The sequence below is a fragment of the Castor canadensis genome, chromosome 15, assembly GCF_047511655.1.
Source record: "Castor canadensis chromosome 15, mCasCan1.hap1v2, whole genome shotgun sequence".
NCBI lineage: Eukaryota > Metazoa > Chordata > Mammalia > Rodentia > Castoridae > Castor > Castor canadensis.
In genome coordinates, this window is record NC_133400.1 from 41,265,672 (window position 1) to 41,337,760 (window position 72,089).

Here is a 72,089-nt window from a genome sequence, read left to right on the forward strand (position 1 = left end):
TGATGGATATCATACAAGAGCAACAGTGTTTCTCCATTCACTTCACAGAGGCAATTTTGCACAAAGGTGAGGTTCCTGACTCCTGAAAACTCTGAGAAGTAGGCAGTATTCCTTTAAACAGCTAAGTCAATTCACAATGCTAAACAACTTGCTACACCCTGTTGCTTCAAACATTCATGAGTCTCTTACAAGAGCTACCAGGAATCTTCCATTCGCTTGTATGGGATATTTTGCAAAAGTTGGGTTCCTCACCCATGAAAACGCTGAGAGGTAGGCAGTATTCCTTTACCCAGCTTACTCAGTTCACAATGCTGTTCAAGGTGGTAGACCCTTTCTTTTCTAACATTAATGATTCTCTCAGAAGTTCGACAGTGATTCTTCCCATCCCTCTAAGTGCAGTATTTTGCACAAAGGTGGTATTGCTCACCCATGAAAACGCTGAGTTGTAGGCATTATTCCTTTAAAGCAGTATATCAATTCGCATTGGAAAACAAGGTGCTTGACCCTGCTGCTTCTAACATTCATAGTTCTTTTCTAAGAGATGTAGTGCTGGTTAAATTGACTGGAAAGAGGTCATTTTGCACAAACTTGGAGTTCCTCCACCCATAAAAACACTGAGAGTTAGACAGTATTCCCTTCAACAGGTAAGTCAATTCACAGTGCTTAACAGGGTGCTAGACCCTCTTCCTTCTAACATTAATGATTGTCTAACAAGACCTACAGTATGCCTCCATTCCCTTCAAAGGGGCTATTTAGCAGAACATTGATTTTCCTCCCCCTGAAAACACTGAGAGTTGGCAGTATTCCATTCAACAGGTAACTCAATTCATAGTGCTTAACAAGATGCTTGACCCTCTTGCTTCTAACACTTATGCATCTCTTACAGGAGAAACAGTGCTTCTTCCTTCCATTGAAACAGGGCTCTTTTGCACAAAGATAATCTTCTTCACACTGTAAATGCCTGAGAGACAGGTAGTATTCCTTTGTAAAGCTCACTCAATTCTCACTTTTAAACAACAGTCGAGACCCTCTTGCTGCTGGAATGAATGGTTTTCATACATCCTAAACTGTTCTGGTTCCATTCAGTTGAAGGCAGCTATTTGGCCCAACGGTGATCTTCCTCACACATGAATAAACTGAGGGGTAGTCAGTATTCCTTTCAACAGGTAACTCATTTCTCATAGGGAGACAAGTGGCAAACTATTCCTGCCTCTCACATACTGCATCCTGCCCTGAGCTACAAGTGAATGTGCATTTCGCCGAAAGTGGGTATTTTTCAAGGAGTGAATGATTCTCCATTGTCAAAGGCTTTCATTTGGCAAGCACTCCTTTCACATGCTATTTCAACTCTCACAGGAAAACAATGTGCTTGCAACTGCTGCTGCAAACCTTGACATCTGCTTGCCAGACACATAGTGCATGTTCCATTCAGTGGAAAGGGTCTATTGGCACAAAGATGGATTTGCTCACACTGTCAAACCCTTGACAGATAGGCAGTGTTCCTTTTGAATGCTAAATCACTTGAAGCTGCTAAACAAAGTGCTTGAGCATCTTTCTTGTAACCTTTGTGGTTCTCCTACAAGACATACAGTAATCCTTCCCTTCATGGAAACAGGCAATTTTGCCCCAAAATCAAGTTCGCCACACTTTCAAACTGTGAGAGGCAGGTGGTCTTCCTTTTAAAACTTCACTCTACTCACACTGTTACACAACTTGCTGTGCGCTCTTGCTTCCAACCTAAATAATTTTCTCAGAAGAGCCTCAGAACTTCTTTCATTCTCTTCAAAGGGGTGATGTTGCACAAATGTGATATACCTCATCCTTGAAAACACTGAGTGGTAGACAGTATTCCTGGAAACAAGTTACTCACGTATCATCCGAAGACAAGCTGCTTCACCCTCCTGCTTGTAACATTCATACTTTTCTTACAACACCCACACAGCTGGGTCCAGTCAGTTGTAAGAGGAGATTTTGCACAAAGTTGAAGGTTCTCACATATAAAAGCACTGAGAGGTATCAATATGTCCTTAAACAGCTAACTCAGTTGAGAATCCTCAACAGAGTGCTAGGCTCTCTTCCTGTTAACAGTAATGTCTCTCTTATAAGACCTACAGTGCAGCTTCCATTCACTCGAAAGGGGCAATTTTGAAAAATCCTGGTAGTCCTCATCCCTGAAAACCCTGAGAGGTAAGTAGTATTCCATTAAACAACTCATTCAATTCACAAAGCTGAAGAATGTGCTTGACCCTCTTCCTTTTAACATTGATGGATATCATACAAGAGCAACAGTGTTTCTCCATTCACTTCACAGAGGCAATTTTGCACAAAGGTGAGGTTCCTGACTCCTGAAAACTCTGAGAAGTAGGCAGTATTCCTTTAAACAGCTAAGTCAATTCACAATGCTAAACAACTTGCTACACCCTGTTGCTTCAAACATTCATGAGTCTCTTACAAGAGCTACCAGGAATCTTCCATTCGCTTGTATGGGATATTTTGCAAAAGTTGGGTTCCTCACCCATGAAAACGCTGAGAGGTAGGCAGTATTCCTTTACCCAGCTAACTCAGTTCACAATGCTGTTCAAGGTGGTAGACCCTTTCTTTTCTAACATTAATGATTCTCTCAGAAGTTCGACAGTGATTCTTCCCATCCCTCTAAGTGCAGTATTTTGCACAAAGGTGGTATTGCTCACCCATGAAAACACTGAGTTGTAGGCATTATTCCTTTAAAGCAGTATATCAATTCGCATTGGAAAACAAGGTGCTTGACCCTGCTGCTTCTAACATTCATACTTCTCTTCCAAGAGTTCTAGTGCTGGTTCCATTGACTTGAAAGAGGCAATTTTGCACAAACTTCAGGTTCCTCCACCCATAAAAACACTGAGAGTTAGACAGTATTCCCTTCAACAGGTAAGTCAATTCACAGTGCTTAACAGGGTGCTAGACCCTCTTGCTTCTAACATTAATGATTGTCTTACAAGACCTACAGTGTGCCTCCATTCCCTTGGAAGGGGCTATTTAGCAGAACATTGATTTTCCTCCACCTGAAAACACTGAGAGTTAGGCAGTATACTATTGAACAGGTAACTCAATTCCTAATGCTTAACAAGGTGCTTGACCGTCTTGCTTCTAACACATGCATCTCTTACTGGAGAAACAGTGTTTCTTCCTTCCATTGAAACAGGGCTATTTTCCACAAAGGTAATCTTCTTCACACTGTAAAAGCCTGAGAGACAGGTAGTATTTCTTTGTAAAGCTCACTCAATTCTCACTTTTAAACAACAGTCGAGACCCTCTTGCTGCTGGAATGAATGGTTTTCATACATCCTAAACTGTTCTGGTTCCATTCAGTTGAAGGCAGCTATTTGGCGCAACGGTGATCTTCCTCACACATGAATAAACTGAGGGGTAGTCAGTATTCCTTTCAACAGGTAACTCATTTCTCATAGGGAGACAAGTTGCAAACTATTCCTGCCTCTCACATACTGCATCCTGCCCTGAGCTACAAGTGTATGTGCATTTCGCCGAAAGTGGGTATTTTTCAAGTAGTGAATGATTCTCCATTGTCAAAGGCTTTCATTTGGCAAGCACTCCTTTCACATGCTAATTCAACTCTCACATGAAAACAATGTGCTTGCAAGTCCTGCTGCAAACCTTGACCCCTGCTGGCAAGAGACACAGTGCATGTTCCATTCAGTGGAAAGGGTCTATTGGCACAAAGATGGATTTGCTCACACTGTCAAACTCTTGACAGATAGGCAGTGTTCTTTTTGAATGCTAAATCACTTGAAGCTGCTAAACAAAGTGCTTGAGCATCTTTCTTTTAACCTTTGTGGTTCTCCTACAAGACATACAGTAATCCTTCCCTTCATGGAAACAGGCAATTTTGCCCCAAAATCAAGTTCGCCACACTTTCAAACTGTGAGAGGCAGGTGGTCTTCCTTTTAAAACTTCACTCTACTCACACTGTTACACAACTTGCTGTGCGCTCTTGCTTCCAACCTAAATAATTTTCTCAGAAGAGCCTCAGAACTTCTTTCATTCTCTTCAAAGGGGTGATGTTGCACAAATGTGATATACCTCATCCTTGAAAACACTGAGTGGTAGACAGTATTCCTGGAAACAAGTTACTCACGTATCATCCGAAGACAAGTTGCTTCACCCTCCTGCTTGTAACATTCATACTTTTCTTACAACACCCACACAGCTGGGTCCAGTCAGTTGTAAGAGGAGATTTTGCACAAAGTTGAAGGTTCTCACATATAAAAGCACTGAGAGGTATCAATATGTCCTTAAACAGCTAACTCAGTTGAGAATCCTCAACAGAGTGCTAGGCTCTCTTCCTGTTAACAGTAATGTCTCTCTTATAAGACCTACAGTGCAGCTTCCATTCACTCGAAAGGGGCAATTTTGAAAAATCCTGGTAGTCCTCATCCCTGAAAACCCTGAGAGGTAAGTAGTATTCCATTAAACAACTCATTCAATTCACAAAGCTGAAGAATGTGCTTGACCCTCTTCCTTTTAACATTGATGGATATCATACAAGAGCAACAGTGTTTCTCCATTCACTTCACAGAGGCAATTTTGCACAAAGGTGAGGTTCCTGACTCCTGAAAACTCTGAGAAGTAGGCAGTATTCCTTTAAACAGCTAAGTCAATTCACAATGCTAAACAACTTGCTACACCCTGTTGCTTCAAACATTCATGAGTCTCTTACAAGAGCTACCAGGAATCTTCCATTCGCTTGTATGGGATATTTTGCAAAAGTTGGGTTCCTCACCCATGAAAACGCTGAGAGGTAGGCAGTATTCCTTTACCCAGCTTACTCAGTTCACAATGCTGTTCAAGGTGGTAGACCCTTTCTTTTCTAACATTAATGATTCTCTCAGAAGTTCGACAGTGATTCTTCCCATCCCTCTAAGTGCAGTATTTTGCACAAAGGTGGTATTGCTCACCCATGAAAACGCTGAGTTGTAGGCATTATTCCTTTAAAGCAGTATATCAATTCGCATTGGAAAACAAGGTGCTTGACCCTGCTGCTTCTAACATTCATAGTTCTTTTCTAAGAGATGTAGTGCTGGTTAAATTGACTGGAAAGAGGTCATTTTGCACAAACTTGGAGTTCCTCCACCCATAAAAACACTGAGAGTTAGACAGTATTCCCTTCAACAGGTAAGTCAATTCACAGTGCTTAACAGGGTGCTAGACCCTCTTCCTTCTAACATTAATGATTGTCTAACAAGACCTACAGTATGCCTCCATTCCCTTCAAAGGGGCTATTTAGCAGAACATTGATTTTCCTCCCCCTGAAAACACTGAGAGTTGGCAGTATTCCATTCAACAGGTAACTCAATTCATAGTGCTTAACAAGATGCTTGACCCTCTTGCTTCTAACACTTATGCATCTCTTACAGGAGAAACAGTGCTTCTTCCTTCCATTGAAACAGGGCTCTTTTGCACAAAGATAATCTTCTTCACACTGTAAATGCCTGAGAGACAGGTAGTATTCCTTTGTAAAGCTCACTCAATTCTCACTTTTAAACAACAGTCGAGACCCTCTTGCTGCTGGAATGAATGGTTTTCATACATCCTAAACTGTTCTGGTTCCATTCAGTTGAAGGCAGCTATTTGGCCCAACGGTGATCTTCCTCACACATGAATAAACTGAGGGGTAGTCAGTATTCCTTTCAACAGGTAACTCATTTCTCATAGGGAGACAAGTGGCAAACTATTCCTGCCTCTCACATACTGCATCCTGCCCTGAGCTACAAGTGAATGTGCATTTCGCCGAAAGTGGGTATTTTTCAAGGAGTGAATGATTCTCCATTGTCAAAGGCTTTCATTTGGCAAGCACTCCTTTCACATGCTATTTCAACTCTCACAGGAAAACAATGTGCTTGCAACTGCTGCTGCAAACCTTGACATCTGCTTGCCAGACACATAGTGCATGTTCCATTCAGTGGAAAGGGTCTATTGGCACAAAGATGGATTTGCTCACACTGTCAAACCCTTGACAGATAGGCAGTGTTCCTTTTGAATGCTAAATCACTTGAAGCTGCTAAACAAAGTGCTTGAGCATCTTTCTTGTAACCTTTGTGGTTCTCCTACAAGACATACAGTAATCCTTCCCTTCATGGAAACAGGCAATTTTGCCCCAAAATCAAGTTCGCCACACTTTCAAACTGTGAGAGGCAGGTGGTCTTCCTTTTAAAACTTCACTCTACTCACACTGTTACACAACTTGCTGTGCGCTCTTGCTTCCAACCTAAATAATTTTCTCAGAAGAGCCTCAGAACTTCTTTCATTCTCTTCAAAGGGGTGATGTTGCACAAATGTGATATACCTCATCCTTGAAAACACTGAGTGGTAGACAGTATTCCTGGAAACAAGTTACTCACGTATCATCCGAAGACAAGCTGCTTCACCCTCCTGCTTGTAACATTCATACTTTTCTTACAACACCCACACAGCTGGGTCCAGTCAGTTGTAAGAGGAGATTTTGCACAAAGTTGAAGGTTCTCACATATAAAAGCACTGAGAGGTATCAATATGTCCTTAAACAGCTAACTCAGTTGAGAATCCTCAACAGAGTGCTAGGCTCTCTTCCTGTTAACAGTAATGTCTCTCTTATAAGACCTACAGTGCAGCTTCCATTCACTCGAAAGGGGCAATTTTGAAAAATCCTGGTAGTCCTCATCCCTGAAAACCCTGAGAGGTAAGTAGTATTCCATTAAACAACTCATTCAATTCACAAAGCTGAAGAATGTGCTTGACCCTCTTCCTTTTAACATTGATGGATATCATACAAGAGCAACAGTGTTTCTCCATTCACTTCACAGAGGCAATTTTGCACAAAGGTGAGGTTCCTGACTCCTGAAAACTCTGAGAAGTAGGCAGTATTCCTTTAAACAGCTAAGTCAATTCACAATGCTAAACAACTTGCTACACCCTGTTGCTTCAAACATTCATGAGTCTCTTACAAGAGCTACCAGGAATCTTCCATTCGCTTGTATGGGATATTTTGCAAAAGTTGGGTTCCTCACCCATGAAAACGCTGAGAAGTAGGCAGTATTCCTTTACCCAGCTAACTCAGTTCACAATGCTGTTCAAGGTGGTAGACCCTTTCTTTTCTAACATTAATGATTCTCTCAGAAGTTCGACAGTGATTCTTCCCATCCCTCTAAGTGCAGTATTTTGCACAAAGGTGGTATTGCTCACCCATGAAAACACTGAGTTGTAGGCATTATTCCTTTAAAGCAGTATATCAATTCGCATTGGAAAACAAGGTGCTTGACCCTCCTGCTTCTAACATTCATACTTCTCTTCCAAGAGTTCTAGTGCTGGTTCCATTGACTTGAAAGAGGCAATTTTGCACAAACTTCAGGTTCCTCCACCCATAAAAACACTGAGAGTTAGACAGTATTCCCTTCAACAGGTAAGTCAATTCACAGTGCTTAACAGGGTGCTAGACCCTCTTGCTTCTAACATTAATGATTGTCTTACAAGACCTACAGTGTGCCTCCATTCCCTTGGAAGGGGCTATTTAGCAGAACATTGATTTTCCTCCACCTGAAAACACTGAGAGTTAGGCAGTATACTATTGAACAGGTAACTCAATTCCTAATGCTTAACAAGGTGCTTGACCGTCTTGCTTCTAACACATGCATCTCTTACTGGAGAAACAGTGCTTCTTCCTTCCATTGAAACAGGGCTATTTTCCACAAAGGTAATCTTCTTCACACTGTAAAAGCCTGAGAGACAGGTAGTATTCCTTTGTAAAGCTCACTCAATTCTCACTTTTAAACAACAGTCGAGACCCTCTTGCTGCTGGAATGAATGGTTTTCATACATCCTAAACTGTTCTGGTTCCATTCAGTTGAAGGCAGCTATTTGGCCCAACGGTGATCTTCCTCACACATGAATAAACTGAGGGGTAGTCAGTATTCCGTTCAACAGGTAACTCATTTCTCATAGGGAGACAAGCGGCAAACTATTCCTGCCTCTCACATACTGCATCCTGCCCTGAGCTACAAGTGAATGTGCATTTCGCCGAAAGTGGGTATTTTTCAAGGAGTGAATGATTCTCCATTGTCAAAGGCTTTCATTTGGCAAGCACTCCTTTCACATGCTAATTCAACTCTCACAGGAAAACAATGTGCTTGCAACTGCTGCTGCAAACCTTGACATCTGCTTGCCAGACACACAGTGCATGTTCCATTCAGTGGAAACGGTCTATTGGCACAAAGATGGATTTGCTCACACTGTCAAACCCTTGACAGATAGGCAGTGTTCTTTTTGAATGCTAAATCACTTGAAGCTGCTAAACAAAGTGCTTGAGCATCTTTCTTTTAACCTTTGTGGTTCTCCTACAAGACATACAGTAATCCTTCCCTTCATGGAAACAGGCAATTTTGCCCCAAAATCAAGTTCGCCACACTTTCAAACTGTGAGAGGCAGGTGGTCTTCCTTTTAAAACTTCACTCTACTCACACTGTTACACAACTTGCTGTGCGCTCTTGCTTCCAACCTAAATAATTTTCTCAGAAGAGCCTCAGAACTTCTTTCATTCTCTTCAAAGGGGTGATGTTGCACAAATGTGATATACCTCATCCTTGAAAACACTGAGTGGTAGACAGTATTCCTGGAAACAAGTTACTCACGTATCATCCGAAGACAAGCTGCTTCACCCTCCTGCTTGTAACATTCATACTTTTCTTACAACACCCACACAGCTGGGTCCAGTCAGTTGTAAGAGGAGATTTTGCACAAAGTTGAAGGTTCTCACATATAAAAGCACTGAGAGGTATCAATATGTCCTTAAACAGCTAACTCAGTTGAGAATCCTCAACAGAGTGCTAGGCTCTCTTCCTGTTAACAGTAATGTCTCTCTTATAAGACCTACAGTGCAGCTTCCATTCACTCGAAAGGGGCAATTTTGAAAAATCCTGGTAGTCCTCATCCCTGAAAACCCTGAGAGGTAAGTAGTATTCCATTAAACAACTCATTCAATTCACAAAGCTGAAGAATGTGCTTGACCCTCTTCCTTTTAACATTGATGGATATCATACAAGAGCAACAGTGTTTCTCCATTCACTTCACAGAGGCAATTTTGCACAAAGGTGAGGTTCCTGACTCCTGAAAACTCTGAGAAGTAGGCAGTATTCCTTTAAACAGCTAAGTCAATTCACAATGCTAAACAACTTGCTACACCCTGTTGCTTCAAACATTCATGAGTCTCTTACAAGAGCTACCAGGAATCTTCCATTCGCTTGTATGGGATATTTTGCAAAAGTTGGGTTCCTCACCCATGAAAACGCTGAGAAGTAGGCAGTATTCCTTTACCCAGCTAACTCAGTTCACAATGCTGTTCAAGGTGGTAGACCCTTTCTTTTCTAACATTAATGATTCTCTCAGAAGTTCGACAGTGATTCTTCCCATCCCTCTAAGTGCAGTATTTTGCACAAAGGTGGTATTGCTCACCCATGAAAACGCTGAGTTGTAGGCATTATTCCTTTAAAGCAGTATATCAATTCGCATTGGAAAACAAGGTGCTTGACAATGCTGCTTCTAACATTCATACTTCTTTTCCAAGAGATGTAGTGCTGGTTCCATTGACTGGAAAGAGGTCATTTTGCACAAACTTGAGGTTCCTCCACCCATAAAAACACTGAGAGTTAGACAGTATTCCCTTCAACAGGTAAGTCAATTCACAGTGCTTAACAGGGTGCTAGACCCTCTTCCTTCTAACATTAATGATTGTCTAACAAGACCTACAGTATGCCTCCATTCCCTTCAAAGGGGCTATTTAGCAGAACATTGATTTTCCTCCCCCTGAAAACACTGAGAGTTGGCAGTATTCCATTCAACAGGTAACTCAATTCATAGTGCTTAACAAGATGCTTGACCCTCTTGCTTCTAACACTTATGCATCTCTTACAGGAGAAACAGTGCTTCTTCCTTCCATTGAAACAGGGCTCTTTTGCACAAAGATAATCTTCTTCACACTGTAAATGCCTGAGAGACAGGTAGTATTCCTTTGTAAAGCTCACTCAATTCTCACTTTTAAACAACAGTCGAGACCCTCTTGCTGCTGGAATGAATGGTTTTCATACATCCTAAACTGTTCTGGTTCCATTCAGTTGAAGGCAGCTATTTGGCCCAACGGTGATCTTCCTCACACATGAATAAACTGAGGGGTAGTCAGTATTCCTTTCAACAGGTAACTCATTTCTCATAGGGAGACAAGTGGCAAACTATTCCTGCCTCTCACATACTGCATCCTGCCCTGAGCTACAAGTGAATGTGCATTTCGCCGAAAGTGGGTATTTTTCAAGGAGTGAATGATTCTCCATTGTCAAAGGCTTTCATTTGGCAAGCACTCCTTTCACATGCTATTTCAACTCTCACAGGAAAACAATGTGCTTGCAACTGCTGCTGCAAACCTTGACATCTGCTTGCCAGACACATAGTGCATGTTCCATTCAGTGGAAAGGGTCTATTGGCACAAAGATGGATTTGCTCACACTGTCAAACCCTTGACAGATAGGCAGTGTTCCTTTTGAATGCTAAATCACTTGAAGCTGCTAAACAAAGTGCTTGAGCATCTTTCTTGTAACCTTTGTGGTTCTCCTACAAGACATACAGTAATCCTTCCCTTCATGGAAACAGGCAATTTTGCCCCAAAATCAAGTTCGCCACACTTTCAAACTGTGAGAGGCAGGTGGTCTTCCTTTTAAAACTTCACTCTACTCACACTGTTACACAACTTGCTGTGCGCTCTTGCTTCCAACCTAAATAATTTTCTCAGAAGAGCCTCAGAACTTCTTTCATTCTCTTCAAAGGGGTGATGTTGCACAAATGTGATATACCTCATCCTTGAAAACACTGAGTGGTAGACAGTATTCCTGGAAACAAGTTACTCACGTATCATCCGAAGACAAGCTGCTTCACCCTCCTGCTTGTAACATTCATACTTTTCTTACAACACCCACACAGCTGGGTCCAGTCAGTTGTAAGAGGAGATTTTGCACAAAGTTGAAGGTTCTCACATATAAAAGCACTGAGAGGTATCAATATGTCCTTAAACAGCTAACTCAGTTGAGAATCCTCAACAGAGTGCTAGGCTCTCTTCCTGTTAACAGTAATGTCTCTCTTATAAGACCTACAGTGCAGCTTCCATTCACTCGAAAGGGGCAATTTTGAAAAATCCTGGTAGTCCTCATCCCTGAAAACCCTGAGAGGTAAGTAGTATTCCATTAAACAACTCATTCAATTCACAAAGCTGAAGAATGTGCTTGACCCTCTTCCTTTTAACATTGATGGATATCATACAAGAGCAACAGTGTTTCTCCATTCACTTCACAGAGGCAATTTTGCACAAAGGTGAGGTTCCTGACTCCTGAAAACTCTGAGAAGTAGGCAGTATTCCTTTAAACAGCTAAGTCAATTCACAATGCTAAACAACTTGCTACACCCTGTTGCTTCAAACATTCATGAGTCTCTTACAAGAGCTACCAGGAATCTTCCATTCGCTTGTATGGGATATTTTGCAAAAGTTGGGTTCCTCACCCATGAAAACGCTGAGAAGTAGGCAGTATTCCTTTACCCAGCTAACTCAGTTCACAATGCTGTTCAAGGTGGTAGACCCTTTCTTTTCTAACATTAATGATTCTCTCAGAAGTTCGACAGTGATTCTTCCCATCCCTCTAAGTGCAGTATTTTGCACAAAGGTGGTATTGCTCACCCATGAAAACACTGAGTTGTAGGCATTATTCCTTTAAAGCAGTATATCAATTCGCATTGGAAAACAAGGTGCTTGACCCTCCTGCTTCTAACATTCATACTTCTCTTCCAAGAGTTCTAGTGCTGGTTCCATTGACTTGAAAGAGGCAATTTTGCACAAACTTCAGGTTCCTCCACCCATAAAAACACTGAGAGTTAGACAGTATTCCCTTCAACAGGTAAGTCAATTCACAGTGCTTAACAGGGTGCTAGACCCTCTTGCTTCTAACATTAATGATTGTCTTACAAGACCTACAGTGTGCCTCCATTCCCTTGGAAGGGGCTATTTAGCAGAACATTGATTTTCCTCCACCTGAAAACACTGAGAGTTAGGCAGTATACTATTGAACAGGTAACTCAATTCCTAATGCTTAACAAGGTGCTTGACCGTCTTGCTTCTAACACATGCATCTCTTACTGGAGAAACAGTGCTTCTTCCTTCCATTGAAACAGGGCTATTTTCCACAAAGGTAATCTTCTTCACACTGTAAAAGCCTGAGAGACAGGTAGTATTCCTTTGTAAAGCTCACTCAATTCTCACTTTTAAACAACAGTCGAGACCCTCTTGCTGCTGGAATGAATGGTTTTCATACATCCTAAACTGTTCTGGTTCCATTCAGTTGAAGGCAGCTATTTGGCCCAACGGTGATCTTCCTCACACATGAATAAACTGAGGGGTAGTCAGTATTCCTTTCAACAGGTAACTCATTTCTCATAGGGAGACAAGTGGCAAACTATTCCTGCCTCTCACATACTGCATCCTGCCCTGAGCTACAAGTGTATGTGCATTTCGCCGAAAGTGGGTATTTTTCAAGGAGTGAATGATTCTCCATTGTCAAAGGCTTTCATTTGGCAAGCACTCCTTTCACATGCTAATTCAACTCTCACATGAAAACAATGTGCTTGCAAGTCCTGCTGCAAACCTTGACCCCTGCTGGCAAGAGACACAGTGCATGTTCCATTCAGTGGAAAGGGTCTATTGGCACAAAGATGGATTTGCTCACACTGTCAAACTCTTGACAGATAGGCAGTCTTCCTTTTGAATGCTAAATCACTTGAAGCTGCTAAACAAAGTGCTAGAGCATCTTTCTTGTAATCTTTGTGGTTCTCCTACAAGACATACAGTAATCCTTCCCTTCATGGAAACAGGCAATTTTGCCCCAAAATCAAGTTCGCCACACTTTCAAACTGTGAGAGGCAGGTGGTCTTCCTTTTAAAACTTCACTCTACTCACACTGTTACACAACTTGCTGTGCGCTCTTGCTTCCAACCTAAATAATTTTCTCAGAAGAGCCTCAGAACTTCTTTCATTCTCTTCAAAGGGGTGATGTTGCACAAATGTGATATACCTCATCCTTGAAAACACTGAGTGGTAGACAGTATTCCTGGAAACAAGTTACTCACGTATCATCCGAAGACAAGCTGCTTCACCCTCTTGCTTGTAACATTCATACTTTTCTTACAACACCCACACAGCTGGGTCCAGTCAGTTATAAGAGGAGATTTTGCACAAAGTTGAAGGTTCTCACATATAAAAGCACTGAGAGGTATCAATATGTCCTTAAACAGCTAACTCAGTTGAGAATCCTCAACAGAGTGCTAGGCTCTCTTCCTGTTAACAGTAATGTCTCTCTTATAAGACCTACAGTGCAGCTTCCATTCACTCGAATGGGGCAATTTTGAAAAATCCTGGTAGTCCTCATCCCTAAAAACCCTGAGAGGTAAGTAGTATTCCATTAAACAACTCATTCAATTCACAAAGCTGAAGAATGTGCTTGACCATCTTCCTTTTAACATTGATGGATATCATACAAGAGCAACAGTGTTTCTCCATTCACTTCACAGAGGCAATTTTGCACAAAGGTGAGGTTCCTGACTCCTGAAAACTCTGAGAAGTAGGCAGTATTCCTTTAAACAGCTAAGTCAATTCACAATGCTAAACAACTTGCTACACCCTGTTGCTTCAAACATTCATGAGTCTCTTACAAGAGCTACCAGGAATCTTCCATTCGCTTGTATGGGATATTTTGCAAAAGTTGGGTTCCTCACCCATGAAAACGCTGAGAGGTAGGCAGTATTCCTTTACCCAGCTAACTCAGTTCACAATGCTGTTCAAGGTGGTAGACCCTTTCTTTTCTAACATTAATGATTCTCTCAGAAGTTCGACAGTGATTCTTCCCATCCCTCTAAGTGCAGTATTTTGCACAAAGGTGGTATTGCTCACCCATGAAAACGCTGAGTTGTAGGCATTATTCCTTTAAAGCAGTATATCAATTCGCATTGGAAAACAAGGTGCTTGACCCTGCTGCTTCTAACATTCATACTTCTTTTCCAAGAGATGTAGTGCTGGTTCCATTGACTGGAAAGAGGTCATTTTGCACAAACTTGAGGTTCCTCCACCCATAAAAACACTGAGAGTTAGACAGTATTCCCTTCAACAGGTAAGTCAATTCACAGTGCTTAACAGGGTGCTAGACCCTCTTCCTTCTAACATTAATGATTGTCTAACAAGACCTACAGTATGCCTCCATTCCCTTGAAAGGAGCTATTTAGCAGAACATTGATTTTCCTCCCCCTGAAAACACTGAGAGTTGGCAGTATTCCATTCAACAGGTAACTCAATTCATAGTGCTTAACAAGATGCTTGACCCTCTTGCTTCTAACACTTATGCATCTCTTACAGGAGAAACAGTGCTTCTTCCTTCCATTGAAACAGGGCTCTTTTGCACAAAGATAATCTTCTTCACACTGTAAATGCCTGAGAGACAGGTAGTATTCCTTTGTAAAGCTCACTCAATTCTCACTTTTAAACAACAGTCGAGACCCTCTTGCTGCTGGAATGAATGGTTTTCATACATCCTAAACTGTTCTGGTTCCATTCAGTTGAAGGCAGCTATTTGGCCCAACGGTGATCTTCCTCACACATGAATAAACTGAGGGGTAGTCAGTATTCCTTTCAACAGGTAACTCATTTCTCATAGGGAGACAAGCGGCAAACTATTCCTGCCTCTCACATACTGCATCCTGCCCTGAGCTACAAGTGAATGTGCATTTCGCCGAAAGTGGGTATTTTTCAAGGAGTGAATGATTCTCCATTGTCAAAGGCTTTCATTTGGCAAGCACTCCTTTCACATGCTAATTCAACTCTCACAGGAAAACAATGTGCTTGCAACTGCTGCTGCAAACCTTGACATCTGCTTGCCAGACACACAGTGCATGTTCCATTCAGTGGAAACGGTCTATTGGCACAAAGATGGATTTGCTCACACTGTCAAACCCTTGACAGATAGGCAGTGTTCTTTTTGAATGCTAAATCACTTGAAGCTGCTAAACAAAGTGCTTGAGCATCTTTCTTTTAACCTTTGTGGTTCTCCTACAAGACATACAGTAATCCTTCCCTTCATGGAAACAGGCAATTTTGCCCCAAAATCAAGTTCGCCACACTTTCAAACTGTGAGAGGCAGGTGGTCTTCCTTTTAAAACTTCACTCTACTCACACTGTTACACAACTTGCTGTGCGCTCTTGCTTCCAACCTAAATAATTTTCTCAGAAGAGCCTCAGAACTTCTTTCATTCTCTTCAAAGGGGTGATGTTGCACAAATGTGATATACCTCATCCTTGAAAACACTGAGTGGTAGACAGTATTCCTGGAAACAAGTTACTCACGTATCATCCGAAGACAAGCTGCTTCACCCTCCTGCTTGTAACATTCATACTTTTCTTACAACACCCACACAGCTGGGTCCAGTCAGTTGTAAGAGGAGATTTTGCACAAAGTTGAAGGTTCTCACATATAAAAGCACTGAGAGGTATCAATATGTCCTTAAACAGCTAACTCAGTTGAGAATCCTCAACAGAGTGCTAGGCTCTCTTCCTGTTAACAGTAATGTCTCTCTTATAAGACCTACAGTGCAGCTTCCATTCACTCGAAAGGGGCAATTTTGAAAAATCCTGGTAGTCCTCATCCCTGAAAACCCTGAGAGGTAAGTAGTATTCCATTAAACAACTCATTCAATTCACAAAGCTGAAGAATGTGCTTGACCCTCTTCCTTTTAACATTGATGGATATCATACAAGAGCAACAGTGTTTCTCCATTCACTTCACAGAGGCAATTTTGCACAAAGGTGAGGTTCCTGACTCCTGAAAACTCTGAGAAGTAGGCAGTATTCCTTTAAACAGCTAAGTCAATTCACAATGCTAAACAACTTGCTACACCCTGTTGCTTCAAACATTCATGAGTCTCTTACAAGAGCTACCAGGAATCTTCCATTCGCTTGTATGGGATATTTTGCAAAAGTTGGGTTCCTCACCCATGAAAACGCTGAGAAGTAGGCAGTATTCCTTTACCCAGCTAACTCAGTTCACAATGCTGTTCAAGGTGGTAGACCCTTTCTTTTCTAACATTAATGATTCTCTCAGAAGTTCGACAGTGATTCTTCCCATCCCTCTAAGTGCAGTATTTTGCACAAAGGTGGTATTGCTCACCCATGAAAACGCTGAGTTGTAGGCATTATTCCTTTAAAGCAGTATATCAATTCGCATTGGAAAACAAGGTGCTTGACAATGCTGCTTCTAACATTCATACTTCTTTTCCAAGAGATGTAGTGCTGGTTCCATTGACTGGAAAGAGGTCATTTTGCACAAACTTGAGGTTCCTCCACCCATAAAAACACTGAGAGTTAGACAGTATTCCCTTCAACAGGTAAGTCAATTCACAGTGTTTAACAGGGTGCTAGACCCTCTTCCTTCTAACATTAATGATTGTCTAACAAGACCTACAGTATGCCTCCATTCCCTTGAAAGGAGCTATTTAGCAGAACATTGATTTTCCTCCCCCTGAAAACACTGAGAGTTGGCAGTATTCCATTCAACAGGTAACTCAATTCATAGTGCTTAACAAGATGCTTGACCCTCTTGCTTCTAACACTTATGCATCTCTTACAGGAGAAACAGTGCTTCTTCCTTCCATTGAAACAGGGCTCTTTTGCACAAAGATAATCTTCTTCACACTGTAAATGCCTGAGAGACAGGTAGTATTCCTTTGTAAAGCTCACTCAATTCTCACTTTTAAACAACAGTCGAGACCCTCTTGCTGCTGGAATGAATGGTTTTCATACATCCTAAACTGTTCTGGTTCCATTCAGTTGAAGGCAGCTATTTGGCCCAACGGTGATCTTCCTCACACATGAATAAACTGAGGGGTAGTCAGTATTCCTTTCAACAGGTAACTCATTTCTCATAGGGAGACAAGTGGCAAACTATTCCTGCCTCTCACATACTGCATCCTGCCCTGAGCTACAAGTGAATGTGCATTTCGCCGAAAGTGGGTATTTTTCAAGGAGTGAATGATTCTCCATTGTCAAAGGCTTTCATTTGGCAAGCACTCCTTTCACATGCTAATTCAACTCTCACAGGAAAACAATGTGCTTGCAACTGCTGCTGCAAACCTTGACATCTGCTTGCCAGACACACAGTGCATGTTCCATTCAGTGGAAACGGTCTATTGGCACAAAGATGGATTTGCTCACACTGTCAAACCCTTGACAGATAGGCAGTGTTCTTTTTGAATGCTAAATCACTTGAAGCTGCTAAACAAAGTGCTTGAGCATCTTTCTTTTAACCTTTGTGGTTCTCCTACAAGACATACAGTAATCCTTCCCTTCATGGAAACAGGCAATTTTGCCCCAAAATCAAGTTCGCCACACTTTCAAACTGTGAGAGGCAGGTGGTCTTCCTTTTAAAACTTCACTCTACTCACACTGTTACACAACTTGCTGTGCGCTCTTGCTTCCAACCTAAATAATTTTCTCAGAAGAGCCTCAGAACTTCTTTCATTCTCTTCAAAGGGGTGATGTTGCACAAATGTGATATACCTCATCCTTGAAAACACTGAGTGGTAGACAGTATTCCTGGAAACAAGTTACTCACGTATCATCCGAAGACAAGCTGCTTCACCCTCCTGCTTGTAACATTCATACTTTTCTTACAACACCCACACAGCTGGGTCCAGTCAGTTGTAAGAGGAGATTTTGCACAAAGTTGAAGGTTCTCACATATAAAAGCACTGAGAGGTATCAATATGTCCTTAAACAGCTAACTCAGTTGAGAATCCTCAACAGAGTGCTAGGCTCTCTTCCTGTTAACAGTAATGTCTCTCTTATAAGACCTACAGTGCAGCTTCCATTCACTCGAAAGGGGCAATTTTGAAAAATCCTGGTAGTCCTCATCCCTGAAAACCCTGAGAGGTAAGTAGTATTCCATTAAACAACTCATTCAATTCACAAAGCTGAAGAATGTGCTTGACCCTCTTCCTTTTAACATTGATGGATATCATACAAGAGCAACAGTGTTTCTCCATTCACTTCACAGAGGCAATTTTGCACAAAGGTGAGGTTCCTGACTCCTGAAAACTCTGAGAAGTAGGCAGTATTCCTTTAAACAGCTAAGTCAATTCACAATGCTAAACAACTTGCTACACCCTGTTGCTTCAAACATTCATGAGTCTCTTACAAGAGCTACCAGGAATCTTCCATTCGCTTGTATGGGATATTTTGCAAAAGTTGGGTTCCTCACCCATGAAAACGCTGAGAAGTAGGCAGTATTCCTTTACCCAGCTAACTCAGTTCACAATGCTATTCAAGGTGGTAGACCCTTTCTTTTCTAACATTAATGATTCTCTCAGAAGTTCGACAGTGATTCTTCCCATCCCTCTAAGTGCAGTATTTTGCACAAAGGTGGTATTGCTCACCCATGAAAACGCTGAGATGTAGGCATTATTCCTTTAAAGCAGTATATCAATTCGCATTGGAAAACAAGGTGCTTGACAATGCTGCTTCTAACATTCATACTTCTTTTCCAAGAGATGTAGTGCTGGTTCCATTGACTGGAAAGAGGTCATTTTGCACAAACTTGAGGTTCCTCCACCCATAAAAACACTGAGAGTTAGACAGTATTCCCTTCAACAGGTAAGTCAATTCACAGTGCTTAACAGGGTGCTAGACCCTCTTCCTTCTAACATTAATGATTGTCTAACAAGACCTACAGTATGCCTCCATTCCCTTCAAAGGGGCTATTTAGCAGAACATTGATTTTCCTCCCCCTGAAAACACTGAGAGTTGGCAGTATTCCATTCAACAGGTAACTCAATTCATAGTGCTTAACAAGATGCTTGACCCTCTTGCTTCTAACACTTATGCATCTCTTACAGGAGAAACAGTGCTTCTTCCTTCCATTGAAACAGGGCTCTTTTGCACAAAGATAATCTTCTTCACACTGTAAATGCCTGAGAGACAGGTAGTATTCCTTTGTAAAGCTCACTCAATTCTCACTTTTAAACAACAGTCGAGACCCTCTTGCTGCTGGAATGAATGGTTTTCATACATCCTAAACTGTTCTGGTTCCATTCAGTTGAAGGCAGCTATTTGGCCCAACGGTGATCTTCCTCACACATGAATAAACTGAGGGGTAGTCAGTATTCCTTTCAACAGGTAACTCATTTCTCATAGGGAGACAAGTGGCAAACTATTCCTGCCTCTCACATACTGCATCCTGCCCTGAGCTACAAGTGAATGTGCATTTCGCCGAAAGTGGGTATTTTTCAAGGAGTGAATGATTCTCCATTGTCAAAGGCTTTCATTTGGCAAGCACTCCTTTCACATGCTATTTCAACTCTCACAGGAAAACAATGTGCTTGCAACTGCTGCTGCAAACCTTGACATCTGCTTGCCAGACACATAGTGCATGTTCCATTCAGTGGAAAGGGTCTATTGGCACAAAGATGGATTTGCTCACACTGTCAAACCCTTGACAGATAGGCAGTGTTCCTTTTGAATGCTAAATCACTTGAAGCTGCTAAACAAAGTGCTTGAGCATCTTTCTTTTAACCTTTGTGGTTCTCCTACAAGACATACAGTAATCCTTCCCTTCATGGAAACAGGCAATTTTGCCCCAAAATCAAGTTCGCCACACTTTCAAACTGTGAGAGGCAGGTGGTCTTCCTTTTAAAACTTCACTCTACTCACACTGTTACACAACTTGCTGTGCGCTCTTGCTTCCAACCTAAATAATTTTCTCAGAAGAGCCTCAGAACTTCTTTCATTCTCTTCAAAGGGGTGATGTTGCACAAATGTGATATACCTCATCCTTGAAAACACTGAGTGGTAGACAGTATTCCTGGAAACAAGTTACTCACGTATCATCCGAAGACAAGCTGCTTCACCCTCCTGCTTGTAACATTCATACTTTTCTTACAACACCCACACAGCTGGGTCCAGTCAGTTGTAAGAGGAGATTTTGCACAAAGTTGAAGGTTCTCACATATAAAAGCACTGAGAGGTATCAATATGTCCTTAAACAGCTAACTCAGTTGAGAATCCTCAACAGAGTGCTAGGCTCTCTTCCTGTTAACAGTAATGTCTCTCTTATAAGACCTACAGTGCAGCTTCCATTCACTCGAAAGGGGCAATTTTGAAAAATCCTGGTAGTCCTCATCCCTGAAAACCCTGAGAGGTAAGTAGTATTCCATTAAACAACTCATTCAATTCACAAAGCTGAAGAATGTGCTTGACCCTCTTCCTTTTAACATTGATGGATATCATACAAGAGCAACAGTGTTTCTCCATTCACTTCACAGAGGCAATTTTGCACAAAGGTGAGGTTCCTGACTCCTGAAAACTCTGAGAAGTAGGCAGTATTCCTTTAAACAGCTAAGTCAATTCACAATGCTAAACAACTTGCTACACCCTGTTGCTTCAAACATTCATGAGTCTCTTACAAGAGCTACCAGGAATCTTCCATTCGCTTGTATGGGATATTTTGCAAAAGTTGGGTTCCTCACCCATGAAAACGCTGAGAAGTAGGCAGTATTCCTTTACCCAGCTAACTCAGTTCACAATGCTGTTCAAGGTGGTAGACCCTTTCTTTTCTAACATTAATGATTCTCTCAGAAGTTCGACAGTGATTCTTCCCATCCCTCTAAGTGCAGTATTTTGCACAAAGGTGGTATTGCTCACCCATGAAAACGCTGAGTTGTAGGCATTATTCCTTTAAAGCAGTATATCAATTCGCATTGGAAAACAAGGTGCTTGACAATGCTGCTTCTAACATTCATACTTCTTTTCCAAGAGATGTAGTGCTGGTTCCATTGACTGGAAAGAGGTCATTTTGCACAAACTTGAGGTTCCTCCACCCATAAAAACACTGAGAGTTAGACAGTATTCCCTTCAACAGGTAAGTCAATTCACAGTGCTTAACAGGGTGCTAGACCCTCTTCCTTCTAACATTAATGATTGTCTAACAAGACCTACAGTATGCCTCCATTCCCTTGAAAGGAGCTATTTAGCAGAACATTGATTTTCCTCCCCCTGAAAACACTGAGAGTTGGCAGTATTCCATTCAACAGGTAACTCAATTCATAGTGCTTAACAAGATGCTTGACCCTCTTGCTTCTAACACTTATGCATCTCTTACAGGAGAAACAGTGCTTCTTCCTTCCATTGAAACAGGGCTCTTTTGCACAAAGATAATCTTCTTCACACTGTAAATGCCTGAGAGACAGGTAGTATTCCTTTGTAAAGCTCACTCAATTCTCACTTTTAAACAACAGTCGAGACCCTCTTGCTGCTGGAATGAATGGTTTTCATACATCCTAAACTGTTCTGGTTCCATTCAGTTGAAGGCAGCTATTTGGCCCAACGGTGATCTTCCTCACACATGAATAAACTGAGGGGTAGTCAGTATTCCTTTCAACAGGTAACTCATTTCTCATAGGGAGACAAGTGGCAAACTATTCCTGCCTCTCACATACTGCATCCTGCCCTGAGCTACAAGTGAATGTGCATTTCGCCGAAAGTGGGTATTTTTCAAGGAGTGAATGATTCTCCATTGTCAAAGGCTTTCATTTGGCAAGCACTCCTTTCACATGCTAATTCAACTCTCACAGGAAAACAATGTGCTTGCAACTGCTGCTGCAAACCTTGACATCTGCTTGCCAGACACACAGTGCATGTTCCATTCAGTGGAAACGGTCTATTGGCACAAAGATGGATTTGCTCACACTGTCAAACCCTTGACAGATAGGCAGTGTTCTTTTTGAATGCTAAATCACTTGAAGCTGCTAAACAAAGTGCTTGAGCATCTTTCTTTTAACCTTTGTGGTTCTCCTACAAGACATACAGTAATCCTTCCCTTCATGGAAACAGGCAATTTTGCCCCAAAATCAAGTTCGCCACACTTTCAAACTGTGAGAGGCAGGTGGTCTTCCTTTTAAAACTTCACTCTACTCACACTGTTACACAACTTGCTGTGCGCTCTTGCTTCCAACCTAAATAATTTTCTCAGAAGAGCCTCAGAACTTCTTTCATTCTCTTCAAAGGGGTGATGTTGCACAAATGTGATATACCTCATCCTTGAAAACACTGAGTGGTAGACAGTATTCCTGGAAACAAGTTACTCACGTATCATCCGAAGACAAGCTGCTTCACCCTCCTGCTTGTAACATTCATACTTTTCTTACAACACCCACACAGCTGGGTCCAGTCAGTTGTAAGAGGAGATTTTGCACAAAGTTGAAGGTTCTCACATATAAAAGCACTGAGAGGTATCAATATGTCCTTAAACAGCTAACTCAGTTGAGAATCCTCAACAGAGTGCTAGGCTCTCTTCCTGTTAACAGTAATGTCTCTCTTATAAGACCTACAGTGCAGCTTCCATTCACTCGAAAGGGGCAATTTTGAAAAATCCTGGTAGTCCTCATCCCTGAAAACCCTGAGAGGTAAGTAGTATTCCATTAAACAACTCATTCAATTCACAAAGCTGAAGAATGTGCTTGACCCTCTTCCTTTTAACATTGATGGATATCATACAAGAGCAACAGTGTTTCTCCATTCACTTCACAGAGGCAATTTTGCACAAAGGTGAGGTTCCTGACTCCTGAAAACTCTGAGAAGTAGGCAGTATTCCTTTAAACAGCTAAGTCAATTCACAATGCTAAACAACTTGCTACACCCTGTTGCTTCAAACATTCATGAGTCTCTTACAAGAGCTACCAGGAATCTTCCATTCGCTTGTATGGGATATTTTGCAAAAGTTGGGTTCCTCACCCATGAAAACGCTGAGAAGGAGGCAGTATTCCTTTACCCAGCTAACTCAGTTCACAATGCTGTTCAAGGTGGTAGACCCTTTCTTTTCTAACATTAATGATTCTCTCAGAAGTTCGACAGTGATTCTTCCCATCCCTCTAAGTGCAGTATTTTGCACAAAGGTGGTATTGCTCACCCATGAAAACGCTGAGTTGTAGGCATTATTCCTTTAAAGCAGTATATCAATTCGCATTGGAAAACAAGGTGCTTGACCCTGCTGCTTCTAACATTCATACTTCTTTTCCAAGAGATGTAGTGCTGGTTCCATTGACTGGAAAGAGGTCATTTTGCACAAACTTGAGGTTCCTCCACCAATAAAAACACTGAGAGTTAGACAGTATTCCCTTCAACAGGTAAGTCAATTCACAGTGCTTAACAGGGTGCTAGACCCTCTTCCTTCTAACATTAATGATTGTCTAACAAGACCTACAGTATGCCTCCATTCCCTTGAAAGGAGCTATTTAGCAGAACATTGATTTTCCTCCCCCTGAAAACACTGAGAGTTGGCAGTATTCCATTCAACAGGTAACTCAATTCATAGTGCTTAACAAGATGCTTGACCCTCTTGCTTCTAACACTTATGCATCTCTTACAGGAGAAACAGTGCTTCTTCCTTCCATTGAAACAGGGCTCTTTTGCACAAAGATAATCTTCTTCACACTGTAAATGCCTGAGAGACAGGTAGTATTCCTTTGTAAAGCTCACTCAATTCTCACTTTTAAACAACAGTCGAGACCCTCTTGCTGCTGGAATGAATGGTTTTCATACATCCTAAACTGTTCTGGTTCCATTCAGTTGAAGGCAGCTATTTGGCCCAACGGTGATCTTCCTCACACATGAATAAACTGAGGGTAGTCAGTATTCCTTTCAACAGGTAACTCATTTCTCATAGGGAGACAAGTGGCAAACTATTCCTGCCTCTCACATACTGCATCCTGCCCTGAGCTACAAGTGAATGTGCATTTCGCCGAAAGTGGGTATTTTTCAAGGAGTGAATGATTCTCCATTGTCAAAGGCTTTCATTTGGCAAGCACTCCTTTCACATGCTATTTCAACTCTCACAGGAAAACAATGTGCTTGCAACTGCTGCTGCAAACCTTGACATCTGCTTGCCAGACACATAGTGCATGTTCCATTCAGTGGAAAGGGTCTATTGGCACAAAGATGGATTTGCTCACACTGTCAAACCCTTGACAGATAGGCAGTGTTCCTTTTGAATGCTAAATCACTTGAAGCTGCTAAACAAAGTGCTTGAGCATCTTTCTTGTAACCTTTGTGGTTCTCCTACAAGACATACAGTAATCCTTCCCTTCATGGAAACAGGCAATTTTGCCCCAAAATCAAGTTCGCCACACTTTCAAACTGTGAGAGGCAGGTGGTCTTCCTTTTAAAACTTCACTCTACTCACACTGTTACACAACTTGCTGTGCGCTCTTGCTTCCAACCTAAATAATTTTCTCAGAAGAGCCTCAGAACTTCTTTCATTCTCTTCAAAGGGGTGATGTTGCACAAATGTGATATACCTCATCCTTGAAAACACTGAGTGGTAGACAGTATTCCTGGAAACAAGTTACTCACGTATCATCCGAAGACAAGCTGCTTCACCCTCCTGCTTGTAACATTCATACTTTTCTTACAACACCCACACAGCTGGGTCCAGTCAGTTGTAAGAGGAGATTTTGCACAAAGTTGAAGGTTCTCACATATAAAAGCACTGAGAGGTATCAATATGTCCTTAAACAGCTAACTCAGTTGAGAATCCTCAACAGAGTGCTAGGCTCTCTTCCTGTTAACAGTAATGTCTCTCTTATAAGACCTACAGTGCAGCTTCCATTCACTCGAAAGGGGCAATTTTGAAAAATCCTGGTAGTCCTCATCCCTGAAAACCCTGAGAGGTAAGTAGTATTCCATTAAACAACTCATTCAATTCACAAAGCTGAAGAATGTGCTTGACCCTCTTCCTTTTAACATTGATGGATATCATACAAGAGCAACAGTGTTTCTCCATTCACTTCACAGAGGCAATTTTGCACAAAGATGAGGTTCCTGACTCCTGAAAACTCTGAGAAGTAGGCAGTATTCCTTTAAACAGCTAAGTCAATTCACAATGCTAAACAACTTGCTACACCCTGTTGCTTCAAACATTCATGAGTCTCTTACAAGAGCTACCAGGAATCTTCCATTCGCTTGTATGGGATATTTTGCAAAAGTTGGGTTCCTCACCCATGAAAACGCTGAGAAGTAGGCAGTATTCCTTTACCCAGCTAACTCAGTTCACAATGCTGTTCAAGGTGGTAGACCCTTTCTTTTCTAACATTAATGATTCTCTCAGAAGTTCGACAGTGATTCTTCCCATCCCTCTAAGTGCAGTATTTTGCACAAAGGTGGTATTGCTCACCCATGAAAACACTGAGTTGTAGGCATTATTCCTTTAAAGCAGTATATCAATTCGCATTGGAAAACAAGGTGCTTGACCCTCCTGCTTCTAACATTCATACTTCTCTTCCAAGAGTTCTAGTGCTGGTTCCATTGACTTGAAAGAGGCAATTTTGCACAAACTTCAGGTTCCTCCACCCATAAAAACACTGAGAGTTAGACAGTATTCCCTTCAACAGGTAAGTCAATTCACAGTGCTTAACAGGGTGCTAGACCCTCTTGCTTCTAACATTAATGATTGTCTTACAAGACCTACAGTGTGCCTCCATTCCCTTGGAAGGGGCTATTTAGCAGAACATTGATTTTCCTCCACCTGAAAACACTGAGAGTTAGGCAGTATACTATTGAACAGGTAACTCAATTCCTAATGCTTAACAAGGTGCTTGACCGTCTTGCTTCTAACACATGCATCTCTTACTGGAGAAACAGTGCTTCTTCCTTCCATTGAAACAGGGCTATTTTCCACAAAGGTAATCTTCTTCACACTGTAAAAGCCTGAGAGACAGGTAGTATTCCTTTGTAAAGCTCACTCAATTCTCACTTTTAAACAACAGTCGAGACCCTCTTGCTGCTGGAATGAATGGTTTTCATACATCCTAAACTGTTCTGGTTCCATTCAGTTGAAGGCAGCTATTTGGCGCAACGGTGATCTTCCTCACACATGAATAAACTGAGGGGTAGTCAGTATTCCTTTCAACAGGTAACTCATTTCTCATAGGGAGACAAGTGGCAAACTATTCCTGCCTCTCACATACTGCATCCTGCCCTGAGCTACAAGTGTATGTGCATTTCGCCGAAAGTGGGTATTTTTCAAGGAGTGAATGATTCTCCATTGTCAAAGGCTTTCATTTGGCAAGCACTCCTTTCACATGCTAATTCAACTCTCACATGAAAACAATGTGCTTGCAAGTCCTGCTGCAAACCTTGACCCCTGCTGGCAAGAGACACAGTGCATGTTCCATTCAGTGGAAAGGGTCTATTGGCACAAAGATGGATTTGCTCACACTGTCAAACTCTTGACAGATAGGCAGTCTTCCTTTTGAATGCTAAATCACTTGAAGCTGCTAAACAAAGTGCTAGAGCATCTTTCTTGTAATCTTTGTGGTTCTCCTACAAGACATACAGTAATCCTTCCCTTCATGGAAACAGGCAATTTTGCCCCAAAATCAAGTTTGCCACACTTTCAAACTGTGAGAGGCAGGTGGTCTTCCTTTTAAAACTTCACTCTACTCACACTGTTACACAACTTGCTGTGCGCTCTTGCTTCCAACCTAAATAATTTTCTCAGAAGAGCCTCAGAACTTCTTTCATTCTCTTCAAAGGGGTGATGTTGCACAAATGTGATATACCTCATCCTTGAAAACACTGAGTGGTAGACAGTATTCCTGGAAACAAGTTACTCACGTATCATCCGAAGACAAGCTGCTTCACCCTCTTGCTTGTAACATTCATACTTTTCTTACAACACCCACACAGCTGGGTCCAGTCAGTTATAAGAGGAGATTTTGCACAAAGTTGAAGGTTCTCACATATAAAAGCACTGAGAGGTATCAATATGTCCTTAAACAGCTAACTCAGTTGAGAATCCTCAACAGAGTGCTAGGCTCTCTTCCTGTTAACAGTAATGTCTCTCTTATAAGACCTACAGTGCAGCTTCCATTCACTCGAAAGGGGCAATTTTGAAAAATCCTGGTAGTCCTCATCCCTGAAAACCCTGAGAGGTAAGTAGTATTCCATTAAACAACTCATTCAATTCACAAAGCTGAAGAATGTGCTTGACCCTCTTCCTTTTAACATTGATGGATATCATACAAGAGCAACAGTGTTTCTCCATTCACTTCACAGAGGCAATTTTGCACAAAGGTGAGGTTCCTGACTCCTGAAAACTCTGAGAAGTAGGCAGTATTCCTTTAAACAGCTAAGTCAATTCACAATGCTAAACAACTTGCTACACCCTGTTGCTTCAAACATTCATGAGTCTCTTACAAGAGCTACCAGGAATCTTCCATTCGCTTGTATGGGATATTTTGCAAAAGTTGGGTTCCTCACCCATGAAAACGCTGAGAAGTAGGCAGTATTCCTTTACCCAGCTAACTCAGTTCACAATGCTGTTCAAGGTGGTAGACCCTTTCTTTTCTAACATTAATGATTCTCTCAGAAGTTCGACAGTGATTCTTCCCATCCCTCTAAGTGCAGTATTTTGCACAAAGGTGGTATTGCTCACCCATGAAAACGCTGAGTTGTAGGCATTATTCCTTTAAAGCAGTATATCAATTCGCATTGGAAAACAAGGTGCTTGACAATGCTGCTTCTAACATTCATACTTCTTTTCCAAGAGATGTAGTGCTGGTTCCATTGACTGGAAAGAGGTCATTTTGCACAAACTTGAGGTTCCTCCACCCATAAAAACACTGAGAGTTAGACAGTATTCCCTTCAACAGGTAAGTCAATTCACAGTGCTTAACAGGGTGCTAGACCCTCTTCCTTCTAACATTAATGATTGTCTAACAAGACCTACAGTATGCCTCCATTCCCTTGAAAGGAGCTATTTAGCAGAACATTGATTTTCCTCCCCCTGAAAACACTGAGAGTTGGCAGTATTCCATTCAACAGGTAACTCAATTCATAGTGCTTAACAAGATGCTTGACCCTCTTGCTTCTAACACTTATGCATCTCTTACAGGAGAAACAGTGCTTCTTCCTTCCATTGAAACAGGGCTCTTTTGCACAAAGATAATCTTCTTCACACTGTAAATGCCTGAGAGACAGGTAGTATTCCTTTGTAAAGCTCACTCAATTCTCACTTTTAAACAACAGTCGAGACCCTCTTGCTGCTGGAATGAATGGTTTTCATACATCCTAAACTGTTCTGGTTCCATTCAGTTGAAGGCAGCTATTTGGCCCAACGGTGATCTTCCTCACACATGAATAAACTGAGGGGTAGTCAGTATTCCTTTCAACAGGTAACTCATTTCTCATAGGGAGACAAGTGGCAAACTATTCCTGCCTCTCACATACTGCATCCTGCCCTGAGCTACAAGTGAATGTGCATTTCGCCGAAAGTGGGTATTTTTCAAGGAGTGAATGATTCTCCATTGTCAAAGGCTTTCATTTGGCAAGCACTCCTTTCACATGCTAATTCAACTCTCACAGGAAAACAATGTGCTTGCAACTGCTGCTGCAAACCTTGACATCTGCTTGCCAGACACACAGTGCATGTTCCATTCAGTGGAAACGGTCTATTGGCACAAAGATGGATTTGCTCACACTGTCAAACCCTTGACAGATAGGCAGTGTTCTTTTTGAATGCTAAATCACTTGAAGCTGCTAAACAAAGTGCTTGAGCATCTTTCTTTTAACCTTTGTGGTTCTCCTACAAGACATACAGTAATCCTTCCCTTCATGGAAACAGGCAATTTTGCCCCAAAATCAAGTTCGCCACACTTTCAAACTGTGAGAGGCAGGTGGTCTTCCTTTTAAAACTTCACTCTACTCACACTGTTACACAACTTGCTGTGCGCTCTTGCTTCCAACCTAAATAATTTTCTCAGAAGAGCCTCAGAACTTCTTTCATTCTCTTCAAAGGGGTGATGTTGCACAAATGTGATATACCTCATCCTTGAAAACACTGAGTGGTAGACAGTATTCCTGGAAACAAGTTACTCACGTATCATCCGAAGACAAGCTGCTTCACCCTCCTGCTTGTAACATTCATACTTTTCTTACAACACCCACACAGCTGGGTCCAGTCAGTTGTAAGAGGAGATTTTGCACAAAGTTGAAGGTTCTCACATATAAAAGCACTGAGAGGTATCAATATGTCCTTAAACAGCTAACTCAGTTGAGAATCCTCAACAGAGTGCTAGGCTCTCTTCCTGTTAACAGTAATGTCTCTCTTATAAGACCTACAGTGCAGCTTCCATTCACTCGAAAGGGGCAATTTTGAAAAATCCTGGTAGTCCTCATCCCTGAAAACCCTGAGAGGTAAGTAGTATTCCATTAAACAACTCATTCAATTCACAAAGCTGAAGAATGTGCTTGACCCTCTTCCTTTTAACATTGATGGATATCATACAAGAGCAACAGTGTTTCTCCATTCACTTCACAGAGGCAATTTTGCACAAAGGTGAGGTTCCTGACTCCTGAAAACTCTGAGAAGTAGGCAGTATTCCTTTAAACAGCTAAGTCAATTCACAATGCTAAACAACTTGCTACACCCTGTTGCTTCAAACATTCATGAGTCTCTTACAAGAGCTACCAGGAATCTTCCATTCGCTTGTATGGGATATTTTGCAAAAGTTGGGTTCCTCACCCATGAAAACGCTGAGAAGGAGGCAGTATTCCTTTACCCAGCTAACTCAGTTCACAATGCTGTTCAAGGTGGTAGACCCTTTCTTTTCTAACATTAATGATTCTCTCAGAAGTTCGACAGTGATTCTTCCCATCCCTCTAAGTGCAGTATTTTGCACAAAGGTGGTATTGCTCACCCATGAAAACGCTGAGTTGTAGGCATTATTCCTTTAAAGCAGTATATCAATTCGCATTGGAAAACAAGGTGCTTGACCCTGCTGCTTCTAACATTCATACTTCTTTTCCAAGAGATGTAGTGCTGGTTCCATTGACTGGAAAGAGGTCATTTTGCACAAACTTGAGGTTCCTCCACCCATAAAAACACTGAGAGTTAGACAGTATTCCCTTCAACAGGTAAGTCAATTCACAGTGCTTAACAGGGTGCTAGACCCTCTTCCTTCTAACATTAATGATTGTCTAACAAGACCTACAGTATGCCTCCATTCCCTTGAAAGGAGCTATTTAGCAGAACATTGATTTTCCTCCCCCTGAAAACACTGAGAGTTGGCAGTATTCCATTCAACAGGTAACTCAATTCATAGTGCTTAACAAGATGCTTGACCCTCTTGCTTCTAACACTTATGCATCTCTTACAGGAGAAACAGTGCTTCTTCCTTCCATTGAAACAGGGCTCTTTTGCACAAAGATAATCTTCTTCACACTGTAAATGCCTGAGAGACAGGTAGTATTCCTTTGTAAAGCTCACTCAATTCTCACTTTTAAACAACAGTCGAGACCCTCTTGCTGCTGGAATGAATGGTTTTCATACATCCTAAACTGTTCTGGTTCCATTCAGTTGAAGGCAGCTATTTGGCCCAACGGTGATCTTCCTCACACATGAATAAACTGAGGGGTAGTCAGTATTCCTTTCAACAGGTAACTCATTTCTCATAGGGAGACAAGTGGCAAACTATTCCTGCCTCTCACATACTGCATCCTGCCCTGAGCTACAAGTGAATGTGCATTTCGCCGAAAGTGGGTATTTTTCAAGGAGTGAATGATTCTCCATTGTCAAAGGCTTTCATTTGGCAAGCACTCCTTTCACATGCTAATTCAACTCTCACAGGAAAACAATGTGCTTGCAACTGCTGCTGCAAACCTTGACATCTGCTTGCCAGACACACAGTGCATGTTCCATTCAGTGGAAACGGTCTATTGGCACAAAGATGGATTTGCTCACACTGTCAAACCCTTGACAGATAGGCAGTGTTCTTTTTGAATGCTAAATCACTTGAAGCTGCTAAACAAAGTGCTTGAGCATCTTTCTTTTAACCTTTGTGGTTCTCCTACAAGACATACAGTAATCCTTCCCTTCATGGAAACAGGCAATTTTGCCCCAAAATCAAGTTCGCCACACTTTCAAACTGTGAGAGGCAGGTGGTCTTCCTTTTAAAACTTCACTCTACTCACACTGTTACACAACTTGCTGTGCGCTCTTGCTTCCAACCTAAATAATTTTCTCAGAAGAGCCTCAGAACTTCTTTCATTCTCTTCAAAGGGGTGATGTTGCACAAATGTGATATACCTCATCCTTGAAAACACTGAGTGGTAGACAGTATTCCTGGAAACAAGTTACTCACGTATCATCCGAAGACAAGCTGCTTCACCCTCTTGCTTGTAACATTCATACTTTTCTTACAACACCCACACAGCTGGGTCCAGTCAGTTATAAGAGGAGATTTTGCACAAAGTTGAAGGTTCTCACATATAAAAGCACTGAGAGGTATCAATATGTCCTTAAACAGCTAAATCAGTTGAGAATCCTCAACAGAGTGCTAGGCTCTCTTCCTGTTAACAGTAATGTCTCTCTTATAAGACCCACAGTGCAGCTTCCATTCACTCGAAAGGGGCAATTTTGAAAAATCCTGGTAGTCCTCATCCCTGAAAACCCTGAGAGGTAAGTAGTATTCCATTAAACAACTCATTCAATTCACAAAGCTGAAGAATGTGCTTGACCCTCTTCCTTTTAACATTGATGGATATCATACAAGAGCAACAGTGTTTCTCCATTCACTTCACAGAGGCAATTTTGCACAAAGGTGAGGTTCCTGACTCCTGAAAACTCTGAGAAGTAGGCAGTATTCCTTTAAACAGCTAAGTCAATTCACAATGCTAAACAACTTGCTACACCCTGTTGCTTCAAACATTCATGAGTCTCTTACAAGAGCTACCAGGAATCTTCCATTCGCTTGTATGGGATATTTTGCAAAAGTTGGGTTCCTCACCCATGAAAACGCTGAGAAGTAGGCAGTATTCCTTTACCCAGCTAACTCAGTTCACAATGCTGTTCAAGGTGGTAGACCCTTTCTTTTCTAACATTAATGATTCTCTCAGAAGTTCGACAGTGATTCTTCCCATCCCTCTAAGTGCAGTATTTTGCACAAAGGTGGTATTGCTCACCCATGAAAACGCTGAGTTGTAGGCATTATTCCTTTAAAGCAGTATATCAATTCGCATTGGAAAACAAGGTGCTTGACAATGCTGCTTCTAACATTCATACTTCTTTTCCAAGAGATGTAGTGCTGGTTCCATTGACTGGAAAGAGGTCATTTTGCACAAACTTGAGGTTCCTCCACCCATAAAAACACTGAGAGTTAGACAGTATTCCCTTCAACAGGTAAGTCAATTCACAGTGCTTAACAGGGTGCTAGACCCTCTTCCTTCTAACATTAATGATTGTCTAACAAGACCTACAGTATGCCTCCATTCCCTTGAAAGGAGCTATTTAGCAGAACATTGATTTTCCTCCCCCTGAAAACACTGAGAGTTGGCAGTATTCCATTCAACAGGTAACTCAATTCATAGTGCTTAACAAGATGCTTGACCCTCTTGCTTCTAACACTTATGCATCTCTTACAGGAGAAACAGTGCTTCTTCCTTCCATTGAAACAGGGCTCTTTTGCACAAAGATAATCTTCTTCACACTGTAAATGCCTGAGAGACAGGTAGTATTCCTTTGTAAAGCTCACTCAATTCTCACTTTTAAACAACAGTCGAGACCCTCTTGCTGCTGGAATGAATGGTTTTCATACATCCTAAACTGTTCTGGTTCCATTCAGTTGAAGGCAGCTATTTGGCCCAACGGTGATCTTCCTCACACATGAATAAACTGAGGGGTAGTCAGTATTCCTTTCAACAGGTAACTCATTTCTCATAGGGAGACAAGTGGCAAACTATTCCTGCCTCTCACATACTGCATCCTGCCCTGAGCTACAAGTGAATGTGCATTTCGCCGAAAGTGGGTATTTTTCAAGGAGTGAATGATTCTCCATTGTCAAAGGCTTTCATTTGGCAAGCACTCCTTTCACATGCTAATTCAACTCTCACAGGAAAACAATGTGCTTGCAACTGCTGCTGCAAACCTTGACATCTGCTTGCCAGACACACAGTGCATGTTCCATTCAGTGGAAACGGTCTATTGGCACAAAGATGGATTTGCTCACACTGTCAAACCCTTGACAGATAGGCAGTGTTCTTTTTGAATGCTAAATCACTTGAAGCTGCTAAACAAAGTGCTTGAGCATCTTTCTTTTAACCTTTGTGGTTCTCCTACAAGACATACAGTAATCCTTCCCTTCATGGAAACAGGCAATTTTGCCCCAAAATCAAGTTCGCCACACTTTCAAACTGTGAGAGGCAGGTGGTCTTCCTTTTAAAACTTCACTCTACTCACACTGTTACACAACTTGCTGTGCGCTCTTGCTTCCAACCTAAATAATTTTCTCAGAAGAGCCTCAGAACTTCTTTCATTCTCTTCAAAGGGGTGATGTTGCACAAATGTGATATACCTCATCCTTGAAAACACTGAGTGGTAGACAGTATTCCTGGAAACAAGTTACTCACGTATCATCCGAAGACAAGCTGCTTCACCCTCCTGCTTGTAACATTCATACTTTTCTTACAACACCCACACAGCTGGGTCCAGTCAGTTGTAAGAGGAGATTTTGCACAAAGTTGAAGGTTCTCACATATAAAAGCACTGAGAGGTATCAATATGTCCTTAAACAGCTAACTCAGTTGAGAATCCTCAACAGAGTGCTAGGCTCTCTTCCTGTTAACAGTAATGTCTCTCTTATAAGACCTACAGTGCAGCTTCCATTCACTCGAAAGGGGCAATTTTGAAAAATCCTGGTAGTCCTCATCCCTGAAAACCCTGAGAGGTAAGTAGTATTCCATTAAACAACTCATTCAATTCACAAAGCTGAAGAATGTGCTTGACCCTCTTCCTTTTAACATTGATGGATATCATACAAGAGCAACAGTGTTTCTCCATTCACTTCACAGAGGCAATTTTGCACAAAGGTGAGGTTCCTGACTCCTGAAAACTCTGAGAAGTAGGCAGTATTCCTTTAAACAGCTAAGTCAATTCACAATGCTAAACAACTTGCTACACCCTGTTGCTTCAAACATTCATGAGTCTCTTACAAGAGCTACCAGGAATCTTCCATTCGCTTGTATGGGATATTTTGCAAAAGTTGGGTTCCTCACCCATGAAAACGCTGAGAAGGAGGCAGTATTCCTTTACCCAGCTAACTCAGTTCACAATGCTGTTCAAGGTGGTAGACCCTTTCTTTTCTAACATTAATGATTCTCTCAGAAGTTCGACAGTGATTCTTCCCATCCCTCTAAGTGCAGTATTTTGCACAAAGGTGGTATTGCTCACCCATGAAAACGCTGAGTTGTAGGCATTATTCCTTTAAAGCAGTATATCAATTCGCATTGGAAAACAAGGTGCTTGACCCTGCTGCTTCTAACATTCATACTTCTTTTCCAAGAGATGTAGTGCTGGTTCCATTGACTGGAAAGAGGTCATTTTGCACAAACTTGAGGTTCCTCCACCCATAAAAACACTGAGAGTTAGACAGTATTCCCTTCAACAGGTAAGTCAATTCACAGTGCTTAACAGGGTGCTAGACCCTCTTCCTTCTAACATTAATGATTGTCTAACAAGACCTACAGTATGCCTCCATTCCCTTGAAAGGAGCTATTTAGCAGAACATTGATTTTCCTCCCCCTGAAAACACTGAGAGTTGGCAGTATTCCATTCAACAGGTAACTCAATTCATAGTGCTTAACAAGATGCTTGACCCTCTTGCTTCTAACACTTATGCATCTCTTACAGGAGAAACAGTGCTTCTTCCTTCCATTGAAACAGGGCTCTTTTGCACAAAGATAATCTTCTTCACACTGTAAATGCCTGAGAGACAGGTAGTATTCCTTTGTAAAGCTCACTCAATTCTCACTTTTAAACAACAGTCGAGACCCTCTTGCTGCTGGAATGAATGGTTTTCATACATCCTAAACTGTTCTGGTTCCATTCAGTTGAAGGCAGCTATTTGGCCCAACGGTGATCTTCCTCACACATGAATAAACTGAGGGGTAGTCAGTATTCCTTTCAACAGGTAACTCATTTCTCATAGGGAGACAAGTGGCAAACTATTCCTGCCTCTCACATACTGCATCCTGCCCTGAGCTACAAGTGAATGTGCATTTCGCCGAAAGTGGGTATTTTTCAAGGAGTGAATGATTCTCCATTGTCAAAGGCTTTCATTTGGCAAGCACTCCTTTCACATGCTAATTCAACTCTCACAGGAAAACAATGTGCTTGCAACTGCTGCTGCAAACCTTGACATCTGCTTGCCAGACACACAGTGCATGTTCCATTCAGTGGAAACGGTCTATTGGCACAAAGATGGATTTGCTCACACTGTCAAACCCTTGACAGATAGGCAGTGTTCTTTTTGAATGCTAAATCACTTGAAGCTGCTAAACAAAGTGCTTGAGCATCTTTCTTTTAACCTTTGTGGTTCTCCTACAAGACATACAGTAATCCTTCCCTTCATGGAAACAGGCAATTTTGCCCCAAAATCAAGTTCGCCACACTTTCAAACTGTGAGAGGCAGGTGGTCTTCCTTTTAAAACTTCACTCTACTCACACTGTTACACAACTTGCTGTGCGCTCTTGCTTCCAACCTAAATAATTTTCTCAGAAGAGCCTCAGAACTTCTTTCATTCTCTTCAAAGGGGTGATGTTGCACAAATGTGATATACCTCATCCTTGAAAACACTGAGTGGTAGACAGTATTCCTGGAAACAAGTTACTCACGTATCATCCGAAGACAAGCTGCTTCACCCTCCTGCTTGTAACATTCATACTTTTCTTACAACACCCACACAGCTGGGTCCAGTCAGTTGTAAGAGGAGATTTTGCACAAAGTTGAAGGTTCTCACATATAAAAGCACTGAGAGGTATCAATATGTCCTTAAACAGCTAACTCAGTTGAGAATCCTCAACAGAGTGCTAGGCTCTCTTCCTGTTAACAGTAATGTCTCTCTTATAAGACCTACAGTGCAGCTTCCATTCACTCGAAAGGGGCAATTTTGAAAAATCCTGGTAGTCCTCATCCCTGAAAACCCTGAGAGGTAAGTAGTATTCCATTAAACAACTCATTCAATTCACAAAGCTGAAGAATGTGCTTGACCCTCTTCCTTTTAACATTGATGGATATCATACAAGAGCAACAGTGTTTCTCCATTCACTTCACAGAGGCAATTTTGCACAAAGGTGAGGTTCCTGACTCCTGAAAACTCTGAGAAGTAGGCAGTATTCCTTTAAACAGCTAAGTCAATTCACAATGCTAAACAACTTGCTACACCCTGTTGCTTCAAACATTCATGAGTCTCTTACAAGAGCTACCAGGAATCTTCCATTCGCTTGTATGGGATATTTTGCAAAAGTTGGGTTCCTCACCCATGAAAACGCTGAGAAGTAGGCAGTATTCCTTTACCCAGCTAACTCAGTTCACAATGCTGTTCAAGGTGGTAGACCCTTTCTTTTCTAACATTAATGATTCTCTCAGAAGTTCGACAGTGATTCTTCCCATCCCTCTAAGTGCAGTATTTTGCACAAAGGTGGTATTGTTCACCCATGAAAACGCTGAGTTGTAGGCATTATTCCTTTAAAGCAGTATATCAATTCGCATTGGAAAACAAGGTGCTTGACCCTGCTGCTTCTAACATTCATACTTCTTTTCCAAGAGATGTAGTGCTGGTTCCATTGACTGGAAAGAGGTCATTTTGCACAAACTTGAGGTTCCTCCACCCATAAAAACACTGAGAGTTAGACAGTATTCCCTGCAACAGGTAAGTCAATTCACAGTGCTTAACAGGGTGCTAGACCCTCTTCCTTCTAACATTAATGATTGTCTAACAAGACCTACAGTATGCCTCCATTCCCTTCAAAGGGGCTATTTAGCAGAACATTGATTTTCCTCCCCCTGAAAACACTGAGAGTTGGCAGTATTCCATTCAACAGGTAACTCAATTCATAGTGCTTAACAAGATGCTTGACCCTCTTGCTTCTAACACTTATGCATCTCTTACAGGAGAAACAGTGCTTCTTCCTTCCATTGAAACAGGGCTCTTTTGCACAAAGATAATCTTCTTCACACTGTAAATGCCTGAGAGACAGGTAGTATTCCTTTGTAAAGCTCACTCAATTCTCACTTTTAAACAACAGTCGAGACCCTCTTGCTGCTGGAATGAATGGTTTTCATACATCCTAAACTGTTCTGGTTCCATTCAGTTGAAGGCAGCTATTTGGCCCAACGGTGATCTTCCTCACACATGAATAAACTGAGGGGTAGTCAGTATTCCTTTCAACAGGTAACTCATTTCTCATAGGGAGACAAGTGGCAAACTATTCCTGCCTCTCACATACTGCATCCTGCCCTGAGCTACAAGTGAATGTGCATTTCGCCGAAAGTGGGTATTTTTCAAGGAGTGAATGATTCTCCATTGTCAAAGGCTTTCATTTGGCAAGCACTCCTTTCACATGCTATTTCAACTCTCACAGGAAAACAATGTGCTTGCAACTGCTGCTGCAAACCTTGACATCTGCTTGCCAGACACATAGTGCATGTTCCATTCAGTGGAAAGGGTCTATTGGCACAAAGATGGATTTGCTCACACTGTCAAACCCTTGACAGATAGGCAGTGTTCCTTTTGAATGCTAAATCACTTGAAGCTGCTAAACAAAGTGCTTGAGCATCTTTCTTTTAACCTTTGTGGTTCTCCTACAAGACATACAGTAATCCTTCCCTTCATGGAAACAGGCAATTTTGCCCCAAAATCAAGTTCGCCACACTTTCAAACTGTGAGAGGCAGGTGGTCTTCCTTTTAAAACTTCACTCTACTCACACTGTTACACAACTTGCTGTGCGCTCTTGCTTCCAACCTAAATAATTTTCTCAGAAGAGCCTCAGAACTTCTTTCATTCTCTTCAAAGGGGTGATGTTGCACAAATGTGATATACCTCATCCTTGAAAACACTGAGTGGTAGACAGTATTCCTGGAAACAAGTTACTCACGTATCATCCGAAGACAAGCTGCTTCACCCTCCTGCTTGTAACATTCATACTTTTCTTACAACACCCACACAGCTGGGTCCAGTCAGTTGTAAGAGGAGATTTTGCACAAAGTTGAAGGTTCTCACATATAAAAGCACTGAGAGGTATCAATATGTCCTTAAACAGCTAACTCAGTTGAGAATCCTCAACAGAGTGCTAGGCTCTCTTCCTGTTAACAGTAATGTCTCTCTTATAAGACCTACAGTGCAGCTTCCATTCACTCGAAAGGGGCAATTTTGAAAAATCCTGGTAGTCCTCATCCCTGAAAACCCTGAGAGGTAAGTAGTATTCCATTAAACAACTCATTCAATTCACAAAGCTGAAGAATGTGCTTGACCCTCTTCCTTTTAACATTGATGGATATCATACAAGAGCAACAGTGTTTCTCCATTCACTTCACAGAGGCAATTTTGCACAAAGGTGAGGTTCCTGACTCCTGAAAACTCTGAGAAGTAGGCAGTATTCCTTTAAACAGCTAAGTCAATTCACAATGCTAAACAACTTGCTACACCCTGTTGCTTCAAACATTCATGAGTCTCTTACAAGAGCTACCAGGAATCTTCCATTCGCTTGTATGGGATATTTTGCAAAAGTTGGGTTCCTCACCCATGAAAACGCTGAGAAGTAGGCAGTATTCCTTTACCCAGCTAACTCAGTTCACAATGCTGTTCAAGGTGGTAGACCCTTTCTTTTCTAACATTAATGATTCTCTCAGAAGTTCGACAGTGATTCTTCCCATCCCTCTAAGTGCAGTATTTTGCACAAAGGTGGTATTGCTCACCCATGAAAACGCTGAGTTGTAGGCATTATTCCTTTAAAGCAGTATATCAATTCGCATTGGAAAACAAGGTGCTTGACAATGCTGCTTCTAACATTCATACTTCTTTTCCAAGAGATGTAGTGCTGGTTCCATTGACTGGAAAGAGGTCATTTTGCACAAACTTGAGGTTCCTCCACCCATAAAAACACTGAGAGTTAGACAGTATTCCCTGCAACAGGTAAGTCAATTCACAGTGCTTAACAGGGTGCTAGACCCTCTTCCTTCTAACATTAATGATTGTCTAACAAGACCTACAGTATGCCTCCATTCCCTTCAAAGGGGCTATTTAGCAGAACATTGATTTTCCTCCCCCTGAAAACACTGAGAGTTGGCAGTATTCCATTCAACAGGTAACTCAATTCATAGTGCTTAACAAGATGCTTGACCCTCTTGCTTCTAACACTTATGCATCTCTTACAGGAGAAACAGTGCTTCTTCCTTCCATTGAAACAGGGCTCTTTTGCACAAAGATAATCTTCTTCACACTGTAAATGCCTGAGAGACAGGTAGTATTCCTTTGTAAAGCTCACTCAATTCTCACTTTTAAACAACAGTCGAGACCCTCTTGCTGCTGGAATGAATGGTTTTCATACATCCTAAACTGTTCTGGTTCCATTCAGTTGAAGGCAGCTATTTGGCCCAACGGTGATCTTCCTCACACATGAATAAACTGAGGGGTAGTCAGTATTCCTTTCAACAGGTAACTCATTTCTCATAGGGAGACAAGTGGCAAACTATTCCTGCCTCTCACATACTGCATCCTGCCCTGAGCTACAAGTGAATGTGCATTTCGCCGAAAGTGGGTATTTTTCAAGGAGTGAATGATTCTCCATTGTCAAAGGCTTTCATTTGGCAAGCACTCCTTTCACATGCTATTTCAACTCTCACAGGAAAACAATGTGCTTGCAACTGCTGCTGCAAACCTTGACATCTGCTTGCCAGACACATAGTGCATGTTCCATTCAGTGGAAAGGGTCTATTGGCACAAAGATGGATTTGCTCACACTGTCAAACCCTTGACAGATAGGCAGTGTTCCTTTTGAATGCTAAATCACTTGAAGCTGCTAAACAAAGTGCTTGAGCATCTTTCTTGTAACCTTTGTGGTTCTCCTACAAGACATACAGTAATCCTTCCCTTCATGGAAACAGGCAATTTTGCCCCAAAATCAAGTTCGCCACACTTTCAAACTGTGAGAGGCAGGTGGTCTTCCTTTTAAAACTTCACTCTACTCACACTGTTACACAACTTGCTGTGCGCTCTTGCTTCCAACCTAAATAATTTTCTCAGAAGAGCCTCAGAACTTCTTTCATTCTCTTCAAAGGGGTGATGTTGCACAAATGTGATATACCTCATCCTGTAAACACTGAGTGGTAGACAGTATTCCTGGAAACAAGTTACTCACGTATCATCCGAAGACAAGCTGCTTCACCCTCCTGCTTGTAACATTCATACTTTTCTTACAACACCCACACAGCTGGGTCCAGTCAGTTGTAAGAGGAGATTTTGCACAAAGTTGAAGGTTCTCACATATAAAAGCACTGAGAGGTATCAATATGTCCTTAAACAGCTAACTCAGTTGAGAATCCTCAACAGAGTGCTAGGCTCTCTTCCTGTTAACAGTAATGTCTCTCTTATAAGACCTACAGTGCAGCTTCCATTCACTCGAAAGGGGCAATTTTGAAAAATCCTGGTAGTCCTCATCCCTGAAAACCCTGAGAGGTAAGTAGTATTCCATTAAACAACTCATTCAATTCACAAAGCTGAAGAATGTGCTTGACCCTCTTCCTTTTAACATTGATGGATATCATACAAGAGCAACAGTGTTTCTCCATTCACTTCACAGAGGCAATTTTGCACAAAGGTGAGGTTCCTGACTCCTGAAAACTCTGAGAAGTAGGCAGTATTCCTTTAAACAGCTAAGTCAATTCACAATGCTAAACAACTTGCTACACCCTGTTGCTTCAAACATTCATGAGTCTCTTACAAGAGCTACCAGGAATCTTCCATTCGCTTGTATGGGATATTTTGCAAAAGTTGGGTTCCTCACCCATGAAAACGCTGAGAAGTAGGCAGTATTCCTTTACCCAGCTAACTCAGTTCACAATGCTGTTCAAGGTGGTAGACCCTTTCTTTTCTAACATTAATGATTCTCTCAGAAGTTCGACAGTGATTCTTCCCATCCCTCTAAGTGCAGTATTTTGCACAAAGGTGGTATTGTTCACCCATGAAAACGCTGAGTTGTAGGCATTATTCCTTTAAAGCAGTATATCAATTCGCATTGGAAAACAAGGTGCTTGACCCTGCTGCTTCTAACATTCATACTTCTTTTCCAAGAGATGTAGTGCTGGTTCCATTGACTGGAAAGAGGTCATTTTGCACAAACTTGAGGTTCCTCCACCCATAAAAACACTGAGAGTTAGACAGTATTCCCTGCAACAGGTAAGTCAATTCACAGTGCTTAACAGGGTGCTAGACCCTCTTCCTTCTAACATTAATGATTGTCTAACAAGACCTACAGTATGCCTCCATTCCCTTCAAAGGGGCTATTTAGCAGAACATTGATTTTCCTCCCCCTGAAAACACTGAGAGTTGGCAGTATTCCATTCAACAGGTAACTCAATTCATAGTGCTTAACAAGATGCTTGACCCTCTTGCTTCTAACACTTATGCATCTCTTACAGGAGAAACAGTGCTTCTTCCTTCCATTGAAACAGGGCTCTTTTGCACAAAGATAATCTTCTTCACACTGTAAATGCCTGAGAGACAGGTAGTATTCCTTTGTAAAGCTCACTCAATTCTCACTTTTAAACAACAGTCGAGACCCTCTTGCTGCTGGAATGAATGGTTTTCATACATCCTAAACTGTTCTGGTTCCATTCAGTTGAAGGCAGCTATTTGGCCCAACGGTGATCTTCCTCACACATGAATAAACTGAGGGGTAGTCAGTATTCCTTTCAACAGGTAACTCATTTCTCATAGGGAGACAAGTGGCAAACTATTCCTGCCTCTCACATACTGCATCCTGCCCTGAGCTACAAGTGAATGTGCATTTCGCCGAAAGTGGGTATTTTTCAAGGAGTGAATGATTCTCCATTGTCAAAGGCTTTCATTTGGCAAGCACTCCTTTCACATGCTATTTCAACTCTCACAGGAAAACAATGTGCTTGCAACTGCTGCTGCAAACCTTGACATCTGCTTGCCAGACACATAGTGCATGTTCCATTCAGTGGAAAGGGTCTATTGGCACAAAGATGGATTTGCTCACACTGTCAAACCCTTGACAGATAGGCAGTGTTCCTTTTGAATGCTAAATCACTTGAAGCTGCTAAACAAAGTGCTTGAGCATCTTTCTTTTAACCTTTGTGGTTCTCCTACAAGACATACAGTAATCCTTCCCTTCATGGAAACAGGCAATTTTGCCCCAAAATCAAGTTCGCCACACTTTCAAACTGTGAGAGGCAGGTGGTCTTCCTTTTAAAACTTCACTCTACTCACACTGTTACACAACTTGCTGTGCGCTCTTGCTTCCAACCTAAATAATTTTCTCAGAAGAGCCTCAGAACTTCTTTCATTCTCTTCAAAGGGGTGATGTTGCACAAATGTGATATACCTCATCCTTGAAAACACTGAGTGGTAGACAGTATTCCTGGAAACAAGTTACTCACGTATCATCCGAAGACAAGCTGCTTCACCCTCCTGCTTGTAACATTCATACTTTTCTTACAACACCCACACAGCTGGGTCCAGTCAGTTGTAAGAGGAGATTTTGCACAAAGTTGAAGGTTCTCACATATAAAAGCACTGAGAGGTATCAATATGTCCTTAAACAGCTAACTCAGTTGAGAATCCTCAACAGAGTGCTAGGCTCTCTTCCTGTTAACAGTAATGTCTCTCTTATAAGACCTACAGTGCAGCTTCCATTCACTCGAAAGGGGCAATTTTGAAAAATCCTGGTAGTCCTCATCCCTGAAAACCCTGAGAGGTAAGTAGTATTCCATTAAACAACTCATTCAATTCACAAAGCTGAAGAATGTGCTTGACCCTCTTCCTTTTAACATTGATGGATATCATACAAGAGCAACAGTGTTTCTCCATTCACTTCACAGAGGCAATTTTGCACAAAGGTGAGGTTCCTGACTCCTGAAAACTCTGAGAAGTAGGCAGTATTCCTTTAAACAGCTAAGTCAATTCACAATGCTAAACAACTTGCTACACCCTGTTGCTTCAAACATTCATGAGTCTCTTACAAGAGCTACCAGGAATCTTCCATTCGCTTGTATGGGATATTTTGCAAAAGTTGGGTTCCTCACCCATGAAAACGCTGAGAAGTAGGCAGTATTCCTTTACCCAGCTAACTCAGTTCACAATGCTGTTCAAGGTGGTAGACCCTTTCTTTTCTAACATTAATGATTCTCTCAGAAGTTCGACAGTGATTCTTCCCATCCCTCTAAGTGCAGTATTTTGCACAAAGGTGGTATTGCTCACCCATGAAAACGCTGAGTTGTAGGCATTATTCCTTTAAAGCAGTATATCAATTCGCATTGGAAAACAAGGTGCTTGACAATGCTGCTTCTAACATTCATACTTCTTTTCCAAGAGATGTAGTGCTGGTTCCATTGACTGGAAAGAGGTCATTTTGCACAAACTTGAGGTTCCTCCACCCATAAAAACACTGAGAGTTAGACAGTATTCCCTGCAACAGGTAAGTCAATTCACAGTGCTTAACAGGGTGCTAGACCCTCTTCCTTCTAACATTAATGATTGTCTAACAAGACCTACAGTATGCCTCCATTCCCTTCAAAGGGGCTATTTAGCAGAACATTGATTTTCCTCCCCCTGAAAACACTGAGAGTTGGCAGTATTCCATTCAACAGGTAACTCAATTCATAGTGCTTAACAAGATGCTTGACCCTCTTGCTTCTAACACTTATGCATCTCTTACAGGAGAAACAGTGCTTCTTCCTTCCATTGAAACAGGGCTCTTTTGCACAAAGATAATCTTCTTCACACTGTAAATGCCTGAGAGACAGGTAGTATTCCTTTGTAAAGCTCACTCAATTCTCACTTTTAAACAACAGTCGAGACCCTCTTGCTGCTGGAATGAATGGTTTTCATACATCCTAAACTGTTCTGGTTCCATTCAGTTGAAGGCAGCTATTTGGCCCAACGGTGATCTTCCTCACACATGAATAAACTGAGGGGTAGTCAGTATTCCTTTCAACAGGTAACTCATTTCTCATAGGGAGACAAGTGGCAAACTATTCCTGCCTCTCACATACTGCATCCTGCCCTGAGCTACAAGTGAATGTGCATTTCGCCGAAAGTGGGTATTTTTCAAGGAGTGAATGATTCTCCATTGTCAAAGGCTTTCATTTGGCAAGCACTCCTTTCACATGCTATTTCAACTCTCACAGGAAAACAATGTGCTTGCAACTGCTGCTGCAAACCTTGACATCTGCTTGCCAGACACATAGTGCATGTTCCATTCAGTGGAAAGGGTCTATTGGCACAAAGATGGATTTGCTCACACTGTCAAACCCTTGACAGATAGGCAGTGTTCCTTTTGAATGCTAAATCACTTGAAGCTGCTAAACAAAGTGCTTGAGCATCTTTCTTGTAACCTTTGTGGTTCTCCTACAAGACATACAGTAATCCTTCCCTTCATGGAAACAGGCAATTTTGCCCCAAAATCAAGTTCGCCACACTTTCAAACTGTGAGAGGCAGGTGGTCTTCCTTTTAAAACTTCACTCTACTCACACTGTTACACAACTTGCTGTGCGCTCTTGCTTCCAACCTAAATAATTTTCTCAGAAGAGCCTCAGAACTTCTTTCATTCTCTTCAAAGGGGTGATGTTGCACAAATGTGATATACCTCATCCTTGAAAACACTGAGTGGTAGACAGTATTCCTGGAAACAAGTTACTCACGTATCATCCGAAGACAAGCTGCTTCACCCTCCTGCTTGTAACATTCATACTTTTCTTACAACACCCACACAGCTGGGTCCAGTCAGTTGTAAGAGGAGATTTTGCACAAAGTTGAAGGTTCTCACATATAAAAGCACTGAGAGGTATCAATATGTCCTTAAACAGCTAACTCAGTTGAGAATCCTCAACAGAGTGCTAGGCTCTCTTCCTGTTAACAGTAATGTCTCTCTTATAAGACCTACAGTGCAGCTTCCATTCACTCGAAAGGGGCAATTTTGAAAAATCCTGGTAGTCCTCATCCCTGAAAACCCTGAGAGGTAAGTAGTATTCCATTAAACAACTCATTCAATTCACAAAGCTGAAGAATGTGCTTGACCCTCTTCCTTTTAACATTGATGGATATCATACAAGAGCAACAGTGTTTCTCCATTCACTTCACAGAGGCAATTTTGCACAAAGGTGAGGTTCCTGACTCCTGAAAACTCTGAGAAGTAGGCAGTATTCCTTTAAACAGCTAAGTCAATTCACAATGCTAAACAACTTGCTACACCCTGTTGCTTCAAACATTCATGAGTCTCTTACAAGAGCTACCAGGAATCTTCCATTCGCTTGTATGGGATATTTTGCAAAAGTTGGGTTCCTCACCCATGAAAACGCTGAGAAGTAGGCAGTATTCCTTTACCCAGCTAACTCAGTTCACAATGCTGTTCAAGGTGGTAGACCCTTTCTTTTCTAACATTAATGATTCTCTCAGAAGTTCGACAGTGATTCTTCCCATCCCTCTAAGTGCAGTATTTTGCACAAAGGTGGTATTGCTCACCCATGAAAACACTGAGTTGTAGGCATTATTCCTTTAAAGCAGTATATCAATTCGCATTGGAAAACAAGGTGCTTGACCCTCCTGCTTCTAACATTCATACTTCTCTTCCAAGAGTTCTAGTGCTGGTTCCATTGACTTGAAAGAGGCAATTTTGCACAAACTTCAGGTTCCTCCACCCATAAAAACACTGAGAGTTAGACAGTATTCCCTTCAACAGGTAAGTCAATTCACAGTGCTTAACAGGGTGCTAGACCCTCTTGCTTCTAACATTAATGATTGTCTTACAAGACCTACAGTGTGCCTCCATTCCCTTGGAAGGGGCTATTTAGCAGAACATTGATTTTCCTCCACCTGAAAACACTGAGAGTTAGGCAGTATACTATTGAACAGGTAACTCAATTCCTAATGCTTAACAAGGTGTTTGACCGTCTTGCTTCTAACACATGCATCTCTTACTGGAGAAACAGTGCTTCTTCCTTCCATTGAAACAGGGCTATTTTCCACAAAGGTAATCTTCTTCACACTGTAAAAGCCTGAGAGACAGGTAGTATTCCTTTGTAAAGCTCACTCAATTCTCACTTTTAAACAACAGTCGAGACCCTCTTGCTGCTGGAATGAATGGTTTTCATACATCCTAAACTGTTCTGGTTCCATTCAGTTGAAGGCAGCTATTTGGCGCAACGGTGATCTTCCTCACACATGAATAAACTGAGGGGTAGTCAGTATTCCTTTCAACAGGTAACTCATTTCTCATAGGGAGACAAGTGGCAAACTATTCCTGCCTCTCACATACTGCATCCTGCCCTGAGCTACAAGTGTATGTGCATTTCGCCGAAAGTGGGTATTTTTCAAGGAGTGAATGATTCTCCATTGTCAAAGGCTTTCATTTGGCAAGCACTCCTTTCACATGCTAATTCAACTCTCACATGAAAACAATGTGCTTGCAAGTCCTGCTGCAAACCTTGACCCCTGCTGGCAAGAGACACAGTGCATGTTCCATTCAGTGGAAAGGGTCTATTGGCACAAAGATGGATTTGCTCACACTGTCAAACTCTTGACAGATAGGCAGTCTTCCTTTTGAATGCTAAATCACTTGAAGCTGCTAAACAAAGTGCTAGAGCATCTTTCTTGTAATCTTTGTGGTTCTCCTACAAGACATACAGTAATCCTTCCCTTCATGGAAACAGGCAATTTTGCCCCAAAATCAAGTTCGCCACACTTTCAAACTGTGAGAGGCAGGTGGTCTTCCTTTTAAAACTTCACTCTACTCACACTGTTACACAACTTGCTGTGCGCTCTTGCTTCCAACCTAAATAATTTTCTCAGAAGAGCCTCAGAACTTCTTTCATTCTCTTCAAAGGGGTGATGTTGCACAAATGTGATATACCTCATCCTTGAAAACACTGAGTGGTAGACAGTATTCCTGGAAACAAGTTACTCACGTATCATCCGAAGACAAGCTGCTTCACCCTCTTGCTTGTAACATTCATACTTTTCTTACAACACCCACACAGCTGGGTCCAGTCAGTTATAAGAGGAGATTATGCACAAAGTTGAAGGTTCTCACATATAAAAGCACTGAGAGGTATCAATATGTCCTTAAACAGCTAACTCAGTTGAGAATCCTCAACAGAGTGCTAGGCTCTCTTCCTGTTAACAGTAATGTCTCTCTTATAAGACCTACAGTGCAGCTTCCATTCACTCGAAAGGGGCAATTTTGAAAAATCCTGGTAGTCCTCATCCCTGAAAACCCTGAGAGGTAAGTAGTATTCCATTAAACAACTCATTCAATTCACAAAGCTGAAGAATGTGCTTGACCCTCTTCCTTTTAACATTGATGGATATCATACAAGAGCAACAGTGTTTCTCCATTCACTTCACAGAGGCAATTTTGCACAAAGGTGAGGTTCCTGACTCCTGAAAACTCTGAGAAGTAGGCAGTATTCCTTTAAACAGCTAAGTCAATTCACAATGCTAAACAACTTGCTACACCCTGTTGCTTCAAACATTCATGAGTCTCTTACAAGAGCTACCAGGAATCTTCCATTCGCTTGTATGGGATATTTTGCAAAAGTTGGGTTCCTCACCCATGAAAACGCTGAGAAGTAGGCAGTATTCCTTTACCCAGCTAACTCAGTTCACAATGCTGTTCAAGGTGGTAGACCCTTTCTTTTCTAACATTAATGATTCTCTCAGAAGTTCGACAGTGATTCTTCCCATCCCTCTAAGTGCAGTATTTTGCACAAAGGTGGTATTGCTCACCCATGAAAACGCTGAGTTGTAGGCATTATTCCTTTAAAGCAGTATATCAATTCGCATTGGAAAACAAGGTGCTTGACAATGCTGCTTCTAACATTCATACTTCTTTTCCAAGAGATGTAGTGCTGGTTCCATTGACTGGAAAGAGGTCATTTTGCACAAACTTGAGGTTCCTCCACCCATAAAAACACTGAGAGTTAGACAGTATTCCCTTCAACAGGTAAGTCAATTCACAGTGCTTAACAGGGTGCTAGACCCTCTTCCTTCTAACATTAATGATTGTCTAACAAGACCTACAGTATGCCTCCATTCCCTTGAAAGGAGCTATTTAGCAGAACATTGATTTTCCTCCCCCTGAAAACACTGAGAGTTGGCAGTATTCCATTCAACAGGTAACTCAATTCATAGTGCTTAACAAGATGCTTGACCCTCTTGCTTCTAACACTTATGCATCTCTTACAGGAGAAACAGTGCTTCTTCCTTCCATTGAAACAGGGCTCTTTTGCACAAAGATAATCTTCTTCACACTGTAAATGCCTGAGAGACAGGTAGTATTCCTTTGTAAAGCTCACTCAATTCTCACTTTTAAACAACAGTCGAGACCCTCTTGCTGCTGGAATGAATGGTTTTCATACATCCTAAACTGTTCTGGTTCCATTCAGTTGAAGGCAGCTATTTGGCCCAACGGTGATCTTCCTCACACATGAATAAACTGAGGGGTAGTCAGTATTCCTTTCAACAGGTAACTCATTTCTCATAGGGAGACAAGTGGCAAACTATTCCTGCCTCTCACATACTGCATCCTGCCCTGAGCTACAAGTGAATGTGCATTTCGCCGAAAGTGGGTATTTTTCAAGGAGTGAATGATTCTCCATTGTCAAAGGCTTTCATTTGGCAAGCACTCCTTTCACATGCTATTTCAACTCTCACAGGAAAACAATGTGCTTGCAACTGCTGCTGCAAACCTTGACATCTGCTTGCCAGACACATAGTGCATGTTCCATTCAGTGGAAAGGGTCTATTGGCACAAAGATGGATTTGCTCACACTGTCAAACCCTTGACAGATAGGCAGTGTTCCTTTTGAATGCTAAATCACTTGAAGCTGCTAAACAAAGTGCTTGAGCATCTTTCTTGTAACCTTTGTGGTTCTCCTACAAGACATACAGTAATCCTTCCCTTCATGGAAACAGGCAATTTTGCCCCAAAATCAAGTTCGCCACACTTTCAAACTGTGAGAGGCAGGTGGTCTTCCTTTTAAAACTTCACTCTACTCACACTGTTACACAACTTGCTGTGCGCTCTTGCTTCCAACCTAAATAATTTTCTCAGAAGAGCCTCAGAACTTCTTTCATTCTCTTCAAAGGGGTGATGTTGCACAAATGTGATATACCTCATCCTTGAAAACACTGAGTGGTAGACAGTATTCCTGGAAACAAGTTACTCACGTATCATCCGAAGACAAGCTGCTTCACCCTCCTGCTTGTAACATTCATACTTTTCTTACAACACCCACACAGCTGGGTCCAGTCAGTTGTAAGAGGAGATTTTGCACAAAGTTGAAGGTTCTCACATATAAAAGCACTGAGAGGTATCAATATGTCCTTAAACAGCTAACTCAGTTGAGAATCCTCAACAGAGTGCTAGGCTCTCTTCCTGTTAACAGTAATGTCTCTCTTATAAGACCTACAGTGCAGCTTCCATTCACTCGAAAGGGGCAATTTTGAAAAATCCTGGTAGTCCTCATCCCTGAAAACCCTGAGAGGTAAGTAGTATTCCATTAAACAACTCATTCAATTCACAAAGCTGAAGAATGTGCTTGACCCTCTTCCTTTTAACATTGATGGATATCATACAAGAGCAACAGTGTTTCTCCATTCACTTCACAGAGGCAATTTTGCACAAAGGTGAGGTTCCTGACTCCTGAAAACTCTGAGAAGTAGGCAGTATTCCTTTAAACAGCTAAGTCAATTCACAATGCTAAACAACTTGCTACACCCTGTTGCTTCAAACATTCATGAGTCTCTTACAAGAGCTACCAGGAATCTTCCATTCGCTTGTATGGGATATTTTGCAAAAGTTGGGTTCCTCACCCATGAAAACGCTGAGAAGGAGGCAGTATTCCTTTACCCAGCTAACTCAGTTCACAATGCTGTTCAAGGTGGTAGACCCTTTCTTTTCTAACATTAATGATTCTCTCAGAAGTTCGACAGTGATTCTTCCCATCCCTCTAAGTGCAGTATTTTGCACAAAGGTGGTATTGCTCACCCATGAAAACGCTGAGTTGTAGGCATTATTCCTTTAAAGCAGTATATCAATTCGCATTGGAAAACAAGGTGCTTGACCCTGCTGCTTCTAACATTCATACTTCTTTTCCAAGAGATGTAGTGCTGGTTCCATTGACTGGAAAGAGGTCATTTTGCACAAACTTGAGGTTCCTCCACCCATAAAAACACTGAGAGTTAGACAGTATTCCCTTCAACAGGTAAGTCAATTCACAGTGCTTAACAGGGTGCTAGACCCTCTTCCTTCTAACATTAATGATTGTCTAACAAGACCTACAGTATGCCTCCATTCCCTTGAAAGGAGCTATTTAGCAGAACATTGATTTTCCTCCCCCTGAAAACACTGAGAGTTGGCAGTATTCCATTCAACAGGTAACTCAATTCATAGTGCTTAACAAGATGCTTGACCCTCTTGCTTCTAACACTTATGCATCTCTTACAGGAGAAACAGTGCTTCTTCCTTCCATTGAAACAGGGCTCTTTTGCACAAAGATAATCTTCTTCACACTGTAAATGCCTGAGAGACAGGTAGTATTCCTTTGTAAAGCTCACTCAATTCTCACTTTTAAACAACAGTCGAGACCCTCTTGCTGCTGGAATGAATGGTTTTCATACATCCTAAACTGTTATGGTTCCATTCAGTTGAAGGCAGCTATTTGGCCCAACGGTGATCTTCCTCACACATGAATAAACTGAGGGGTAGTCAGTATTCCTTTCAACAGGTAACTCATTTCTCATAGGGAGACAAGTGGCAAACTATTCCTGCCTCTCACATACTGCATCCTGCCCTGAGCTACAAGTGAATGTGCATTTCGCCGAAAGTGGGTATTTTTCAAGGAGTGAATGATTCTCCATTGTCAAAGGCTTTCATTTGGCAAGCACTCCTTTCACATGCTAATTCAACTCTCACAGGAAAACAATGTGCTTGCAACTGCTGCTGCAAACCTTGACATCTGCTTGCCAGACACACAGTGCATGTTCCATTCAGTGGAAAGGGTCTATTGGCACAAAGATGGATTTGCTCACACTGTCAAACCCTTGACAGATAGGCAGTGTTCTTTTTGAATGCTAAATCACTTGAAGCTGCTAAACAAAGTGCTTGAGCATCTTTCTTTTAACCTTTGTGGTTCTCCTACAAGACATACAGTAATCCTTCCCTTCATGGAAACAGGAAATTTTGCCCCAAAATCAAGTTCCTCACACTTTCAAACTGTCAGAGGCAGGTGGTCTTAATTTTAAAACTTCACTCTACTCACACTGTTACACAACTTGCTGTACGCTCTTGCTTCCAACCTAAATAATTTAATCAGAAGAGCCTCAGAAATTCTTCCATTCTCTTCAAAGGGGTGATGTTGCACAAATGTGATATACCTCATCCTTGAAAACACTGAGTGGTAGACAGTATTCCTGGAAACAAGTTACTCACGTATCATCCGAAGACAAGCTGCTTCACCCTCCTGCTTGTAACATTCATACTTTTCTTACAACACCCACACAGCTGGGTCCAGTCAGTTGTAAGAGGAGATTTTGCACCAAGTTGAAGGTTCTCACATATAAAAGCACTGAGAGGTATCAATATGTCCTTAAACAGCTAACTCAGTTGAGAATCCTCAACAGAGTGCTAGGCTCTCTTCCTGTTAACAGTAATGTCTCTCTTATAAGACCTACAGTGCAGCTTCCATTCACTCGAAAGGGGCAATTTTGAAAAATCCTGGTAGTCCTCATCCCTGAAAACCCTGAGAGGTAAGTAGTATTCCATTAAACAACTCATTCAATTCACAAAGCTGAAGAATGTGCTTGACCCTCTTTCTTTTAACATTGATGGATATCATACAAGAGCAACAGTGTTTCTCCATTCACTTCACAGAGGCAATTTTGCACAAAGGTGAGGTTCCTGACTCCTGAAAACTCTGAGAAGTAGGCAGTATTCCTTTAAACAGCTAAGTCAATTCACAATGCTAAACAACTTGCTACACCCTGTTGCTTCAAACATTCATGAGTCTCTTACAAGAGCTACCAGGAATCTTCCATTCGCTTGTATGGGATATTTTGCAAAAGTTGGGTTCCTCACCCATGAAAACGCTGAGAAGTAGGCAGTATTCCTTTACCCAGCTAACTCAGTTCACAATGCTGTTCAAGGTGGTAGACCCTTTCTTTTCTAACATTAATGATTCTCTCAGAAGTTCGACAGTGATTCTTCCCATCCCTCTAAGTGCAGTATTTTGCACAAAGGTGGTATTGCTCACCCATGAAAACGCTGAGTTGTAGGCATTATTCCTTTAAAGCAGTATATCAATTCGCATTGGAAAACAAGGTGCTTGACAATGCTGCTTCTAACATTCATACTTCTTTTCCAAGAGATGTAGTGCTGGTTCCATTGACTGGAAAGAGGTCATTTTGCACAAACTTGAGGTTCCTCCACCCATAAAAACACTGAGAGTTAGACAGTATTCCCTGCAACAGGTAAGTCAATTCACAGTGCTTAACAGGGTGCTAGACCCTCTTCCTTCTAACATTAATGATTGTCTAACAAGACCTACAGTATGCCTCCATTCCCTTCAAAGGGGCTATTTAGCAGAACATTGATTTTCCTCCCCCTGAAAACACTGAGAGTTGGCAGTATTCCATTCAACAGGTAACTCAATTCATAGTGCTTAACAAGATGCTTGACCCTCTTGCTTCTAACACTTATGCATCTCTTACAGGAGAAACAGTGCTTCTTCCTTCCATTGAAACAGGGCTCTTTTGCACAAAGATAATCTTCTTCACACTGTAAATGCCTGAGAGACAGGTAGTATTCCTTTGTAAAGCTCACTCAATTCTCACTTTTAAACAACAGTCGAGACCCTCTTGCTGCTGGAATGAATGGTTTTCATACATCCTAAACTGTTCTGGTTCCATTCAGTTGAAGGCAGCTATTTGGCCCAACGGTGATCTTCCTCACACATGAATAAACTGAGGGGTAGTCAGTATTCCTTTCAACAGGTAACTCATTTCTCATAGGGAGACAAGTGGCAAACTATTCCTGCCTCTCACATACTGCATCCTGCCCTGAGCTACAAGTGAATGTGCATTTCGCCGAAAGTGGGTATTTTTCAAGGAGTGAATGATTCTCCATTGTCAAAGGCTTTCATTTGGCAAGCACTCCTTTCACATGCTATTTCAACTCTCACAGGAAAACAATGTGCTTGCAACTGCTGCTGCAAACCTTGACATCTGCTTGCCAGACACATAGTGCATGTTCCATTCAGTGGAAAGGGTCTATTGGCACAAAGATGGATTTGCTCACACTGTCAAACCCTTGACAGATAGGCAGTGTTCCTTTTGAATGCTAAATCACTTGAAGCTGCTAAACAAAGTGCTTGAGCATCTTTCTTGTAACCTTTGTGGTTCTCCTACAAGACATACAGTAATCCTTCCCTTCATGGAAACAGGCAATTTTGCCCCAAAATCAAGTTCGCCACACTTTCAAACTGTGAGAGGCAGGTGGTCTTCCTTTTAAAACTTCACTCTACTCACACTGTTACACAACTTGCTGTGCGCTCTTGCTTCCAACCTAAATAATTTTCTCAGAAGAGCCTCAGAACTTCTTTCATTCTCTTCAAAGGGGTGATGTTGCACAAATGTGATATACCTCATCCTTGAAAACACTGAGTGGTAGACAGTATTCCTGGAAACAAGTTACTCACGTATCATCCGAAGACAAGCTGCTTCACCCTCCTGCTTGTAACATTCATACTTTTCTTACAACACCCACACAGCTGGGTCCAGTCAGTTGTAAGAGGAGATTTTGCACAAAGTTGAAGGTTCTCACATATAAAAGCACTGAGAGGTATCAATATGTCCTTAAACAGCTAACTCAGTTGAGAATCCTCAACAGAGTGCTAGGCTCTCTTCCTGTTAACAGTAATGTCTCTCTTATAAGACCTACAGTGCAGCTTCCATTAACTCGAAAGGGGCAATTTTGAAAAATCCTGGTAGTCCTCATCCCTGAAAACCCTGAGAGGTAAGTAGTATTCCATTAAACAACTCATTCAATTCACAAAGCTGAAGAATGTGCTTGACCCTCTTCCTTTTAACATTGATGGATATCATACAAGAGCAACAGTGTTTCTCCATTCACTTCACAGAGGCAATTTTGCACAAAGGTGAGGTTCCTGACTCCTGAAAACTCTGAGAAGTAGGCAGTATTCCTTTAAACAGCTAAGTCAATTCACAATGCTAAACAACTTGCTACACCCTGTTGCTTCAAACATTCATGAGTCTCTTACAAGAGCTACCAGGAATCTTCCATTCGCTTGTATGGGATATTTTGCAAAAGTTGGGTTCCTCACCCATGAAAACGCTGAGAAGTAGGCAGTATTCCTTTACCCAGCTAACTCAGTTCACAATGCTGTTCAAGGTGGTAGACCCTTTCTTTTCTAACATTAATGATTCTCTCAGAAGTTCGACAGTGATTCTTCCCATCCCTCTAAGTGCAGTATTTTGCACAAAGGTGGTATTGCTCACCCATGAAAACACTGAGTTGTAGGCATTATTCCTTTAAAGCAGTATATCAATTCGCATTGGAAAACAAGGTGCTTGACCCTCCTGCTTCTAACATTCATACTTCTCTTCCAAGAGTTCTAGTGCTGGTTCCATTGACTTGAAAGAGGCAATTTTGCACAAACTTCAGGTTCCTCCACCCATAAAAACACTGAGAGTTAGACAGTATTCCCTTCAACAGGTAAGTCAATTCACAGTGCTTAACAGGGTGCTAGACCCTCTTGCTTCTAACATTAATGATTGTCTTACAAGACCTACAGTGTGCCTCCATTCCCTTGGAAGGGGCTATTTAGCAGAACATTGATTTTCCTCCACCTGAAAACACTGAGAGTTAGGCAGTATACTATTGAACAGGTAACTCAATTCCTAATGCTTAACAAGGTGTTTGACCGTCTTGCTTCTAACACATGCATCTCTTACTGGAGAAACAGTGCTTCTTCCTTCCATTGAAACAGGGCTATTTTCCACAAAGGTAATCTTCTTCACACTGTAAAAGCCTGAGAGACAGGTAGTATTCCTTTGTAAAGCTCACTCAATTCTCACTTTTAAACAACAGTCGAGACCCTCTTGCTGCTGGAATGAATGGTTTTCATACATCCTAAACTGTTCTGGTTCCATTCAGTTGAAGGCAGCTATTTGGCGCAACGGTGATCTTCCTCACACATGAATAAACTGAGGGGTAGTCAGTATTCCTTTCAACAGGTAACTCATTTCTCATAGGGAGACAAGTGGCAAACTATTCCTGCCTCTCACATACTGCATCCTGCCCTGAGCTACAAGTGTATGTGCATTTCGCCGAAAGTGGGTATTTTTCAAGGAGTGAATGATTCTCCATTGTCAAAGGCTTTCATTTGGCAAGCACTCCTTTCACATGCTAATTCAACTCTCACATGAAAACAATGTGCTTGCAAGTCCTGCTGCAAACCTTGACCCCTGCTGGCAAGAGACACAGTGCATGTTCCATTCAGTGGAAAGGGTCTATTGGCACAAAGATGGATTTGCTCACACTGTCAAACTCTTGACAGATAGGCAGTCTTCCTTTTGAATGCTAAATCACTTGAAGCTGCTAAACAAAGTGCTAGAGCATCTTTCTTGTAATCTTTGTGGTTCTCCTACAAGACATACAGTAATCCTTCCCTTCATGGAAACAGGCAATTTTGCCCCAAAATCAAGTTCGCCACACTTTCAAACTGTGAGAGGCAGGTGGTCTTCCTTTTAAAACTTCACTCTACTCACACTGTTACACAACTTGCTGTGCGCTCTTGCTTCCAACCTAAATAATTTTCTCAGAAGAGCCTCAGAACTTCTTTCATTCTCTTCAAAGGGGTGATGTTGCACAAATGTGATATACCTCATCCTTGAAAACACTGAGTGGTAGACAGTATTCCTGGAAACAAGTTACTCACGTATCATCCGAAGACAAGCTGCTTCACCCTCTTGCTTGTAACATTCATACTTTTCTTACAACACCCACACAGCTGGGTCCAGTCAGTTATAAGAGGAGATTATGCACAAAGTTGAAGGTTCTCACATATAAAAGCACTGAGAGGTATCAATATGTCCTTAAACAGCTAACTCAGTTGAGAATCCTCAACAGAGTGCTAGGCTCTCTTCCTGTTAACAGTAATGTCTCTCTTATAAGACCTACAGTGCAGCTTCCATTCACTCGAAAGGGGCAATTTTGAAAAATCCTGGTAGTCCTCATCCCTGAAAACCCTGAGAGGTAAGTAGTATTCCATTAAACAACTCATTCAATTCACAAAGCTGAAGAATGTGCTTGACCCTCTTCCTTTTAACATTGATGGATATCATACAAGAGCAACAGTGTTTCTCCATTCACTTCACAGAGGCAATTTTGCACAAAGGTGAGGTTCCTGACTCCTGAAAACTCTGAGAAGTAGGCAGTATTCCTTTAAACAGCTAAGTCAATTCACAATGCTAAACAACTTGCTACACCCTGTTGCTTCAAACATTCATGAGTCTCTTACAAGAGCTACCAGGAATCTTCCATTCGCTTGTATGGGATATTTTGCAAAAGTTGGGTTCCTCACCCATGAAAACGCTGAGAAGTAGGCAGTATTCCTTTACCCAGCTAACTCAGTTCACAATGCTGTTCAAGGTGGTAGACCCTTTCTTTTCTAACATTAATGATTCTCTCAGAAGTTCGACAGTGATTCTTCCCATCCCTCTAAGTGCAGTATTTTGCACAAAGGTGGTATTGCTCACCCATGAAAACGCTGAGTTGTAGGCATTATTCCTTTAAAGCAGTATATCAATTCGCATTGGAAAACAAGGTGCTTGACAATGCTGCTTCTAACATTCATACTTCTTTTCCAAGAGATGTAGTGCTGGTTCCATTGACTGGAAAGAGGTCATTTTGCACAAACTTGAGGTTCCTCCACCCATAAAAACACTGAGAGTTAGACAGTATTCCCTTCAACAGGTAAGTCAATTCACAGTGCTTAACAGGGTGCTAGACCCTCTTCCTTCTAACATTAATGATTGTCTAACAAGACCTACAGTATGCCTCCATTCCCTTGAAAGGAGCTATTTAGCAGAACATTGATTTTCCTCCCCCTGAAAACACTGAGAGTTGGCAGTATTCCATTCAACAGGTAACTCAATTCATAGTGCTTAACAAGATGCTTGACCCTCTTGCTTCTAACACTTATGCATCTCTTACAGGAGAAACAGTGCTTCTTCCTTCCATTGAAACAGGGCTCTTTTGCACAAAGATAATCTTCTTCACACTGTAAATGCCTGAGAGACAGGTAGTATTCCTTTGTAAAGCTCACTCAATTCTCACTTTTAAACAACAGTCGAGACCCTCTTGCTGCTGGAATGAATGGTTTTCATACATCCTAAACTGTTCTGGTTCCATTCAGTTGAAGGCAGCTATTTGGCCCAACGGTGATCTTCCTCACACATGAATAAACTGAGGGGTAGTCAGTATTCCTTTCAACAGGTAACTCATTTCTCATAGGGAGACAAGTGGCAAACTATTCCTGCCTCTCACATACTGCATCCTGCCCTGAGCTACAAGTGAATGTGCATTTCGCCGAAAGTGGGTATTTTTCAAGGAGTGAATGATTCTCCATTGTCAAAGGCTTTCATTTGGCAAGCACTCCTTTCACATGCTATTTCAACTCTCACAGGAAAACAATGTGCTTGCAACTGCTGCTGCAAACCTTGACATCTGCTTGCCAGACACATAGTGCATGTTCCATTCAGTGGAAAGGGTCTATTGGCACAAAGATGGATTTGCTCACACTGTCAAACCCTTGACAGATAGGCAGTGTTCCTTTTGAATGCTAAATCACTTGAAGCTGCTAAACAAAGTGCTTGAGCATCTTTCTTGTAACCTTTGTGGTTCTCCTACAAGACATACAGTAATCCTTCCCTTCATGGAAACAGGCAATTTTGCCCCAAAATCAAGTTCGCCACACTTTCAAACTGTGAGAGGCAGGTGGTCTTCCTTTTAAAACTTCACTCTACTCACACTGTTACACAACTTGCTGTGCGCTCTTGCTTCCAACCTAAATAATTTTCTCAGAAGAGCCTCAGAACTTCTTTCATTCTCTTCAAAGGGGTGATGTTGCACAAATGTGATATACCTCATCCTTGAAAACACTGAGTGGTAGACAGTATTCCTGGAAACAAGTTACTCACGTATCATCCGAAGACAAGCTGCTTCACCCTCCTGCTTGTAACATTCATACTTTTCTTACAACACCCACACAGCTGGGTCCAGTCAGTTGTAAGAGGAGATTTTGCACAAAGTTGAAGGTTCTCACATATAAAAGCACTGAGAGGTATCAATATGTCCTTAAACAGCTAACTCAGTTGAGAATCCTCAACAGAGTGCTAGGCTCTCTTCCTGTTAACAGTAATGTCTCTCTTATAAGACCTACAGTGCAGCTTCCATTCACTCGAAAGGGGCAATTTTGAAAAATCCTGGTAGTCCTCATCCCTGAAAACCCTGAGAGGTAAGTAGTATTCCATTAAACAACTCATTCAATTCACAAAGCTGAAGAATGTGCTTGACCCTCTTCCTTTTAACATTGATGGATATCATACAAGAGCAACAGTGTTTCTCCATTCACTTCACAGAGGCAATTTTGCACAAAGGTGAGGTTCCTGACTCCTGAAAACTCTGAGAAGTAGGCAGTATTCCTTTAAACAGCTAAGTCAATTCACAATGCTAAACAACTTGCTACACCCTGTTGCTTCAAACATTCATGAGTCTCTTACAAGAGCTACCAGGAATCTTCCATTCGCTTGTATGGGATATTTTGCAAAAGTTGGGTTCCTCACCCATGAAAACGCTGAGAAGGAGGCAGTATTCCTTTACCCAGCTAACTCAGTTCACAATGCTGTTCAAGGTGGTAGACCCTTTCTTTTCTAACATTAATGATTCTCTCAGAAGTTCGACAGTGATTCTTCCCATCCCTCTAAGTGCAGTATTTTGCACAAAGGTGGTATTGCTCACCCATGAAAACGCTGAGTTGTAGGCATTATTCCTTTAAAGCAGTATATCAATTCGCATTGGAAAACAAGGTGCTTGACCCTGCTGCTTCTAACATTCATACTTCTTTTCCAAGAGATGTAGTGCTGGTTCCATTGACTGGAAAGAGGTCATTTTGCACAAACTTGAGGTTCCTCCACCCATAAAAACACTGAGAGTTAGACAGTATTCCCTTCAACAGGTAAGTCAATTCACAGTGCTTAACAGGGTGCTAGACCCTCTTCCTTCTAACATTAATGATTGTCTAACAAGACCTACAGTATGCCTCCATTCCCTTGAAAGGAGCTATTTAGCAGAACATTGATTTTCCTCCCCCTGAAAACACTGAGAGTTGGCAGTATTCCATTCAACAGGTAACTCAATTCATAGTGCTTAACAAGATGCTTGACCCTCTTGCTTCTAACACTTATGCATCTCTTACAGGAGAAACAGTGCTTCTTCCTTCCATTGAAACAGGGCTCTTTTGCACAAAGATAATCTTCTTCACACTGTAAATGCCTGAGAGACAGGTAGTATTCCTTTGTAAAGCTCACTCAATTCTCACTTTTAAACAACAGTCGAGACCCTCTTGCTGCTGGAATGAATGGTTTTCATACATCCTAAACTGTTATGGTTCCATTCAGTTGAAGGCAGCTATTTGGCCCAACGGTGATCTTCCTCACACATGAATAAACTGAGGGGTAGTCAGTATTCCTTTCAACAGGTAACTCATTTCTCATAGGGAGACAAGTGGCAAACTATTCCTGCCTCTCACATACTGCATCCTGCCCTGAGCTACAAGTGAATGTGCATTTCGCCGAAAGTGGGTATTTTTCAAGGAGTGAATGATTCTCCATTGTCAAAGGCTTTCATTTGGCAAGCACTCCTTTCACATGCTAATTCAACTCTCACAGGAAAACAATGTGCTTGCAACTGCTGCTGCAAACCTTGACATCTGCTTGCCAGACACACAGTGCATGTTCCATTCAGTGGAAAGGGTCTATTGGCACAAAGATGGATTTGCTCACACTGTCAAACCCTTGACAGATAGGCAGTGTTCTTTTTGAATGCTAAATCACTTGAAGCTGCTAAACAAAGTGCTTGAGCATCTTTCTTTTAACCTTTGTGGTTCTCCTACAAGACATACAGTAATCCTTCCCTTCATGGAAACAGGAAATTTTGCCCCAAAATCAAGTTCCTCACACTTTCAAACTGTCAGAGGCAGGTGGTCTTAATTTTAAAACTTCACTCTACTCACACTGTTACACAACTTGCTGTACGCTCTTGCTTCCAACCTAAATAATTTAATCAGAAGAGCCTCAGAAATTCTTCCATTCTCTTCAAAGGGGTGATGTTGCACAAATGTGATATACCTCATCCTTGAAAACACTGAGTGGTAGACAGTATTCCTGGAAACAAGTTACTCACGTATCATCCGAAGACAAGCTGCTTCACCCTCCTGCTTGTAACATTCATACTTTTCTTACAACACCCACACAGCTGGGTCCAGTCAGTTGTAAGAGGAGATTTTGCACCAAGTTGAAGGTTCTCACATATAAAAGCACTGAGAGGTATCAATATGTCCTTAAACAGCTAACTCAGTTGAGAATCCTCAACAGAGTGCTAGGCTCTCTTCCTGTTAACAGTAATGTCTCTCTTATAAGACCTACAGTGCAGCTTCCATTCACTCGAAAGGGGCAATTTTGAAAAATCCTGGTAGTCCTCATCCCTGAAAACCCTGAGAGGTAAGTAGTATTCCATTAAACAACTCATTCAATTCACAAAGCTGAAGAATGTGCTTGACCCTCTTTCTTTTAACATTGATGGATATCATACAAGAGCAACAGTGTTTCTCCATTCACTTCACAGAGGCAATTTTGCACAAAGGTGAGGTTCCTGACTCCTGAAAACTCTGAGAAGTAGGCAGTATTCCTTTAAACAGCTAAGTCAATTCACAATGCTAAACAACTTGCTACACCCTGTTGCTTCAAACATTCATGAGTCTCTTACAAGAGCTACCAGGAATCTTCCATTCGCTTGTATGGGATATTTTGCAAAAGTTGGGTTCCTCACCCATGAAAACGCTGAGAGGTAGGCAGTATTCCTTTACCCAGCTAACTCAGTTCACAATGCTGTTCAAGGTGGTAGACCCTTTCTTTTCTAACATTAATGATTCTCTCAGAAGTTCGACAGTGATTCTTCCCATCCCTCTAAGTGCAGTATTTTGCACAAAGGTGGTATTGCTCACCCATGAAAACACTGAGTTGTAGGCATTATTCCTTTAAAGCAGTATATCAATTCGCATTGGAAAACAAGGTGCTTGACCCTGCTGCTTCTAACATTCATACTTCTCTTCCAAGAGTTCTAGTGCTGGTTCCATTGACTTGAAAGAGGCAATTTTGCACAAACTTGATGTTCCTCCACCCATAAAAACACTGAGAGTTAGACAGTATTCCCTTCAACAGGTAAGTCAATTCACAGTGCTTAACAGGGTGCTAGACTCTCTTGCTTCTAACATTAATGATTGTCTTACAAGACCTACAGTGTGCCTCCATTCCCTTGGAAGGGGCTATTTAGCAGAACATTGATTTTCCTCCACCTGAAAACACTGAGAGTTAGGCAGTATACTATTGAACAGGTAACTCAATTCCTAATGCTTAACAAGGTGCTTGACCGTCTTGCTTCTAACACATGCATCTCTTACTGGAGAAACAGTGTTTCTTCCTTCCATTGAAACAGGGCTATTTTCCACAAAGGTAATCTTCTTCACACTGTAAAAGCCTGAGAGACAGGTAGTATTCCTTTGTAAAGCTCACTCAATTCTCACTTTTAAACAACAGTCGAGACCCTCTTGCTGCTGGAATGAATGGTTTTCATACATCCTAAACTGTTCTGGTTCCATTCAGTTGAAGGCAGCTATTTGGCGCAACGGTGATCTTCCTCACACATGAATAAACTGAGGGGTAGTCAGTATTCCTTTCAACAGGTAACTCATTTCTCATAGGGAGACAAGTGGCAAACTATTCCTGCCTCTCACATACTGCATCCTGCCCTGAGCTACAAGTGTATGTGCATTTCGCCGAAAGTGGGTATTTTTCAAGTAATGAATGATTCTCCATTGTCAAAGGCTTTCATTTGGCAAGCACTCCTTTCACATGCTAATTCAACTCTCACATGAAAACAATGTGCTTGCAAGTCCTGCTGCAAACCTTGACCCCTGCTGGCAAGAGACACAGTGCATGTTCCATTCAGTGGAAAGGGTCTATTGGCACAAAGATGGATTTGCTCACACTGTCAAACTCTTGACAGATAGGCAATCTTCCTTTTGAATGCTAAATCACTTGAAGCTGCTAAACAAAGTGCTAGAGCATCTTTCTTGTAATCTTTGTGGTTCTCCTACAAGACATACAGTAATCCTTCCCTTCATGGAAACAGGCAATTTTGCCCCAAAATCAAGTTCGCCACACTTTCAAACTGTGAGAGGCAGGTGGTCTTCCTTTTAAAACTTCACTCTACTCACACTGTTACACAACTTGCTGTGCGCTCTTGCTTCCAACCTAAATAATTTTCTCAGAAGAGCCTCAGAACTTCTTTCATTCTCTTCAAAGGGGTGATGTTGCACAAATGTGATATACCTCATCCTTGAAAACACTGAGTGGTAGACAGTATTCCTGGAAACAAGTTACTCACGTATCATCCGAAGACACGCTGCTTCACCCTCCTGCTTGTAACATTCATACTTTTCTTACAACACCCACACAGCTGGGTCCAGTCAGTTGTAAGAGGAGATTTTGCACAAAGTTGAAGGTTCTCACATATAAAAGCACTGAGAGGTATCAATATGTCCTTAAACAGCTAACTCAGTTGAGAATCCTCAACAGAGTGCTAGGCTCTCTTCCTGTTAACAGTAATGTCTCTCTTATAAGACCTACAGTGCAGCTTCCATTCACTCGAAAGGGGCAATTTTGAAAAATCCTGGTAGTCCTCATCCCTGAAAACCCTGAGAGGTAAGTAGTATTCCATTAAACAACTCATTCAATTCACAAAGCTGAAGAATGTGCTTGACCCTCTTCCTTTTAACATTGATGGATATCATACAAGAGCAACAGTGTTTCTCCATTCACTTCACAGAGGCAATTTTGCACAAAGGTGAGGTTCCTGACTCCTGAAAACTCTGAGAAGTAGGCAGTATTCCTTTAAACAGCTAAGTCAATTCACAATGCTAAACAACTTGCTACACCCTGTTGCTTCAAACATTCATGAGTCTCTTACAAGAGCTACCAGGAATCTTCCATTCGCTTGTATGGGATATTTTGCAAAAGTTGGGTTCCTCACCCATGAAAACGCTGAGAGGTATGCAGTATTCCTTTACCCAGCTAACTCAGTTCACAATGCTGTTCAAGGTGGTAGACCCTTTCTTTTCTAACATTAATGATTCTCTCAGAAGTTCGACAGTGATTCTTCCCATCCCTCTAAGTGCAGTATTTTGCACAAAGGTGGTATTGCTCACCCATGAAAACGCTGAGTTGTAGGCATTATTCCTTTAAAGCAGTATATCAATTCGCATTGGAAAACAAGGTGCTTGACCCTGCTGCTTCTAACATTCATAGTTCTTTTCTAAGAGATGTAGTGCTGGTTAAATTGACTGGAAAGAGGTCATTTTGCACAAACTTGAAGTTCCTCCACCCATAAAAACACTGAGAGTTAGACAGTATTCCCTTCAACAGGTAAGTCAATTCACAGTGCTTAACAGGGTGCTAGACCCTCTTCCTTCTAACATTAATGATTGTCTAACAAGACCTACAGTATGCCTCCATTCCCTTCAAAGGGGCTATTTAGCAGAACATTGATTTTCCTCCCCCTGAAAACACTGAGAGTTGGCAGTATTCCATTCAACAGGTAACTCAATTCATAGTGCTTAACAAGATGCTTGACCCTCTTGCTTCTAACACTTATGCATCTCTTACAGGAGAAACAGTGCTTCTTCCTTCCATTGAAACAGGGCTCTTTTGCACAAAGATAATCTTCTTCACACTGTAAATGCCTGAGAGACAGGTAGTATTCCTTTGTAAAGCTCACTCAATTCTCACTTTTAAACAACAGTCGAGACCCTCTTGCTGCTGGAATGAATGGTTTTCATACATCCTAAACTGTTCTGGTTCCATTCAGTTGAAGGCAGCTATTTGGCCCAACGGTGATCTTCCTCACACATGAATAAACTGAGGGGTAGTCAGTATTCCTTTCAACAGGTAACTCATTTCTCATAGGGAGACAAGTGGCAAACTATTCCTGCCTCTCACATACTGCATCCTGCCCTGAGCTACAAGTGAATGTGCATTTCGCCGAAAGTGGGTATTTTTCAAGGAGTGAATGATTCTCCATTGTCAAAGGCTTTCATTTGGCAAGCACTCCTTTCACATGCTAATTCAACTCTCACAGGAAAACAATGTGCTTGCAACTCCTGCTGCAAACCTTGACATCTGCTTGCCAGACACACAGTGCATGTTCCATTCAGTGGAAAGGGTCTATTGGCACAAAGATGGATTTGCTCACACTGTCAAACCCTTGACAGATAGGCAGTGTTCTTTTTGAATGCTAAATCACTTGAAGCTGCTAAACAAAGTGCTTGAGCATCTTTCTTTTAACCTTTGTGGTTCTCCTACAAGACATACAGTAATCCTTCCCTTCATGGAAACAGGCAATTTTGCCCCAAAATCAAGTTCGCCACACTTTCAAACTGTGAGAGGCAGGTGGTCTTCCTTTTAAAACTTCACTCTACTCACACTGTTACACAACTTGCTGTGCGCTCTTGCTTCCAACCTAAATAATTTTCTCAGAAGAGCCTCAGAACTTCTTCCATTCTCTTCAAAGGGGTGATGTTGCACAAAGGTGATATATACCTCATCCTTGAAAACACTGAGGGGTAGGCAGTATTCCTGGAAACAAGTTACTCACGTATCATCCGAAGACAAGCTGCTTCACCCTCCTGCTTGTAACATTCATACTTTTCTTACAACACCCACACAGCTGGGTCCAGTCAGTTGTAAGAGGAGATTTTGCACAAAGTTGAAGGTTCTCACATATAAAAGCACTGAGAGGTATCAATATGTCCTTAAACAGCTAACTCAGTTGAGAATCCTCAACAGAGTGCTAGGCTCTCTTCCTGTTAACAGTAATGTCTCTCTTATAAGACCTACAGTGCAGCTTCCATTCACTCGAAAGGGGCAATTTTGAAAAATCCTGGTAGTCCTCATCCCTGAAAACCCTGAGAGGTAAGTAGTATTCCATTAAACAACTCATTCAATTCACAAAGCTGAAGAATGTGCTTGACCCTCTTCCTTTTAACATTGATGGATATCATACAAGAGCAACAGTGTTTCTCCATTCACTTCACAGAGGCAATTTTGCACAAAGGTGAGGTTCCTGACTCCTGAAAACTCTGAGAAATAGGCAGTATTCCTTTAAACAGCTAAGTCAATTCACAATGCTAAACAACTTGCTACACCCTGTTGCTTCAAACATTCATGAGTCTCTTACAAGAGCTACCAGGAATCTTCCATTCGCTTGTATGGGATATTTTGCAAAAGTTGGGTTCCTCACCCATGAAAACGCTGAGAAGTAGGCAGTATTCCTTTACCCAGCTAACTCAGTTCACAATGCTGTTCAAGGTGGTAGACCCTTTCTTTTCTAACATTAATGATTCTCTCAGAAGTTCGACAGTGATTCTTCCCATCCCTCTAAGTGCAGTATTTTGCACAAAGGTGGTATTGCTCACCCATGAAAACGCTGAGTTGTAGGCATTATTCCTTTAAAGCAGTATATCAATTCGCATTGGAAAACAAGGTGCTTGACCCTGCTGCTTCTAACATTCATACTTCTTTTCCAAGAGATGTAGTGCTGGTTCCATTGACTGGAAAGAGGTCATTTTGCACAAACTTGAGGTTCCTCCACCCATAAAAACACTGAGAGTTAGACAGTATTCCCTTCAACAGGTAAGTCAATTCACAGTGCTTAACAGGGTGCTAGACCCTCTTCCTTCTAACATTAATGATTGTCTAACAAGACCTACAGTATGCCTCCATTCCCTTGAAAGGAGCTATTTAGCAGAACATTGATTTTCCTCCCCCTGAAAACACTGAGAGTTGGCAGTATTCCATTCAACAGGTAACTCAATTCATAGTGCTTAACAAGATGCTTGACCCTCTTGCTTCTAACACTTATGCATCTCTTACAGGAGAAACAGTGCTTCTTCCTTCCATTGAAACAGGGCTCTTTTGCACAAAGATAATCTTCTTCACACTGTAAATGCCTGAGAGACAGGTAGTATTCCTTTGTAAAGCTCACTCAATTCTCACTTTTAAACAACAGTCGAGACCCTCTTGCTGCTGGAATGAATGGTTTTCATACATCCTAAACTGTTCTGGTTCCATTCAGTTGAAGGCAGCTATTTGGCCCAACGGTGATCTTCCTCACACATGAATAAACTGAGGGGTAGTCAGTATTCCTTTCAACAGGTAACTCATTTCTCATAGGGAGACAAGTGGCAAACTATTCCTGCCTCTCACATACTGCATCCTGCCCTGAGCTACAAGTGAATGTGCATTTCGCCGAAAGTGGGTATTTTTCAAGGAGTGAATGATTCTCCATTGTCAAAGGCTTTCATTTGGCAAGCACTCCTTTCACATGCTAATTCAACTCTCACAGGAAAACAATGTGCTTGCAACTCCTGCTGCAAACCTTGACATCTGCTTGCCAGACACACAGTGCATGTTCCATTCAGTGGAAAGGGTCTATTGGCACAAAGATGGATTTGCTCACACTGTCAAACCCTTGACAGATAGGCAGTGTTCTTTTTGAAAGCTAAATCACTTGAAGCTGCTAAACAAAGTGCTTGAGCATCTTTCTTTTAACCTTTGTGGTTCTCCTACAAGACATACAGTAATCCTTCCCTTCATGGAAACAGGCAATTTTGCCCCAAAATCAAGTTCGCCACACTTTCAAACTGTGAGAGGCAGGTGGTCTTCCTTTTAAAACTTCACTCTACTCACACTGTTACACAACTTGCTGTGCGCTCTTGCTTCCAACCTAAATAATTTTCTCAGAAGAGCCTCAGAACTTCTTCCATTCTCTTCAAAGGGGTGATGTTGCACAAAGGTGATATATACCTCATCCTTGAAAACACTGAGGGGTAGGCAGTATTCCTGGAAACAAGTTACTCACGTATCATCCGAAGACAAGCTGCTTCACCCTCCTGCTTGTAACATTCATACTTTTCTTACAACACCCACACAGCTGGGTCCAGTCAGTTGTAAGAGGAGATTTTGCACAAAGTTGAAGGTTCTCACATATAAAAGCACTGAGAGGTATCAATATGTCCTTAAACAGCTAACTCAGTTGAGAATCCTCAACAGAGTGCTAGGCTCTCTTCCTGTTAACAGTAATGTCTCTCTTATAAGACCTACAGTGCAGCTTCCATTCACTCGAAAGGGGCAATTTTGAAAAATCCTGGTAGTCCTCATCCCTGAAAACCCTGAGAGGTAAGTAGTATTCCATTAAACAACTCATTCAATTCACAAAGCTGAAGAATGTGCTTGACCCTCTTCCTTTTAACATTGATGGATATCATACAAGAGCAACAGTGTTTCTCCATTCACTTCACAGAGGCAATTTTGCACAAAGGTGAGGTTCCTGACTCCTGAAAACTCTGAGAAATAGGCAGTATTCCTTTAAACAGCTAAGTCAATTCACAATGCTAAACAACTTGCTACACCCTGTTGCTTCAAACATTCATGAGTCTCTTACAAGAGCTACCAGGAATCTTCCATTCGCTTGTATGGGATATTTTGCAAAAGTTGGGTTCCTCACCCATGAAAACGCTGAGAAGTAGGCAGTATTCCTTTACCCAGCTAACTCAGTTCACAATGCTGTTCAAGGTGGTAGACCCTTTCTTTTCTAACATTAATGATTCTCTCAGAAGTTCGACAGTGATTCTTCCCATCCCTCTAAGTGCAGTATTTTGCACAAAGGTGGTATTGCTCACCCATGAAAACGCTGAGTTGTAGGCATTATTCCTTTAAAGCAGTATATCAATTCGCATTGGAAAACAAGGTGCTTGACCCTGCTGCTTCTAACATTCATACTTCTTTTCCAAGAGATGTAGTGCTGGTTCCATTGACTGGAAAGAGGTCATTTTGCACAAACTTGAGGTTCCTCCACCCATAAAAACACTGAGAGTTAGACAGTATTCCCTTCAACAGGTAAGTCAATTCACAGTGCTTAACAGGGTGCTAGACCCTCTTCCTTCTAACATTAATGATTGTCTAACAAGACCTACAGTATGCCTCCATTCCCTTGAAAGGAGCTATTTAGCAGAACATTGATTTTCCTCCCCCTGAAAACACTGAGAGTTGGCAGTATTCCATTCAACAGGTAACTCAATTCATAGTGCTTAACAAGATGCTTGACCCTCTTGCTTCTAACACTTATGCATCTCTTACAGGAGAAACAGTGCTTCTTCCTTCCATTGAAACAGGGCTCTTTTGCACAAAGATAATCTTCTTCACACTGTAAATGCCTGAGAGACAGGTAGTATTCCTTTGTAAAGCTCACTCAATTCTCACTTTTAAACAACAGTCGAGACCCTCTTGCTGCTGGAATGAATGGTTTCATACATCCTAAACTGTTCTGGTTCCATTCAGTTGAAGGCAGCTATTTGGCCCAACGGTGATCTTCCGCACACATGAATAAACTGAGGGGTAGTCAGTATTCCTTTCAACAGGTAACTCATTTCTCATAGGGAGACAAGTGGCAAACTATTCCTGCCTCTCACATACTGCATCCTGCCCTGAGCTACAAGTGAATGTGCATTTCGCCGAAAGTGGGTATTTTTCAAGGAGTGAATGATTCTCCATTGTCAAAGGCTTTCATTTGGCAAGCACTCCTTTCACATGCTAATTCAACTCTCACAGGAAAACAATGTGCTTGCAACTGCTGCTGCAAACCTTGACATCTGCTTGCCAGACACACAGTGCATGTTCCATTCAGTGGAAACGGTCTATTGGCACAAAGATGGATTTGCTCACACTGTCAAACCCTTGACAGATAGGCAGTGTTCTTTTTGAATGCTAAATCACTTGAAGCTGCTAAACAAAGTGCTTGAGCATCTTTCTTTTAACCTTTGTGGTTCTCCTACAAGACATACAGTAATCCTTCCCTTCATGGAAACAGGCAATTTTGCCCCAAAATCAAGTTCGCCACACTTTCAAACTGTGAGAGGCAGGTGGTCTTCCTTTTAAAACTTCACTCTACTCACACTGTTACACAACTTGCTGTGCGCTCTTGCTTCCAACCTAAATAATTTTCTCAGAAGAGCCTCAGAACTTCTTTCATTCTCTTCAAAGGGGTGATGTTGCACAAATGTGATATACCTCATCCTTGAAAACACTGAGTGGTAGACAGTATTCCTGGAAACAAGTTACTCACGTATCATCCGAAGACAAGCTGCTTCACCCTCCTGCTTGTAACATTCATACTTTTCTTACAACACCCACACAGCTGGGTCCAGTCAGTTGTAAGAGGAGATTTTGCACAAAGTTGAAGGTTCTCACATATAAAAGCACTGAGAGGTATCAATATGTCCTTAAACAGCTAACTCAGTTGAGAATCCTCAACAGAGTGCTAGGCTCTCTTCCTGTTAACAGTAATGTCTCTCTTATAAGACCTACAGTGCAGCTTCCATTCACTCGAAAGGGGCAATTTTGAAAAATCCTGGTAGTCCTCATCCCTGAAAACCCTGAGAGGTAAGTAGTATTCCATTAAACAACTCATTCAATTCACAAAGCTGAAGAATGTGCTTGACCCTCTTCCTTTTAACATTGATGGATATCATACAAGAGCAACAGTGTTTCTCCATTCACTTCACAGAGGCAATTTTGCACAAAGGTGAGGTTCCTGACTCCTGAAAACTCTGAGAAGTAGGCAGTATTCCTTTAAACAGCTAAGTCAATTCACAATGCTAAACAACTTGCTACACCCTGTTGCTTCAAACATTCATGAGTCTCTTACAAGAGCTACCAGGAATCTTCCATTCGCTTGTATGGGATATTTTGCAAAAGTTGGGTTCCTCACCCATGAAAACGCTGAGAGGTAGGCAGTATTCCTTTACCCAGCTAACTCAGTTCACAATGCTGTTCAAGGTGGTAGACCCTTTCTTTTCTAACATTAATGATTCTCTCAGAAGTTCGACAGTGATTCTTCCCATCCCTCTAAGTGCAGTATTTTGCACAAAGGTGGTATTGCTCACCCATGAAAACGCTGAGTTGTAGGCATTATTCCTTTAAAGCAGTATATCAATTCGCATTGGAAAACAAGGTGCTTGACCCTGCTGCTTCTAACATTCATACTTCTCTTCCAAGAGTTCTAGTGCTGGTTCCATTGACTTGAAAGAGGCAATTTTGCACAAACTTGATGTTCCTCCACCCATAAAAACACTGAGAGTTAGACAGTATTCCCTTCAACAGGTAAGTCAATTCACAGTGCTTAACAGGGTGCTAGACCCTCTTGCTTCTAACATTAATGATTGTCTTACAAGACCTACAGTGTGCCTCCATTCCCTTGGAAGGGGCTATTTAGCAGAACATTGATTTTCCTCCACCTGAAAACACTGAGAGTTAGGCAGTATACTATTGAACAGGTAACTCAATTCCTAATGCTTAACAAGGTGCTTGACCGTCTTGCTTCTAACACATGCATCTCTTACTGGAGAAACAGTGTTTCTTCCTTCCATTGAAACAGGGCTATTTTCCACAAAGGTAATCTTCTTCACACTGTAAAAGCCTGAGAGACAGGTAGTATTCCTTTGTAAAGCTCACTCAATTCTCACTTTTAAACAACAGTCGAGACCCTCTTGCTGCTGGAATGAATGGTTTTCATACATCCTAAACTGTTCTGGTTCCATTCAGTTGAAGGCAGCTATTTGGCGCAACGGTGATCTTCCTCACACATGAATAAACTGAGGGGTAGTCAGTATTCCTTTCAACAGGTAACTCATTTCTCATAGGGAGACAAGTGGCAAACTATTCCTGCCTCTCACATACTGCATCCTGCCCTGAGCTACAAGTGTATGTGCATTTCGCCGAAAGTGGGTATTTTTCAAGGAGTGAATGATTCTCCATTGTCAAAGGCTTTCATTTGGCAAGCACTCCTTTCACATGCTAATTCAACTCTCACAGGAAAACAATGTGCTTGCAAGTCCTGCTGCAAACCTTGACATCTGCTTGCCAGACACACAGTGCATGTTCCATTCAGTGGAAAGGGTCTATTGGCACAAAGATGGATTTGCTCACACTGTCAAACCCTTGACAGATAGGCAGTGTTCTTTTTGAATGCTAAATCACTTGAAGCTGCTAAACAAAGTGCTTGAGCATCTTTCTTTTAACCTTTGTGGTTCTCCTACAAGACATACAGTAATCCTTCCCTTCATGGAAACAGGCAATTTTGCCCCAAAATCAAGTTCGCCACACTTTCAAACTGTGAGAGGCAGGTGGTCTTCCTTTTAAAACTTCACTCTACTCACACTGTTACACAACTTGCTGTGCGCTCTTGCTTCCAACCTAAATAATTTTCTCAGAAGAGCCTCAGAACTTCTTCCATTCTCTTCAAAGGGGTGATGTTGCACAAAGGTGATATATACCTCATCCTTGAAAACACTGAGGGGTAGGCAGTATTCCTGGAAACAAGTTACTCACGTATCATCCGAAGACAAGCTGCTTCACCCTCCTGCTTGTAACATTCATACTTTTCTTACAACACCCACACA